Source organism: Nicotiana tomentosiformis, chromosome 1 (genome assembly GCF_000390325.3).
Source record: "Nicotiana tomentosiformis chromosome 1, ASM39032v3, whole genome shotgun sequence".
Classification (NCBI taxonomy): domain Eukaryota; kingdom Viridiplantae; phylum Streptophyta; class Magnoliopsida; order Solanales; family Solanaceae; genus Nicotiana; species Nicotiana tomentosiformis.
The window spans coordinates 75981085-76053173 of record NC_090812.1 but is presented as its reverse complement, the minus strand read 5'-3'; the positions used below and the strand labels follow the sequence as shown (position 1 = coordinate 76053173).

Below are 72089 nucleotides of genomic sequence, written 5' to 3'. Positions count from 1 at the left end.
TCAACTGAGTTGACTTTGGTCAACATTTTGAGCAAACGGACTTGGATCAGTATTTTGACAGTTTTGGTAGGTCCGTATCGTGATTTGGGACTTGGGCGTATGCCCGGAATCAAATTCCGAGGTCCCTAGCCCGAGATATGGAATTTTGATGAAAAATTAAAAGTTTAAGTTCAAATAGTGACCGGATGTCGAATTATATGCAAACGACCCCAGAATGGAATTTTTATGATTCCAACAGCTCCGTATGATTATTTTGGACTTAGGAGCATGATCGAAATTTTTATTTGGAAGTCCGTAGTGAAATTAGGCTTGAAATGGCTAAAATAGGAATTTAAAGTTTGAAAGTTTGACCGGGGAGTTGACTTTTTGATATCAGGGTTGGAATTCAGTTCTGAAAATTTTCACAGCTCTGTTATGTCATTTATGACTTGTGTGAAAAATTTGAGGTCAATCAGACTTGATTTGATAGGTTCTGGCATTGAATGTAGAAGTTGAAAATTTTTAGTTTCATTAAGCTTGAATTGGGGTATGATTTGTGGTTTTAGCATTGTTTAGTGTAATTTAGAGGTTCGACTAAGTCCGTATGATATTTTAGGACTTGTTGGTATATTTGGTTGAGGTCTCGAGGTCCTCGGGTGAGTTTCGGATGGTTAACGGATAAAAAATTGGATTTAAACAATTGCTGTAATTTTTCTCTTCTGCTGGAAATTCTGGGCTGTGATCGAACCCAAGATTGAGCCCAAAATCGAGGCCCAAAAATCGAGCTCCCAAGATCGAGCTCCCACGATCGAACTCCCTGATCGAGCTCCCAAGATCGAGCTCCCATGATCGAACTCCCTGATCGAGCTCCCAAGATCGAGCTCCCATGATCGAGCTCCCATGATCGAACTCCCTGATCGAGCTCCCAAGATCGAGCTCCCTAATCGGACTCCCTGATCGAGTTCCCTGATCGGACTGGACAGATCTGTAAGTTATAAAAACAGAGGCACTCAACCCATTTGCCATTTTTGACAAACTTGAGCTTGAGCAGAGGCGACTTTTGACAGATTTTCAAGGAAAGACATTTGGAGTAAGTGATTCCAACTCGGATTTGGTCTATATACACAAATATATCATTATTTTCACCATTTAATTAGTGTTTTGAGATTAAAATTTGAAAAAATTTAGAAATCTCATAGAAATAAATTTTTGAGATTTCGGTATCGATTCAGAGTCGGATTTGAGTGAAACTAGTATGGTTGGACTCGTAATTGAATGGGTTATCGGATTTCTTAACTTTCGCCGGATTCTGAGATGTGGGCCCCACCGACGAATTTTAATTAATTTCGAGATTTTTATTGAAAATGTAGTACTTCTTACAGAATTGATTCCTATAAATTTTAGTGATTGTATCGAATTATTTATGGTTAGATTCGAGCCAATCAAAGTTGGATAATCGAGGAAAGGGCCTTCTAGTGGATTAAATTGGAGCAAATTGAGGTAAGTCTCTTGTCTAATCTTGTGAGGGAGAAATTTACCCCATAGGTGATTAAATTAAATAATTATTGCTAATTGCGGGGACTACGTACGCATGAGGTGACGAGAGCCCGTACGTAGCTACTATTAATGCTAAAGTCCGGGTAGTTTAGGACTCAAAGAATGAATTACTTGTGTAAATTATATTCTTTATTAATTAAAATATTTGATGTATATATTATGAATTGTTATGAAAGGTAGAAAAATATGAAATCTTCATATGCTTAATTTTTGTTTAGATTAATTAATTATTGAAATAAATTGTTATCATCTCGAATAAATTTTACAATAAATACTCTTATTCCGGAGGTACATAAGAAAATGTTCTCCTTTCTTGTGGATCGGGCCGAACGCCTCGGCATGATAGATGCATCTATGAATCGTGTCGCACGTCCCTCGGCAATGTACACAATATTCTGGATCGGGCCAAACGACCTCGGCAGAAATCGTGCTTAATAATAATAATTACACGATACTTTGATAGTTTATTGTAGCTTGTGAAGCTAATTGATAAATTTGAAAATCTTTGGAATTTAAGGATTATTATCCCTGTTAGTTAAGGAATTATGGTTATTCCTGTAAATGAGATTAATTGATAAACTGAAAATTTATTGGAATTGAAGGAATTTAGTTAATATACTGAGAATTGTTGCATTTGAAGGAATTTAATTATTTCTGCTGGTTAAATAAATTATTGTTATATTCTGTGAATCATGCCGAATTATATATTTTAGTTTTATTTCAATTATTATTATTGATCCGTAGTGAGTGTCAAAGTCGGCCATCTCGTCTCTACCACTACGAGATTAGGCTTGATACTTACTGAGTACACGTTGTTTACGTACTCATACTACACTTGCTGCACTTTTTATGCAGGACCTGAGGTAAGTACTAGTGGGGGACCTACCGTCTTACACCCACGTTATCCAGGAGCATAGTGGTGAGCTACCTTTCTGAGCCATTCTGCAACTACCAGTGTCTCTCCTTGTATTTTCTTTCATTCTGTCTATTTTTATTTCAGACAATATTTGAGATTTTGTATAATCTACTAGATGCTCATACACTTGTGACACTAGATCTTGGCACACACATTGGTAGAATTTGATATTTTATTATTTTTTTGGATTAAAAGTTTAATCAATATACGTTTAATTTATCAGTTGGCTTGCCTAGCTGTAGTGTTGGGCGTCATCACGACCTATAGGTGAAATTGGGTCGTGACATGAATAAAATCACAACTTGAGTTAAAGCTCTTCCAATATATGCAAACAATTAAACAGTAATAAAATCCATAAACAACAACCAAATCACCAAATCATGTCAAACTCTAAGGTAAACTACTCCATAGATATGGAGAAAGTCATCACAAATAAGTTTAAGAACATAGAAAACATTAATTCAAAGTTACAATCCATACTCGCGTATTGAATTGATGGAAGGATGATGAAATCTTGTGTCTTGAAGCCTTTAATGCTCTCCCGAAGCTACCAAGGCCAAAAGTTCTCTCAGAGTCCTGTTTTGGTGTATTTATACCATGTGTGAATGGGCCTTGACGAAACTATCCTTTCCAAGCTGAAGTAGAAGAAATACTCTGTAAAAATTGCACATGTGTGGCGCACGGTGCGGCGCCCCATGCAGTGCGCATGTGAAGAAGTTCAGAGAGATGATTTTTACACTTTGCATGAATTTTGCACTAGCGCCTTGCACCCCGCTACCCATGGCGCGACGCAGTAGTGCAATTTTCTGAGAGTAATTTTTGTTTTCTCACTTTTTGACATCCAGACTTGGTCCTCGACCCTCGAGCGTGATCACGACTTTAATTTCTTGGGCTTTTACTCAGACCTTAAAGCTCCAACTTGTTCAAATTAGCTCCTCAATATCTTTTTAACTCGGAATCACTTCATGCAAGGCATAAAACACATAATAAGTGCAATGCACTAATATTTTAAGCTCAAACACAAGTAAAATACAGTAATTAGAGTGCAAACTATGACTAAAACACGTAATTCTAACCTACCATCAAAAAGTCTTTTTACTATGCTCTAGTTATCACAATAATCACTTTGACCAGAATTTACAAATCTTTCACCTAAAAAAGTCTTTTATGCCCTTAACATTATAAATCATCCCATTTATGTAATACCTTCTATGTTATATGCTATATAATATACTTTTACCTAGATATTTTACTTATAATTAAAATAACTTGATATTATTTTATTTATTAGTTTTATAGTATATTCTTACATTTAATTATTTCTTAACGTTAATTTTTAAGATATATAAGTAGCATTATTAAATTTGTCAGTAATATTACCGTGAACAAATCTTAAGTCCATGTTCTTAACCATGCTTAATAAAATATTTTTAATAAAAATTATAAAATCAAAGCTTACTGAATTATCAGTCAAATCATACTCATTAATCCAATAAATAAAATACCTACATCGCCGGATTAATACTTTCAAATGAATAATATTAATTGATAAAGCTTTAAAAATCTTAATATTAAACACAAATATATTTAAAACTTTTTTTAAAATTTGTATTGACTATAAAAAAAACTATCATTTGTTAAACAAATCTGTTTGTTATTATTTCAATTAAATATTTTTTATCATTTTTATATTTAAAATATGTTCATGTTTAATATGATTAATCAAATTGAGTACCATGAAAAAATTAAATGTATGAATATATTATAAAAATAATAAATAAATAATTTAAAGTTATTTTAACTATTAGTAAAATGTCTAGGTAAAAATATATTATATAGTATATAATATAGAATATATTACATAAATGAGAGGATTTACAATGTCAAGGGTATAATAGACTTTTCAAGTAAAAATATTATAAAATCTGGCCAAGGTAACTTTTGTGATAAATATAGCAAAGTAAAATATTTTTTGTGTAATAAAGAAAGAAAAGTGACTTTTAGGTAATGAACACAAAATTGAATGATTTTTACGTAACAAAAAGAAGTAAAGTGACTTTTGTATAATGAACACAAAGTTGAATGACCACCCATAAATTTTACTCAAAATTACACTATATTGTTAGGTAAGAAATTCTTTTTATGTAAATTAGTACTATATATTGACTTCTCTTGACTTTTTCGTGAGTTTAGTTATTTATATTTTGACTCTCATTAAAGAAAATTTTGGCTACGCCACTAAATATATGCAATATTCATGTTGTAGCTTTAAGAGAATGATATTATATGTCTTCTTTGTTTTTTTTAATATAAATTTGACAAGAAGTGAGCAGTCTGTCCTTCTAATTCTTTAAATTCTCTTTCTTTTGCTTAAGTTAAAATCTATTTTGGGCTCCATATTTTTATAATGAGGCTTGATGTAAACTGTTAGAAAATAATGAGGAAAATGAAAAACGAGATTGAGAAGGCTTGAGGCGTGAGTAACGATTTTTCTTAAAGAAGTTATTGCCAAGTCACTATCAGATTTTTCTGAATAACTTTGTATGGATTCTTCCGTTTATTTATAGGGCAAATGTCATGCCTTTTCTGAAAAGTCAATTTATTTCATTAACATGTGTCTGTTTATTCGAATTTTAAAATTTAAATAAAAAATTAATTTTACTATATATTTATACAAGTATTTGCACATACACTTGTGCTTTAGGCCACCGATGTGGGACTTTCCCACATTCCCCACATAAATAACAAATTAATTCTTTCATAAACTCCTCCTTAGCCGGATTTTACAATATTCACTTTCTTTAATCATTCTTAAAGATCTCACTTAATTTGATTTGTGACGTTGTCATTAGTATTAAATTTTATTGTTCTATATAAAAAGAAGACCGAGGATAAATAATAGATTTCAAACCTAGCAAATCAAATGGATTAGGATAAAATTTCAACTTCGACCTTAAAATTTTTCAAATCTGAGATATAATGAAGCAGACTAGAGTCTAGACTCAATAGTTCCCAGTTGTGAAACTTTTTGCTTTATCACTTAGACGACCTTTTCAGTTATGTCTAGAATAATGGTAGTGCTTTTGGTATGTAACAGTATCCTATTCCAAATTTCCAATTATTCCATTGTCTCTGTGTAGTAGGGCAGAGCAACTCAATTGCTGGTTTCAAGTCATACTGTTTGGTACAAGTGACAAATAATTTCGAATATCGTATAAGCATCTTCAAACTCGATTATTTGCTCTTGGTTCTAATCAGACACATAAGCGATGGACGCCTAGTTTGAATTCATTTAAATCAAGAAATATAGAGAATTAATAAGACAACAAGTTAGAAAGTCCTATATGGATTATCCAAACTTAGAGCCCGTTTGGGGATGCTGCCAAAAATTACTTGTTTTGAAAAGTGATTTTGTTCCAAAAAAAAAAATCAAAAAAGTACTTTTATAGATAACTAATTTGTGTTTGGCAAATTCGTTTGAGAAGTACTTTTTGCAATATTTGCTAAGCAAATTATATTTGGCCAATCTTTCCAAAAAGTACTTTTAAGTGCTAAATTACAATAAAGGACAGTAAAGATTTACTTACAATTAGCATTATTTTAAAAAGAGAAATTTAAATATTTATTATAGAAGAATTTAATTACTTTTTTATTTTTAAGTAATTAAAGTATAAAACATAAAGTAATATATATTAAAGATTTAATCAATATAAAATATAAGTATAGAAAAACAATAATATTGGTAGCAACATATGTGCTAGCAAGTTACATGTATGAAAACACTATCAATTCTTGAGAAAACAACAAACTAAGTAGTATTGCATTATGTCAACTTTATATATGCATGTACGCCAAAAAAGGAATATTAATAAAACTACAAACTGGAGATCATATAATATTGGTATACTACAAAGAGATTATTTCAAATAAGAATAAGAGAAGAAGAATAAAAATACAATGAAAATAAAAAAGTAAAGTTTAAATTAGCAAGGAATAATTTAGAAAATATAATTTTATGTTAAGGATATTTTTGTCAGGAAATTGAGACTTTTCTGCTTCTGCTTCTGCTTCTTGGAAGGAGTTAGAATTTGTAGTTTATTCCCAAAAGTAGAAAAATTGCTTCTGTTGTAGCTTAAAAATACTTTTCCGTTTTGGCCAAACACTTCGAGAACATTTGGATATAAGAAATTTTTTCTATTTTAAAAATATTTTTCACTTTTTTTTGAAATCAGCATTTGTTCATAAAATTTCCAATTCACTTGAAGATCCATCTTGGAATTTTTCGAAATTTTGAAAAACTCCAAAAAGCTGTTTTTCAAAATTTTCACTCAGATTACTCACAAAACTTCAAAAACAACCCAAAATCATATTCATGTCCAAACACAACTCTAATTTTCAAATACCATTTTCACTTGAAATTTTTTTTTCACTTTTTTTTTTTGGAATTTTACAATTCTTATGTCCAAACGCTCACTTCATGTTTCTAAATAAGTATTTTTTCTGGCCAAAAAAAAAATATTTTTGACCTCCCACAAGCATGACCCTCTTAACAGCAACGGTAGTATAACTTTTGTGGATAATAAGAAAGTTAGATGACAATCAGACAATGTAAGGCTATAAGCTTATCCATTATTTGGGAACTGAACTAAGCACTCACCCGATAATCAACTTTCTAATAATATTTATACTGTTCACTAAGTACTAGATTTTCGTTCCATTATTTTGCCACTTAGCTATAGTAGGAGTATCTTTTTATTTATTTTCAATAATATGTGTTTTATAGTTGATGCATTTCCAAGTGGCAAACTTGTATCGAAGTGTAATCTTATTGGAATTGTCCCACACTCCTTTCTTACAAACTAAGAAAGTGTCTTATTTATTTATGATTTTTTAAGAATTGTCAGTGACACATAACGGTATCACGAAAAATCCCTGTTTTTTATTTATTATTATGGTGGGTTCATAATGGTCGGATTGATACGTTTTGTTCTATGGTTTCGATAAGGGCCCTCTCAAGAAAGACAATAATTCTTAAATTAACACCACTCTTTTGTTATGCATGTTTACAATAATGTAAAATGTGAAGATATAAATTTTAATCTTAAACGTATAAATCAAATTAAAAAAATATATCGCTTTACTCTCATTAATATATATAAATGAATATACAAAATACATGTTTTGCATTCTTTGTATATGGTACAAAAATCGAATGGAAATTATTTTTTTCGATATGATATTTGAGAGCGTGATGAAGACATCAAACGGTTCCACCTTTTGGTTGATAAAGCTAAAGGAAGTAAAAGACACCACTTCTTCTTCTTTTTTTCGACAAATAAACCACACATAATTCCCACTTTTAAATGGCCAAAATCATTGAGCTTGGACCCTGCATCTTCACTTTTTGATTTTTTTATGACTTGCTTTGGTTTAGTAATTCTCTCCTCAATATTAAAAGATTAAAAATCAGGGCAATTATATATACTACTAATTTATTTTTGCCACTTTCTAAAATAGTTAATGGAAGTAGCTAGCTCAATAATGATATGTACTCATAAAACTGCCACCCATGAAACTTAGATTTGGCTATATTTAAATGGCAACGACAGTGTCGTAGAAGCATTTGATTAGTCAAAAATTTCAAACAGTGGTGATTAAGATTATTAGTTAATGAAATAATTTTGCCTAAGAAATTTTACTTGGACCTTACAAAGTTTAGCTTGTATAAGTTGTTCCCGAAACTAGACGGTATTTTCTGAGTTCGTTAAAGTAGAGTGGGCCATTTCGATGAATTAATGGGCTTGAGGGCGTCTTAGAAGCCCGGATCTCTAGGCTGCATTTGCTTTTATTTAAGTGGAAATGACATCAGATAACCACTTTTAATCATGCTGTTTAAAATATATCCATAATTTACAATATATTTAATAATTAGTCAATTTCGCTCAAATTTCAGGACACGACGTCCTACAGTTTAGACCTAAAATTTCAAACTTCAGGACATCGTGTCCTAAAGTTTGAAAATTGTGTCCAGAAATTCAAATCTTATATCCTGAATTTTAAATTAGTAGTTCAGAAATTCAAGACGCTTAGTCCTGAATTTCAAATTAGCAGCTCAAAAATTCTAGACACTAAATCCTGAATTTTCAAATTCAAGATACTTAGTCCTGAAGTTTGGGTGAATTGGCTAATCTTTAAATACATTATAAATTATAGATATATTTTAAAGAGTAGGCTTAAAAGTGGATGTTGCTGCACTTCGCCCTTTCTTTAAGGGGTACTATCATTTTTAGCCCGCGCCAGAAACTATTTATATTTGATAGCCGAAAAAGTGTATAAAATTTGTATAATTTTTGTTTATATCATATAGAATGTGTGTGTATATATATATATATGGCTATTATTTTGAGAGCGGCTATACAATGTCATTTCTCTTTCTTTAATAATAACGCAGTGTTAATAGGTAAAAATTGCATGGGGCGCCCTATTTGCTCGGCCCTTTTTAACTTATACCCGTTTTATTTTTCTGTTTGCATTCGTACCCATTTTTTTGTTAAAAGCGTTTTAAAAAGATGATTTTGCCCTTCTTTAATAAAAAAATATTGACAAACTGCATGACAAAAACTTAAGCATATTTAGGCTGAAGTTTTAGCAAATAAACTAAAATACTTCAGCTTGTTTAGACTGAAGTTTCGGATAAAACTCAGGACAAAACTGTAGACTGCGTTTCAAAACTTTAGCATGTTTTGGTATGAAGTTTTAGGCTTTTAGGAAATGAACTAAATAACTTCAGCATGCATTAGCAAAAACTCTTTAGAAAATTACATACTACAAGACAAAAACTTAAGCATGTTTAGTCTGGAGTTTCAAATGAACTAAAAAACTTCAGCATGTTTTGTCTGAAGTTTTAGCAAATGAACTAAATAATTTCAGCATGCATTAGCAAAAACTCATTAGAAAATTACATACCACAAGACAAAAATTTAAGCATGTTTAGTCTGAAGTTTTAGCAAATGAACTAAAAAACTTAAGCATGTTTAGTCTGAAGTTTAGCAAATGAACTAAATAATTTAAGCATGTTTAGTCTGAAGTTTTAGTAAATGAACTAAATAACTTAAGTATGTTTAGTCTGAAGTTTTAGCAAATGAACTAAATAACTTAAGCATGTTTAGTCTGAAGTTTTAGCAAATGAACTAAATAACTTAAGCATGTTTAGTCTGAAGTTTTAGCAAATGAACTAAATAACTTCAACATGTTTAGACTGAAGTTTCGGATAAAATTCATGACAAACTGTAGACTGCAGGATAAATAACTTCAGCATGCATTAGCATGAAGTTTTAACTTCAATGTGAAACAACTTCATGCTATATTAGCATGAAGTTTTAGCTTCAACATGAAACAACTTCATGCTACATTAGCATGAAGTTTTAGCTTCAAGGTGAAATAACTTCAAGCAAGTGTGATTCTCAAGATGAATCTCGACAAGTTTCTAATTTTTTTTATAAAGTTGCTGAGAGGAGAGGAGGAGATCGTTTTATATCTTTTGTTAGGCGTGTAATTGTCATATTATTACGGATTTTTTTGTGAGATGGCTACCAAATCAATAATTTTAAAAAATAGGTACAGATTAAAAGGTGACACAAATATAAGATACGACTACAAATCCCTCTGTTAATAGGGGGAGGGGAATCAGAAATAGCCCGATACACAACTGCTAATTGAAAATTAGTCACAGATTCAAAAGTAATTAAAATTTATCACTTTTTCATTTAAAATAATATATGAACAAAAACAAACTTAAAAATTCAAAAATAATTCAGCATAATATGATGGGTTCGAATTTTTTTTATATATATGAGATTCCAGCACAAATGTGCTGGAATTTCATATTGTGATGGGGTTTCAACATTGTATGCTGGAAATTTACATGCAAGAGCTCCATAATCCAGCATATTATGCTGGAACTTTTCATGTCTAAACTAGGGTACTTTTGTCCAGATTTTATCTCCGCATAAAATAATGACTATTTTTAATGATTTTGCTAATGCCGGTTATTTTTCAATTATTAATCCAAAAACTGGCTAGTCTATGCTATTATTTTAATGTTAAAAAGTATTGTACCCCATTATAGACGAGGGCATTGGGAGGGAAGGCCATCGAATTCGAATGTTGATAGGCGGAAGCCAAATTGCTTTTGGTAGGTTGCCCGAAGAATGAAAAAAAATGTATATTTTTAGCTACTTGTATATGTATATGTATATGTATGTATGTGTGTGTGAATTATATATATATATATATATATATATATATATATATATATATATATATATATATATTGACTAGCGTATGTAATTAATTTAGATCTATTGGCCCATTTTGTACTTTGACCAAGAATGAACAATAGAGCCCAAAATATGCTTCATTATGTATTGGATTTTCTCATTTTTATGCTACCATTTAGATTTGGTGATCTCTGTTTTTAAAAGTTATATGCAAATATAACCCTTAAAATTTATGTTTGTACTAAGCTTGAATCTAATGTTTACTCATATATTGCTCCATCTTACATATTAAAAATTAGATTATTGACTAACATTTGTAATATCTTATAAAATTTTAGACCGTGATCTAATATTTTCTTATAAAATTTAGTTACACAAAAGAAAATTTTAAACCACAGTCGAAGAGGTCCATAAAATTACAAGAAAAATAAATATAAAGACACTAAACAGTTGTCCGGAAAAGGGAAAACTAGAGAAAATTTAAGCATGTTTAGTCTGAAGTTTAGCAAATGAACTAAATAATTTAAGCATGTTTAGTCTAAAGTTTAGCAAATGAACTAAATAACTTAAGCATGTTTAGTCTGAAGTTTTAGCAAATGAACTAAATAACTTAAGCATGTTTAGTTTGAAATTTTAGCAAATGAACTAAATAACTTCAACATTTTTAGACTGAAGTTTCGGATAAAATTAATGACAAACTGTAGAGTGCAGGATAAATAACTTCAACATGCATTAGCATGAAGTTTTAGCTTCAATGTGAAACAACTTCATGCTATATTAGCACGAAGTTTTAGTTTCAACATGAAACAACTTCATGCTACATTAGTATGAAGTTTTAGCTTTAAGGTGAAACAACTTCAAGCAAGTGTGATTCTGAAGATGAATCTGGACAAGTTTCTAATTTTTTTATAAAGTTGCTGAGAGGAGAGGAGGAGATCGTTTTATATCTTTTGCTAGGGGTGTAATTGCCATATTATTACGATTTTTTGTGAGATGGCTACCAAATCAATAATTTTAAAAAATAGGTACAGATTAAAAGGTGACACAAATATAAGATACGACTACAAATCCCCCTGTTAATATGGGGGAGGGGGAATCAGAAATAGCCCGATACACAACTATTAATTGAAAATTAGTCACAGATTCAAAAGTAATTAAAATTTACCACTTTTTCATATAAAATAATATATGAACAAAAACAAACTTAAAAATTCAAAATCAATTCAACATAATATGATGGGTTCGAATTTTATATATATATGAGATTCCAGCATAAATGTGCTGTAATTTCATATTGTGATGGGGTTTCAACATAGTATGCTGGAAGTTTACATGCAAGAGTTATATATATATATATATATATATATATATATATATATATATATATATATATATATATATATATATATGAGATTCCAGCATAAATGTGCTGTAATTTCATATTGTGATGGGGTTTCAACATAGTATGCTGGAAGTTTACAGGCAAGAGCTCCATAATCCAGCATATTATCCTGGAACTTTCCATGTCTAAGCTAGGGTACTTTTGTCCAGATTTTATCTCCGCATAAAATAATAACTATTTTTAATGACTTTGCTAATGCCGGTTATTTTTTAATTATTAATCCACAAATTGACTAGCCTATGTTATTATTTTAATGTTAAAAAGTATTGTACCCCACTATAGACGAGGGCATTGGGAGGGAAGGCCATCGAATTCGAATGTTGATAGGCGGAAGCCAAATTGCTTTTGGTAGGTTGCCCGAAGAATGAAAAGAAATATATATATATATATATATATAAAATATGTATATTTATATATTTTTTTGACTAGCGTATGCAATTAATTTAGATCTATTGGCCCATTTTGTACTTTGACCAAGAATGAACAATAGAGCCCAAATTATGCTTTTGCAAGTCCAAGATCCCATTAGGTATTGGATTTTCTCATTTTTATGCTACCATTTAGATTTGGTGATCTCTGTTTTTAAAAGTTATATGCAAATATAACCCTTAAAATTTATGTCTGTACTAAGTTCGAATCTAATGTTTACTTATATATTGCTCCATCTTACATATTAAAAATTAGATTATTGACTAACATTTGTAATATCTTATAAAATTTTAGACCGTGATCTAATATTTTCTTATAAAATTTAGTTACACAAAAGAAAATTTTAAACCACAGTCGAAGAGGTCCATAAAATTACAAGAAAAATAAAAATAAAGACACTAAACAGTTGTCCCGAAAAGGGAAAACTAGCGAAAATTTCTATGGTATTTCGTAAACTCAGGGGCGGCTCAAGAACATTGGGGGCCTAAAACCAAAGTTTAGCAAGAGGCCTTTTTGTAACCAATATTAAGAGGCTTGAAACTTTAAAAAATATCATATTAAGTAATATGATTCATCTTTATAGTTGACATATTTAAATTCTGATAAAATAATGAAAAAAAACATACTAGTATAGAAATACAAAAAAATAAGTTTCAAATTTAAGGAAAAAGACGGCAGCAAGTTAGAATAATCGACCTAATTGTAAACGTTGATAACTTGATATCAGAATGAAAATTCTATATTTTTAATTTGTTTGTTGCAATGCTTGAGAACTAGAGAAAGGACGAAAAATGCAATTTTAATTTATCCAATGCCATTCGTTTGTGTTTTTTAGAAAATAAACAATTTATGATGAAGAAAGAGAATTTAAAATACAAGTTTTATTATGAAAAGGAAAAAAATATTAATTAATCATAATCACTATAATCACATTGGCTAAGTAATTCATCTTCTTTTTTGATATAAGAATCTTATACTCTTTTACCATGAACATTAAATATTTTCTAAAAAAAGTCTACCACAGATAAACATATTTTTGCTATTAATTAAAAAAAAGAGGCCTTAGAAAATTAGGGGCCTAAAATCCTTGCTTCAGTAGCTTGGCCCTTGAGCCGGCACTAAACCTTGTTTGCTATGAAAATGGTGGATGCCCTTGCTTCTTCTTTTTTATAACTTTTTTTGCTTTTTATCTAGGCCAAATACATCGCCAGTCCCTTAAAGTTGTCCATTATTTTTATTTAAACACTCAATCTTAAGTTTGTTTCATTTGAACACTTTAATTGGGATTTCGCTGTGTCATTTAGACATAAAATTTGATAGGCAGTCAAACACAAAAGATGCGTGCACTTCACACGCTAAAATGACAAATAAGACAAGGACACGTGTATAGCTTAAATAAAAAAACTTTTGAAAAAAATATAAAAGAAGAATAAGAACCCCACCCACCCCTTCTGCATCTTCCTAGACGACTCTTCCTTTATCATCCTACTACTCTTTAATCTTTCTTAAAATCCCCTGTCGGCAACCCTGTTACTCTCTTCCGTCGGCGACCTCTTACGACCCATTTCCTTCCGTCGTCTTCCTAGAGACCCCTCTCCTCTGTTTCACCATCTTTAGCAAAAATTCAAAATTCTTAATTTACAATCCCCACAAAAGAATTACTTTGCAGAGATTTACAATCCTTGAGCTCTAAATACATTAATAAAGGGTACTTTTCTTTCTGTAATTACAATGATTATGTATATTTTAATAATTGAATAGACTTTTAATTTGTGTAATTTTTTGTGTAAATTAGAGAAGAGTGTGTGTGTGTGTTAATAAAAAATTATTTTTATATGTATTAAATAGGAAAATAGAGGAATCGAAATTGAAGCGGAAGTGCTACAGTCAAAGTTGATTTCTGTCAATCCAGTTGATATATATAAGCTTATGTTTCCCTCTTTATCCTTCCCTTTAATGCTTTTTTTCTCTGGTGGTGAAGCTCGTTTTTTCGTTGGTAAACTGGTGAATAAATGACACGAGGAGGAGTTGTTTTAGAGGCTGTTTTGGGGTTAGATCAGCTGGGTTTGATTGCTAGTTTCAATGGTGTTTGTTATGATTTTTTTGAAGAAAAATAAGGTGTATCTAATGAGGTTTTCATAGTGTTTCGTGGAGGAGTTTCGGTAGTTTTATGGTACAATACAACTGGGTTTTTAGTTTCTTTTTAATTTTTTGTGGTTTTAGGTAAGGTGGTGGGTATGGTGATGGAAGTTGGCGGCATGGTTGTGGAAGTATCCCGAGCGGATGAACAAGAGAAAGAGATTTTTTTAAAAAAAAAATAATGTATTGTTTTCTTTTATTGCCACCTTTACTTTAGGCCCATATCAATGGTCTTATATATGCAGTTTACGCTCTTAAAAGAAGTGTCTCTCTCAATCACAGGAAAGTTTTTTTGTTCTAAATGACACAATAAAGACCTTGTTAAATTGTTAAAATGAAACAAAGTTAAGATAAAGTTTCAAAGTTTCAAAGTGAGGACAGACTTTCTGCGCACTGTCTGTTTACATAAATTAATTTGATGTTTTTATCTTTTCTTCCGTGACTTAATTTCTGCTCCTCTTTCCTTTCTACTCCTTAGCTGTAAAGAGAAAAGAAAAGAATCACATGATCAGGTAGATTAATAGGTAATTAACATCGAATAATTATTAGATCCGAATTCGTCGTCTAGTCCCGAATGGTACTGGAATTAATTTTAATCAACCACTCATATATGGTTTTGGTTTATAACTGCTTTTGGTTGTATTTTAACATGATCCCCGGGAAACCAAATTATATTTAACCTTACTTCAATATAATGTTTTCGGATTAGAAAATTTAAGTACTCCACTATGTAGCAGGAGTAATTTTCTTTTTATTCTGATTCAGTGATTTGCATGTCTCAAAGCCTTGCTGCTAAGAAATTACTTGTACAAATTCTTAATTTCAGATCTGGAACAATGAGTAGTAACTGCGCCAAAGTCATGAAACTAGTTGAGCGTCATGAGGAGGATAACTGTTTACTCGTAAAACGGTACAGTTAGAATTTATACGTAGTTTTTAGACAAGTGAATTAATTCGATTCTGAAATAACAAAATAATTGAAGAAATATATAACAATTTGCCTTGATAGGAAGACCAAATGACAGAAATAAAGACTTTGGTAGTGAAGCCTCCGGGCGCAACAGTAATAAGAACAAGAACAAAAGAAAATTTGTGTTCTTACAATGATAACATAGCTCACTATTTATGATTATGTCTAGGAAAGGAGGTCCTAGGATCGTGCCCTTCTTTAATGACAATTATGAGGGCCATTGATGAAGATGTAACGGTGAGCATGAATGCCAAATTCCTTATAACATGCAACGTACTTGATGATGTGGAATATTCTCTATTAAATGCTACCGGGCGAAAAGTATTTATTGCATCCTTATGAGCGTTATTCTTTCCGGTGACAGACGGGACCGTTGCCTTCGATTTTGGCTATCCCCCGTCTTAGGTTCCACGTGTCCCTTTTTTAGGCGGCCACGTACCATAGCATATTTTATCATATACAATAACAAGTCATGTCAGCTTCCAGATGAAATTATTATTTACATATTAAGGAGTAAATTTCATGGGTAGTCATTCAACTTTGTGTTAATTACTCAAAAGTCTTTTTTTTTGTTACGTAAAAGTCATTCTACTTTGTGTTCATTACCCAAAAATCACTTTTCTTTCTTTTGTTATACAAAAATCATTTTACTATGCTCTAGTTATCGCAACAATCACTTTGACAAGATTTTACGAACCTTTCACCTGAAAAGTCTATTATGCCCTTGACGTTATAAATTCTCTCATTTATGTAATACCTTCTATATAATATATGCTATATAATATACTTTTACCCAGGTATTTTATTTATAATTAAAATAACTTAATATTATTTTATTTATTATTTTTATTATATATTCGTACATTTAATTTTTTTTAATATTAATTTTCAAGATATATAAGTAGCATTATTAAATTTGTCAGTAACATTACCAGGAACAAATCTCAAGTCCACATTCTTAATCTTGCTTAATGAAATATGTTTAATGAAAATTAAAAAATCAAAACTCATAGATTTATCAGCCAAGTTCATACCCATTAATTTAATAAATAAAATACCCACATTTAGCAAAATGACACATCACATTAATACTTTCAAATAAATAATATTAACAGATAAAGATTTAAAAAATTAATATTAAAAATAAATATCTTTGAAACTTCTTTTAAATTTTTTATTGACTATAAAAAAAACTATCATTTGTTAAGCAAATATGTTTTTATTATTTTAAATAAATATTAAAAATAAATATTTTTTTTATCATTTTTATATTTAAAATATGTTCATGTTTGAATATGATTAAATAAATTGAGTGCCATGAAAAAATTAAATGTATGGATATATTATAAATATAATAAATAAAATAATTTAAAGTTTTTTTAATTATAAATAAAATACCTAAGTGAAAATATATTATATAGTATATAATATAGAAGGTATTACATAAATGAGAGGATTTATAATGTCAATGACATAATAGACTTTTCAAGTAAAAGTATTATAAAATCTGGCCAAGGTGACTTTTGTGATAAATACACCAAAGTAAAATAAATTTTGATTAACAAAAGAAAGAAAAATGACTTTTGGGTCATTAACACAAAGTTGAATAATTTTTACATAACAAAAAGAATAAAAGTGACTTTTGCGTAATGGACACAAAATTGAATGAAATTTACTCTCAATATAATATTTGCGGATTAGAAAAATTAAGTGCTAAGTAGGAGTAATTTTCTTTGTTCTAATTTGCATGTCTCAAAAGTGCAATCTTTGCTGCTAAGAAATTACTGATACAAATTACTCCATTAGTTTTGAGATCAGGAACAATGAGTAGTATAAACTGCGCCAAAGTCATGAAACTAGTTCGGCGTGATGAAGAGAATAACAAGCCATGCCAACTTCCAGATGAAATTATTATTTACATAATGAGCTACTTGCCACAATCATCTTTGTTCAAATTCAAAAGTGTTTGCGAGCTTTAGAATACCCTATTTATGCACCCTCATCTCTCCTTCCTTCATTATCGACATTCCAACTTTCGTGGTTTGGGTTTGGATGATGTGAACATTGGGAAGGACACGGAGATTACTTTACCGTAGCTCGTATGAATAGTCAAGGCTTACATTTGCAGCAAACTGTTAACGATTCGTCTTCTCCTAGTTTGAGGTACCATATACAATGCCCTACATTGCTCCAAAGTCTTGCTATCCCCAATCCACAAAATCCTAGTTTGTGCATTGCTTTAGACTTTGTTCCATCTAACCAACCTGCTGTCAAGTTGGTTTCTGTTCATGAAGATGATCAAAATCAATATTCACTCGGTTATGAAATTCTTGCTCTTGGGATTGGGAGTGATCAAACTAGTTATTGCTGGCGAGCCATTAAGGTTCCACCACCTAACTTATTGAACAGTGAACGAGATGGCCGAAAGAGGAAGAGCATTGAGGTCTTACTTAGAATGGGGGTTGCTTATTGCATTTGGTATGTTTAAACGGAGGATGATGATCTTGGTATAGAAGTTGATTTTTTGGATATGGTTAACGAGAACTACATTGGTCATACTACTCTCCCTAGAGGTGTCTTCTCAAAGTTGAGCAGCACTAATATCTAGGATTGGAAGGGCCGGCTCTCCTGCGCTGAACTAGTAAAAGACGAGCTTCATGTCTTGGTCTTAGACGATTATAGGAAACTCAAATGGGCTGAAAGAAAGCGGATATATCATCAAGCTGACATTCTTGAAACTGGATAATAAAGAGCTAATGACATTTATCACGTGTGCCGGTAAGTCTATGTGTTCTTTGTGAGGCAAGACAAGAAATCTTTCTCCATGTATGACATAAATACACTATCAAGCGACATGGATTCTAGTTGAGTGATTGATTCTGTAATCCGTACTTAAATGGATGAAGTCTTAGTATTATAATGATCAGATATACATCTGTATCTCTGCTTATCCTTTCTTCAGACGCTTTAAGTTAGCTCTTGATTTCTAAAACTCATAATTTTCCTCGTGTCATGTAGTCTTTTCATCTTCTTTAATTTATCAGGGCTGCTAAATTAGTAAAAACTCCATTTTGCAATCTCTTTTTCTGTAAAAGGAAGAAAGAAAATCATTTCCCCTTGCAAGTTGTGTTGTGAACCAAGTTGATTCCGTAAGGGCCTATAAGCTAGCTAGAAGAGATAAATGAGATTGGGTCAATTGGGATTATTGGGCCGAGTAAAATGTTTGAGAATTATATTTGGGATTCAAGTCCAGTTAGCAAGTGGTTAAAAAGGACTACGGGTTAGAAAGAAGTCTTATCTGAATTATGTTGAAGTCTCGGCTTAGTCTGTTTTTTTCATTTACTCTGCTGAATCTGTTTTTCATCCCCTTTCTTCTTAGCTTTGCGCTGCAATTTCTCTTCTCATCTACTCTATTTCCTTTAGTGTTGTTTTCTACTGTCTTATTGATATATGGTTATTGTAATTCTGTTTAGTGAGTTAATATAATCAGTTGGTTTGGGTGTGTTGATAGATCATTCGCCCAGTTATCCATAAAACATCACCTTTTTTTTCCGTTAGTTTCAATTATTAATTTGAATATTAAAACACTCGTAGTGCAATGGATGTTTCAAGTAATTTTTATGAAGTGTTAGTAAGCTTGAAATATCCCGATCACTATGCTGATCACGCGTTCAAATTGAAGTTGTAGTTAGTATAATTGAAAATGAGGTGGTCTACTTGACTACTTGTGCATGATTATATACCTGAATATTGCACAATCTGTCAATTGTAAGACTATGAAATGATATTGCATAATTTGTAAATTGCAACTTGAAAATGTATTCTAGGTCCATGTATTGCGTCCACGTTAACCATCTACCATATTAGATTTATATTGGACCTTGTTACTGGGCAAAGAATATGTTATATCGATCAACCTGAGCTTTATATGATTATTGACCTATTTCCGATCAAGGACGCACTCGATCATATAATTGACCCGAAATAAGAATTGTGGTCCATACAAAAGATTGGACTTGTGATGTTTATTGTTGGGTTGCCTTTAGTCTGTTCAATATTTCCCGTACTGAAATTTTTCTATGTTCTACATTAAGGATATTGTCAACTTTGAGAGTGATAAATAAAAATACATATATAATTGTTATACAAGTTATTCAATGATTCTGGTGTCCAAGGTTTTCAATGAAATCTTGGCGTCTAAGTTCAAACTAGTAATTTTTTTATTAGTATGCCTTTTTCCAATCAAAACATTTAAGGACTTGAAGCAAAAATAGATGGTATATATTGCAAATGGTGTTTGATTAAATGGATTCGACAAATAGGTCCAACCTTTACTACATATAATAAGAACACCTTTTGGTATCGTTTAAAATTGTTATTTAGAAAAATAGGCGTTTCATCAGAATAAATAATAATTAAATGGAGCTACAAACAAGAAAAGACAAACTGGACACTAATGTAGATAGAACAAACAAAAGAGGGGAATATAGTAGAGATCTACGAGTTTCGAAGATGGTAAAATACCTGTTTTTACAAATACTTGTATGGTCTGTATGTTGAGGTTTTATTTTTTAAGATGTAATATTCTTAAAATGAGGGTGAATGGGAAATGGAGGGAAAATGAAATTTTGAGTAAAATTTTAAGTTTTCCCCTCTTAACAATGAGACATTGTCCCATATTGGAAGTGGAAGACATTTTTGGTGGGTATATATATAATTGCTCTTCTTGTAGCTCTTAAAGAGTTAAGAAGAAACGTAAGATTATCCGTATTTGTAACGGATATTTTCCAATCCGTGTATTGATAATTTGGCAGCCGGATAATGGTCTTCCCACCATGAAGTGCTTGCTCCACAAACATGTAATGCTTGCTCCACCATGAAGGGTGGACGTTTGGTCTTGCACTCCTTCTTGGCTGCTATATATATGAGCAGCAAATGTTGAAGAAAGAACCAAAAACTCAACATACAATTCGCTCAACAAATTGGCTATACATTGCATTCCTTCCTCTCAGAACTTCCATACGTTTTTCTGAGTATATACTCCTTCGTTCTGCATTGTTTTTAACTTCAAACAAAGCAACTGTAAGTGTGATTTGCTACCGAACTTTGTGTTCGCCGAAACACTGGGGTTTGAAGTACCGCTACACCAGTGTGTTATTCGTTCTATCCTGGGAGGAAATAATCCATTACCTTGGGTACTAGGAGGGGATTAAATTCCTTAAGGAAACACTGTGAATTCAGTGGGCTCGAATTTATTATTATTGTTTCATTACGTTAACTTATATTTTGCAGAATTAATATTTACAAATACAGGAATATTGACCGGGAATAACACTGTATTGCATAAAATAGTCCATAATTTGCTTCATTAATGTTTAACAATGTAAAGATCTTGTAATCAAAAGTTAATTACTCTCCAATTCATATTATCTCTCTTGCACACCCCTTAAGGATAATTTTCATAGTTGATACAAGTATATTTGTATATGTCTAAACTATTATTTATCTGTCATTAATATTTTACTAAATTAACACTTCACTATTTGGAATATTAAGGGTAAATTTGAAAAATATGTAATACGGTAATTGACTTTATATTTATCTAAACGGTCATAATTTTAAAATAAATGTAGTTTTCCAAAACGATTAATATTTGCGATCACAAGAAATATTACTCTACTTTAATTTGTTATGTGTATGATATAAATATATTCCTAAGGAGTCGTTTGGTATGAGGTATAAGAAGGTATAGTGTTGGTATAAAAATTTAATACCACCTTAATACTTTGTTTGGTTAGCAAATCTGGTATAAGTTATCCCGTGATTAAAATTAGTACCGGGATAACTTATACCTTGAAGAGGGTGGGATAATTAGTGCCGGGATAACTTATACCTTCTTCTTAAAAATTATGCAATTGTCATTTTTAATACAACATACCAAACAGTGAATAAAAAATAATATCAGAATAACTAATTCCAGCATAATTTATCCCGGCATAAGCCGTATTCAAACCAAACGACCCCTAAGGCAACACAAAATATCATTATGGTTTAAGTTAGATACAATAATTGATACGTTGCCGAATTCTTCGACCTTTTTGACTCTTTTAGTTGAGCAAAAATCATAGTAGTGTAAAACTTTTATATCACTTGCAAGTTGTCACTATACTATTTTCCCTATCCTTTCCGCTATTAATTTCATACCACATTTATTTATCTGCAATTATGGTCTAGCTGATTATCTCCTTTCTAGTGAAAATGATTTGGCACAATAAATTGTTGCCGATGTCTAAAACAACCATTTTCATAATACCTTCAGTGAAACGTTAAATTGAAGTGCGAATAGGGAAATAATAAAATGAAAGTAGTTACATTTTTTATAATACATTGAAAAGATTATATATTCTTTTCATTTCAATTTAAATGTTTTATTTTGTCTTTATAATCATGCTGATAGATATTTCTAATAAAATAACTGTGATGTGTCCGACAAAAGGAGAATTAATAAGGACCGGTCAAGGAAAAGTATTAACATGTTTTTAGGCTAGCAAGCTTTCAAAAAGAATGACGAAACGTCTAAATTTTGTTCTCAAATAGTTCAATGACGATTAACCATAGTGTTACCGAATGCAATTAAGTGACCTCGTGGCTAACACTAACTCTATTTATCCTACTCCTTTATTAACTTTAAAAAAAAAGACAAATTATAGTGAGAAATATATAATTTTTACCCGCTTCAACAAATAATAATCGATAAATTTTATGTTTTTTGTATATATGAGTATTATTTACATATTGTATTGGATTTTTTAAATAATGGAGCAGCAAAAAGATTTAAAGTGTTGATTGAAAATATTTCTACTTTTTAAATTAAACATAGAGAGTTTATTTTATACATATTTTATATATTTTTTAGCAACGAATATAATTAGTTTAGGCTAATTTAATATTTTGTCCGATTATAGTTCATGGATGAACGATGAAATGGGCTGACACCTGGGTGGGGACTGAGATTGGTTTACTGAGAAATGGGGTCCCACCAACAAATTGTACAAATGGTACTGTTTTGCAAGTTCCAAATGATAGTCCGATAAAAATTGCAGTGGAGTGATAAATACTATTTTTTCTTAACGAGATATTTCAAGTTCGAGTCTCAAATATGAAGTCTCTTCCTAAGGAGCGCTTATCCCCTACTGCAGGATTTTTCAGCGTAAAATTCGAATTTACTCGGACATCAATACGGGCGAGCACAGAATATAAAATAAAAAAAAGTTACAAATGATAGGGACTCTATCAATGGGCTTCGCTTTTATGTGAACCGTTCATAGGCTTCCCAGTTAGGTAATGAATGCTAAGTTTGTACAAATCAATTCTCAGCCGTTGACGCTTCTCTCTTGCCACAGATGATGGCATGTGATAATTCTTAACTACAATATTTCAACCGTTGTTTCATTCTTCTGCAATTTGTTTGTATAAGTCTGCGTCTAAAGTACTAATCAAGATATGATATGGAGTATATGTCATATTATCGTTGTAGAAGCTGAGATGTTTTGCATAAAGTAAAAAAAAAAAAAGGGTCTAATTTCAAATAATGATGTTGAGATTGTCTTGCCATATTTCACATACGAACAAGAAGTCCCATGGAATAAATATGAAAGAATGAATCAAGTTTTGTTTTTTAAGGTATATTCTGTTGAGGTTTTTTGTTATTTAAGATGAAATAGTCTTAAAATGAGGGAAAATAAAATTTTTGAGTAAAATTTTAAGTTTCCCCTCTTGACAATGAGACATTGTCCCATATTGGAAGAGGAAAAGATTTTTGGTGGGTATATATATAATTGCTCTTCTTGTAGCTCTTAAAGAGTTAAGAAGAAAGCAAGCCTCGCACCGTCGTCTTAATTTTTTGGACCAAATTTATTTGTTAATAGTAAATATTAACGTAAGATTATCCGCATTTGTAACGGATATGTTCCAATCTGTGTATTGACCACCAGCTGCAATAGCAGCCGCCTAATGCTCTTCCCACCATGGCCAAGTGATTGCTCCACAAATATGTGCTGAAAACGCTCAACTTTGGCTATACATTGCACTCCTTCCTCTCCGGCCAAGTGATTGCTCCACAAATATGTGCTGAAAACGCTCAACTTTGGCTATACATTGCACTCCTTCCTCTCCGCATTTCCATACAATTTTCTGAGTTTCTACTCCTTTGTTCTGCATTGTTTTAACTTCAAACAAAGCAACTGTAAGTGTGATTTGCTACCGAACTTTGTGTTCGCTGAAACACTGGGGTTTGAAGTACCGCTACACCAGTGTGTGATTCGTTCTATTCTGGGAGGAAATAATCCATAACCTTGGGTACTAGGAGGGGATTGAATTCCTTAAGGAAACACTGTGAATTCAGTGGGCTCGAATTAATTATTGTTTCATTACGATAACTTATATTTTACAGAATTATTATTTACAAATACAGTAATATTGACGGGACTAACATATTCAAATAGCTAGGAAGGGTGTGAACGTATGTTTCTCGTGAATATATCATACGGGTCCTGCAATAATATGTACGTGGTGATAGCTTTAGTAGTACATATAACTGATCACAAAAAGAAGTGGGTTAGCTTTCTTTTTAATTTCTGACCAGAGTGTTCGATATTCGTATTGAGTTCGATTAAATTTGAATAAGTGCCAAAAATAGGGGCGGAGCTAGCTAGCATGCGGGATACTAGTTCGGGCGAACCCAATAGATTTGGTCCAGACCTTATATTTTTTTTATTAATCTCACCATCACGGGGGTTTAGACTGACCCCAACCTATATATTAGAATCCAAAAAAGGAAATACATGGAGGCGGGGGACATAAAACCTTACCTCTCCTTCTACAACAAGTAAGTTAGGTATTCCTAACCGTAAAGTTAGCAAAAAATTACATGATGTAAGGTCATTCCCATATTGATCACCAAATAAATAAGTTGATCCTAGTGTCGGATTGACTAGGAATAAACAGTTAAACTTCCAAAAAAAGAGGGAACACAACTCCCTAATGCCGATGTGTAGAAACATAGCTTAAGGAAGTTCCATTCTTGTGTTTTTTCCTAATTCTGAAATTAGGAATTTGATTTTGATCCATTATGGAGCATCCTCTAGCCTTCTTAGGGAGGTCTTTCCATTCATCGAACAAGACAGTAATACCATATAATAAGCCAGTTTTTGCTAGTACATTTGCCACAATGTCTACTTCTCTAAAGCAGTGTTGAATTTTGAAAAGATGGGTTTGTAGACCTTGTTTAATCTCTTCCACCCATTGAGCTAATTCACATGGAATAACATTCGTGTCAGTTAGCATATTTACAACAATCAATGAGTCCTTGTTGATTGTACCAATTAACTGCAAATAAGGCTGCCTGCACCTCAACTTGATTGTTAGTGCAGAAATGGAGTTAAACACACTATTAAGAAACTTTGTATTTGTCTTAAGAAATTTATTAAATATGTACGAATTATTAATTTAGAATCCAGTAACTTAAACAAACTATAATTTCAAATTTATAAACTTTAAATCCTGACTCCGACTTTGACCGGAAAGCCTCACATTGGGAATAAAGCGACGAGAACTCCCACATTCTAGTTAGCTCATTTGCTGAATTATAGTCACCCGCTTAAATGTATCACCTCTTTACGTAGAGGACTAACTTCACTTCTAGTTGCAGGAATACCAAAAAGTACTCAATTTAGTTGATGAGCTTTTACGAATATAGCACAAGTGACAGACACATAAATGTGAAAACCATGCGGACAATGATGGAATCTTCCAAATTGTGAAAGAAGACAAGCAGATTTTTACAATTAAACCTTCAATTATGTAACTAACCTGTAACATGGACTGCCTCACTTCCTCCTTAACAAACCTCTCCTACTTAATCTTTTAGTGCTTGTAATCTTAATATCTTTAATTATTGTTTCTTTTTATTGGTTTCTAATTCAACAAATACATAGTTTAATTTTCTTTGTTTTAACGGTGGTTCGAGCCAACTTGAATGTATCTAGGTTATTCCATTGCATATCTATTACCTCACATCAACACCTAGAGAGATAAAAAAAAATCACCTAATATTTTTTTTCTTTTCTAGTTGATATATATATATATATATATATATTTAATTATTTTCACATGCTTCGTTGACGGCTAAGTAGGTAAGTGCAAAACTTAAATACCCAATCGTTTGAACAAAATTCGAGTTAATAGGACACCCAACATTTTGTCCTAAAATGCAAGATTTATGCAAGAATGAAAAGATTTTGAGGTGCTCCATATTGGTGGATAGTGGTAAGATTTCAATTAGGAAACGACATTAACATCACATTAATGTCAATTTACTTTCTGATCAAAGGAAAATCTAGACAATAAAGAATATAGCATTATCAACACAACTTGCTGAAGATTTTGGACAAGGATTGTCAGCTAATCTGCAACTGAATAATGTTTAACTTGGACCCCACCTGTATTTTGATAACAAAGATCTCAGCCGTAGGTGGAAAATCAACTTGATTTTCCTAACCAAAAGACAAACATATGTGCATATTTTACTATTTGTTGCAACCCATATAGTGATTTAGCAATAGAGCATTGAAAAGACAAGTGTTTGGGCTGTAAGGGGTCTCTATTGTCCATATCTTGGTAGAGCGTATACACATGTACTATGGTCTCCTGCCAAATAATCTTGGAAGATCACATATGCACTACTTTTCAAGTCTAATTTTCAGTGATTTATTTTTAAAATTCTCTAAGTTCTATGTACTCGTAGTCTTACAAAATTTGACATAATCAAGTTATTATCAGATCATTACCTATAACTTTATAAAGTTTAAGTACCGTACACTTGTAGTATATTAGTTTCTATATCAGCTGATAAAGTTAACTATATAAAAATAAATAGGATAACTTTTCATATCAGTCTAATATAGTAATCTGAAAAATAAAATAATAACATACTATAACTAATTAAATTGTATTGATAATATAAATATTTTATACTCTATTAGTATATATATGTTACATACACACTTATAGTATGATAAACATTAATTGGTAGTAAATTTTTAGATATTGAGGGGTCGTTTGGTAAGATGTATAAGAATAGTACTCAATAAGGTCTATTAGTAATGCAAATATTCGTAACGTGAGATCTTTACACAAATAGCCAGTCAGTTTCACTATTTACTTTTTCTAGCTGGTATACATTGATTATAAACTGATTACACATGGTTATACACATACTATATATTATATCGTCGCCGGTTATTTTTAGTTTAAGTAATTGAGTGGACTGCTATTTAGGTTAATTCTTCTTGTATTTAATTTCTAAAAAAAAAAAATTACAAAATACCCTCCACATTTTTTAGTTTTGCCATCAAGCGCAATTTTGTCTTTAGTCGTACTTATGCATATATTAATAGTCTTGGTATTTCTAATATCATGGCTTACATATATTAATTATGCATAACATAATACTAAATGGATTAGTTATACTTATATTGAAAAAATATACCAAACAAAAAATTAATAATACCAAAGCTAATATAGTATTATTATCTCTAATAAATCCTACCAAACGAATATATACATAACATAAATCTTTAAGGAAAAGCAGAAAAATATACCAAACAAAAAATTAATAATACCAAAGCTAATATAGTATTATTATCTCTAATAAATCCTACCAAACGAACATATACATAACATAAATCTTTAAGGAAAAGCAGAAAAATATACCAAATAAAAAATTAATAATACCAAAGCTAATATAGTATTATTATCTCTAATAAATCATACCAAACGAATATATATACATAACATAAATCTTTAAGGAAAAGCGGTATAAATAGAAAGATTGCAAGGTTTCTCGTGAGAGCTCACAAGTCAATAAAGCTGACCACCATTGCCATTACGCCACCACTCCAACTTGATCACTCGGGAACTTGTGATTCCAAATGCTTCCTATATTTCTTCAGTTCTAGATCTTCTTCAACTTCCATTTGCTAACTTCCTTCTTACTTTTCAAGATTCTTGATTCTACTAGGAATTTTCATTTTCCTTTTGGTGTTTGTGTATTTCTATGATCTGTGCTTCTCTGACACTCTTGTCTTGATCCCTTAATCCTGCAATATACAAGATCATCAGTGTCCAGGTTCAAAGTCTAGTCTTTTCGTTTTTTATTTTATTAAGCTTTTATTTAATGCTATATTATGGAACTTAATGAGTCCTAATGGAGGATAATAAATATTCATATTATTGAAATGTTATTGTAATGCTTTGAAGTACTAGTACTGAGCATATTATAGCTAGCTTGGGTTTTGGGTCACTGGCCATTTTTTTTAATTAGTGACATTTTCTTTATGTATTTTATACTTTTCTTGGTTGCTTAAAAATTAGCTACACTCTCCCACTTTATTGGGATTAGAAGAATACTTCTACTTGATTTGGATCTCATTGATAATCATATTTTTTTGGGGTTGCTGATTTTCTTGATTGGGTGCAGAAGTGTAATCAACTGATATGGATACTTGCTGTGTGGCTTTGAAATCAACTGCCCATTTGGGGAGAGTGAGCAAAGGTGGCTTTGAAAATGGTGAGAAAGAGTTTTTGGGGGAGCAGATTAGAGGGAGTTTAAACAACAACAATCTCAGGGTTAATAATTTGTCGAAAAGTTTGAAACTTGAGAAGAAGGAAAGCAAGATCAAACCTGGGGTTGCTTTCTCTGTTATCACTACTGAAAATGGCAAAGAGACGCTGGTAAAAATCATTTCTTTTTATTCTTTGGGACATGTCTTGCTTCAACTAATGCCACAGTAGTGTTGTAGATACTGTGGAAACAGGATTTTTGTGATATGAACTATATTGTGAATAGAGGCGGATCCAATATTTAAACTTGATTGATCCACCATTTAAGATTTTTAGCGTTTACTCATTGCACTTTTAAAATTATGATTGCGACTTTAATATTTGTTGAAGTTTTAGTACTAGTTTTTTACTATATCTTTGTGTTTCATGTTGAAACAAGTTGATATGTGTAATACGAAATATACTGTGAGTAGAGGCATATCCAACACTTAATGTTTTTAGCGTTAACTCATTGCACTTATGAAATTACGGTTGCAAATTTAATATTTGTTGGAAGTTCTAGTACTAGTTTTACGATATATTTGTTTCATGTTGAAAATACTGGTTTCAGTTGAACCGTAGTAAATAAGCTCCATCAGCCTCTGATTGGGAATGTTTGCTGGATCTGTGTAGACTGTAGAGGCGCCACGTTTTGACAGACGACGGGCAAATCCCAAGAATGTGGCTTCAGTGATACTAGGAGGAGGTGCAGGGACCAAGTTATTCCCGCTTACGAGTAGAGCTGCAACCCCTGCTGTATGATATTTATCTCTTGTGTTGAATTTAAGTCTTTTCCAACTATGAATTTTAAGGTTCAGTCACTTATTAGGGGAAATTGGACCACCTGTGTATATTTCATGTTTGTTTTTTACTTTTTTGTTTAGGATGTGCTAGGATTTCTTTGCTATATTATTTGTCCATGTATATCTTAAACAGATCGATTAGAAATAGATGGAGAGTAGGTGTACAAGATTGCAAGTTGATGTTCCCTATGCCGGTCAATTTGTAAAGATTCTAATATTTTGTGCCACATGATATCAGGTACCGGTTGGAGGATGCTACAGGCTAATAGATATCCCAATGAGCAACTGTATCAACAGTGGTATTAACAAGATATTTGTGTTGACCCAGTACAATTCTGCTCCCTTGAATCGTCACATTGCTCGAACATATTTTGGCAATGGTGTGAGCTTTGGAGATGGATTTGTTGAGGTTGGAGACTGTATTTATGAATTTCCTGAAAGAACCCGTATTAAAGTCCCATGTTTGTTTTTTAGGTTTTCTAGATATCACAATTGAGCTTCTTTTCCTTCAACTGATTTGTTCAAACAAAATTTGCAGCGATGTAACAATTTCGGATGATTTGTTCTTTTGTTTTTTCTGTTTTCTTGGTTTGTTTTACTGACTGAAAAGGAATTCCTTCATAAAACAGGTATTGGCTGCAACTCAGACACCTGGGGAAACTGGGAAAAAATGGTTTCAAGGAACTGCAGATGCTGTTAGACAATTTATATGGGTTTTTGAGGTTAGTCTCTAAAACTTTTGAGGACACTAATCCACCACTACTCTTCTGTTGACCTGATATAATTTATGGAAAAAAACTCAACTTTCTTTATTGTTTCTTGAATTAGTTATTTTGTACTAGTACTTTTGTGATTAGAATTGCAACAATTCTTGCAGGATGCCAAGAACAAAGATATTGATAATATCCTTATTTTATCTGGGGATCATCTTTATAGGATGGATTATATGGATTTGGTGCAGGTATGTGCACTTTAACTACCAATGCACTACTCGTTCTTTGTTTTCTTTTTTAAGAAAAAGTTTCTGACTGTCTCCATTCTTCAAACAGAACCATATTGACCGGAATTCTGATATTACACTTTCATGTGCACCAGCTGGGGACAGGTCTGTATAAATTCCTATGAATTGATATTTCTTCATTACTAATATGCAACTAGCTATATATGGTTCTTTCATGTTCAGTGAATTGAGTGACCAAAATAAGAGGGAGAAAGTATACATTTATTTAAGTAAACACAACTTTTCTTTATACCTTATTGTGATTGCGTGAAGCTGAGATTAAGCTTTATATTTTTCAGCCGGGCATCAGATTTCGGGCTGGTCAAAATTGACAGTAGAGGCAGAGTTGTCCAGTTTGCTGAAAAACCAAAAGGTTTTGATCTAAAAACAATGGTAGGTGTAGTTGAACTCTTTTCTTTTATGATGTGTGCTGATTTCTTTCTACATGTCAGTGTTAAATCAACCAGCAAAAGTATAGCAGGATATGATCATTTGATTAGAACCTAAACCCATCCTTTTATAAGAATGAGAGATTCAGAAAACAAAAGAAAGGCAAATTCAATTTAGTAATGCCAAGTTATCTAATTCAACATTCAGACTAGTTCTCTCCTACATAATTCAATCCATATACTGTTCATGAGACTTGACCTGATTACTGTTCTTTTTTTCTTTTTACGCGCTGCAGCAAGTAGATACTACTCTCATAGGATTATCTCCACAAGAAGCGAAGAGATCCCCTTATATTGCTTCAATGGGGGTTTATGTATTCAAGACAGATGTATTGTTGAAGCTGCTGAAATGGAGATATCCTACAGCTAATGATTTTGGCTCTGAAATTATACCGGCAGCTATAAACGAGCACAATGTTCAAGTAAAAGATCTTGGATCTTCCTATTGAAATTATATTTGTGTACGAGTTCACTGGTTAAGCAACTGAAAAATTAGCTGTAGTTTTACCTAATTTATGATATCTTTTCAGGCATACATATTCAGAGACTACTGGGAGGACATTGGAACAATAAAATCTTTTTATGATGCTAACTTGGCCCTCACTGCAGAGGCATGTTTGCAAATTCCCCTTTATGCTCATCGTACGGAATGACTTAGGTGATTTTACATCAGTGAATAATACAACTCATTGATTTTTCATTGCAGTTTCCAAAGTTTGAATTTTACGATCCAAAAACACCTTTTTACACATCTCCTAGGTTCCTTCCACCAACCAAGATCGACAATTGCAAGGTAAGTGGATAAATAGAGCAAGTGTTTTGCATTAACAGTTCTTTTCTAGATTCTGATATGTTTCTTTTGCTGGTTTTCAGATTAAGGATGCCATAATCTCTCATGGGTGTTTCTTGCGCGAATGTTCAGTGGATCACTCCATAGTGGGTGAAAGATCGCGCTTAGATTGTGGTGTTGAACTGAAGGTTTGCATGTACCTTAACATATGCATTTATTTTCTCTCATTCGTGCAAAATGCACCCTTCTTTCTTGTACAGTATGGATCTCAAACACCGGTTTTACTCCCATTTCAGGATACTCTAATGATGGGAGCAGACTATTACCAAACAGAATCTGAGATTGCATCGCTGCTAGCAGAGGGGAAGGTACCAATTGGAATTGGAGAAAACACAAAAATAAGGTAAATGGACATTGAATTTAATACTGATTTTTTCAGGAGATTTACATGACACTAAAAATTCTTACAATTTGATCATGGTTTTCATCATACAGGAATTGTATCATTGACAAGAATGCAAAGATAGGAAAGGATGTTGTGATCATGAATAAAGATGTAAGCTTTTTCCCGTCCTCCTTGGACCTTCTTTTATGCTATGTTGCACAGATCCTTCATTTGTCTTGACATACCCATGTCCAAATAAGGGTGTGGGTACTTCGTTCAGATTCTTCAAAATACACCTAAAATGAGCAAAAAGTTTTGACGTAGCCGTATCGGATTCTTCCACTTAACCGTACCGGATATGTTCCCGAGCCCGAGCAACATAGCTTTATGTGTCTTAATTATCAAATTTCAACCAGTAAAGATATTGGAGTTACATAGCGGAACATTTTTTTTATCCTCTCCCCATTTGATCCCCTTTGTTGGAGCTATTGCTCCTTTAGTGACTTGAACCCATGACCCTGGGGTTGTAGGTGGAGGATACTGACCATCTGAGCAACCCCTCTAGTCAGAGCGGAACATATTAGAGTTACACTCTCAATGATGTTCTTTCCTTTGAAACTCAGGGTGTTCAAGAAGCAGATAGACCGGAGGAAGGATTCTACATAAGGGGAGGATTAACCATTATAGCAGAGAAAGCTACAATTAAAGATGGAACTGTCATATGAATATGAGAAGCATTCTTGTTGGTCTACTAGAGACTCATGGAATCAAAATCTGGACTTGAAGAAGACCCATTTCCCAACACAACCGAGCAAATTCAGCAGCTGACTCACTGAAGGAAGCTTACTGTGCTCATGTAAAAAGAGGATGTATAATCGAGGCACTCGTCTATAATAAAACTGAAGCTGCACCTCTAGATGCCTAGTTCATGTTGTAAGAGTCAAATATATGTAAGATCAATGTAATAGGTGTAGTATTCTGAAGAATAATGGTTATTACTCAACCTACACTTCTAGTACTGTAAAAAACTACGTTAAAAAGAATATCTTACCATGTTTCTCTTATTGTGTACCTACTCTCCAAGCATTGGAACTCAAGGATATCTATTTAGGACTATTTGTACTTTATCCTCTCTTCAAATTTTACTAAAAAATTTTGTTTAGTAATTTCAAATTTATTGAGGATATTGTTTTTTGAATATCCTTCTTGAAAGTAGGATATCAAATTTTTGCATCTCTCTACCATCTCTACCGTGTATAATAAAACTGTTGAAATTATAGTAAGAGTTTAGTAATTATGTTGGATTTTGTATCTGTTACTGCTACTGTTTTCTAGAATAATTAGTTGTTTAATTTTAGGAGGAGTCTGCTAGAAGATTCAGAATTTTAATTAATTTTAATTATAGTAAGAGTTTAATAATTTAGTTGTAGGAGGAGTCTATTACTTTATTTATTTGGCTATTTAAAGCCCTATGATTAATAAAATTTTAGAGACAGTTTTTCAATCCTATTTTCAACCTTCTTGCTGCTTGCATATTTTTTCTAAAATCCATAACAATTTTATGTACTTCTACATTTAGTAGCAGAAAAAAAATAGTCTGAATCGTTTTGGGATGTCCAGTGGATGCTCTGCCGCATACTCATTCAAAGAACAAATGTGAAACTTTTTCTTCTATGAACTTAAGTAATGGAAAGGTTACTGTAATCTTTAGATGTTAATCGAAAATCTTGTAGTAATTGTGGCACAATATGTTATGAATCAAAATGACCAAAAGACTAAGGCTGAGGGCACATTTGGGAACTTAGCAAATTACATTTGGGACCCAGGTTAGATGGAGCATTTACCTATATATACAATAGGAAATATTTTATTAGGCAAAGCTATGAACTTGGTTTATTTTATTTTACTTAGTTTGTTAGAGGATAGATCTGGAACCTCCCTCCCTTCTCCCTTTTTCATTTCTTCCTATGGAAGATTTGGTTACTTGTTTTAAGCATTTGTAATTATTTGAAGATGAACTCTTATATTTGTGTATGTGGTTCCCATAATCTATTTCAATATAATATGGGTTCACTACATTGGTGCTCTCGTTGCTCGTACTCCATGCCTTTGGACTCTCATGCCATGATCTATACTTCCATCAATACCATACGGGATTTAGTGAAGGAGATGCAAGAGAACAACACTCATATGATCTCTTCTATTTGCCGTATGCAGTTAGTGCTACACAAAATGCAATTAGACTCCACGGAATTCGTTGAAGCTCCAGAAATTTCAGATGCTACAGCTATCACCTCTGCACTAGACTCAGTTGATACAAACACCAAGGTGGCCAATATCGTAAAATCACATCTCGATTCACAACTTCCTGTTTTTGCTGTCGGAGATACAATACCCAAAACAATGATTCCCGACGGTGTGTTCTATGCTTATATTTCCGTACCACAGCTTCAATCTTCACCTCTATCATTCTCAGTTAAGCGACCAAGTCTTCCACTTAAAGCCTGCGGACAGGAGCTTGACATGGAGTTTGGCTGCAAGGTGCTTGACATATTGCCGAAGAGGGATATATTTGCACATTTTCATGGTAATAATAGAGCTATTAGTTCGCTTCCATATGATTTTGGCTTTCACGACTGCAAGTGGGTAGATACTGGGCAAGTAAGGGCTTCATATGATGCAAAAACAGATGAGACCACTCTGAAAGATACAACGGACAGTGCTGCGATAGACTGTACCAGCGATAATCGTTCTGATTTGATTGTCGAAAACTCACTCTTGTTGGACAATTCTGAGGCACCTTCTGAGGTGTTACAAAATCCCATAGCAGATTCATTACCGGAATATTCTGCAATTCTTGGACACCAGTTGTTCGACACAATGTCCAATAGACACTGCTACTCCAAGTCTTGCGAAGTTGTTTGTGCTGCGCTTAGCATTGATTACTCTGACCGATACAATGGTGATTTTTTATTCCAGCTTAAGAAACTCACAATCTATTACAGCGATATTCGGGGTGTTGCGGAGGTACAAGATGAACTAAAGGAAATTGTTCACTATCTACATGACCCCAAGCGTTGCACTCGTCTTAATGGTCTGTTTGCAAATACAGTATTGTTTACTTGTTTCCTTCAAACTGGTAACACTATATTGGCTAGAACGCTAGCTGGAGTTGTGACTATGCGTATGCTACTTAATTTTTCATTTGATCTCGGTTCAGATGATGGATACTCACACAACATCACCAAAATGTTCGACAATAGTTTTCAATCGGATCTCCCATTAATTGGATGCCCGACGAGTGAAAGTAAATTGATTGGTTGGTTTTACGTTGTAAAGAGGTTGGCAGCTGGTGAGTGGGTCACAGTTAGAGTTCCTGCTTGTGGACTCTTTCATATTGCTTACTCCAATGCTTATACTAATAATTATCCAAATTACTACACAATATGACCAAGAATTTAACTCAATGAATTTTGCACATATAAGCCCGAGTACGTACTCGTCACCTCGCGTACATGGTTTTTCACATTTCACAAATGGCACATAAGATTCGATGCCTAAGGGGTAATTCTCCCACTCGAGGTTAAGCAAGACACTTACCTTTTGAAGTTATGCTGATATTCCAAAATCACCTTCTTGTTTGAATTGACCTCCAGACCGCCTAAATCTATCAAAATTAATTGTATAACTTCATTAAAATTCATCGAAAATAATTCCGGATAATAATACATCGACTTAAAAATTTATTCCAAAAAGTCAATAAAAGTCAACGCGGGGCCTGCCTCTCGGAACCCAATATAATTTTCATAAAATCCAAACACCCATTCCGATATGAGTTCAACCATACCAATTTTATCAAATTCTAATAATAACTCCACCTCCAAATCTTAAATTTTTGTTTTTTTGGAAGATTTTACAAAAATCTTGATTTTCTCCATTTAAATCCAAATTAAATGACGGATTCAAAGGCATAAACATGGAAATTAATCAAAACTGGATAAGAAACACTTACCCCAAATACCCACGTAAGAATCTCTCCAAAAATCGCCTTCTACCGAGCTCCAAATTTGATTTTGTGTTATGAACTCAAAACCCCCGTTTTGGGACTTTTAATTCTGCCCAGATAGACCTTCTTTGCGTTTGCGACCATTGCTTCGCGTTCGTGAAGCAAAAACTTGACTTCCAGCATTTAACCCTTCGTGAACGCGACACTGGCTTCGCGAACACGAAGCTTTACAAATCTCAACCTTCGCGAACGCGACACTGGCTTCGCGAATGCGTAGGATAAGGACCCCCAACTGAATTCTCTTCTTCGCGAACGCGAGCCAATCTTCGCGAACGCGAAGCTTTAACACCAGCTCCTCTTCGCGAACGCAAGACCTCACTCGCGAACGCAAAGGGCAAATATTACCTGTCTCAAATTCCCCTTCGCGAACGCGAGGTCCCACTCGCGAACGTGAAGAAGGAAACCAGAAGAATGCAGCAGTAGATATCAACAATCTCACCAAGGCCAAAAATGATCTGTTTCCTCCCCCCCCCACCACCCGAAACTCACCCGAGACCCCCGAGACCTCAACCAAACATACCATCAAGTCCCATAACATCATACGAACTCAGTTGAATCCTAAAATCACCTCAAACAACGCTAAAACCACGAATCATACCTTAATTCAAGCCTAATGAACTTTGAAATTTCAAGTTTCCACAAACAACGCTGAGACCTATCAAATCAATCCAGAATGACTTCAAATTTTTCACACAAGTCATAAATGACATAACGAAACTATTCAAATTTCTAGAATAAGATTCCGACCCCGATATCAAAAAGTCAACCCCCCAGGCAAACTTTCCAAAAATTCATCTTTCGCCAAAATCCTCTACAGACCTCCGGATACTTTTCCGGACACGCTCCTAAGTCCATAATCACCATACGGAGCTATTGACATTATCAAAATTCTATTCCGAGGTTACTATTTCAATTTAAGCTAATCGGTACGGAGACTCTCCGGTCAACTATTTCAATTTAAGCTTCTAAATAAGGATTGTTCTTTTACTTAAATTTTGAATCTTCAGTAAATCAAACTCGACCACACCCGCGTGTCATAATACATATTGCGAAGCTACTCGAGACCTTAAGTCACTGAACGGAGCATTAATTCTTAAAATGACAAGTCAGGTCGTTACATTCTTCACCTCTTAAACAAACGTTCGTCCTCGAACGTGCTAAGAATTATTCTGAGGTTACCAAATCGATGATTTTACATTTACACATATACTCACGGTTGATCCCCCGTTATCACATTTGAGATAAGCCCGACAACACCATCTCATTTGAGATTATTTATTTTATCCATATTTGTAAACTTTAAGATCAATTTCTTACACTCCAACATTTTCAAAAGGCCTGATTTTTTTACAACAATGCACGATATTAGTCTCAACTGTCTATAGTAACTCGTGCCTAAACACACATCAACTTTCTTGATAGTGTTGAAGTACTTCAAAAATTTTTTGGGGTATTATATTCTTCCCCACTTAGGATCATTCGCCCTCAAACACATACACACTTGGGGGAGTTTGTTGCTACTGTTGCACCTACTTACCTCAAGATTGACATCATGTCAATGTTTGATTATCTTACACATGGTGCTAAGATTCTTGTACGTGTAGTAGCCCTCGACATTCTATCTACCAGGCTGCTATTAGCCTTTGGAGCGAAACCTTATTCTGGAATTTATGAGAAGACTTCAAGCTCACTGAAAGACCAATTGGAAGCTATCACACCAGCACTTGAAAAAGTTTCAGATGCTCTGGGTTCCATTAAAAATCATGATTTCTTGGAGTATTGTTGCGACCAAACACACTCACGCAAGTATACGCGGTCGTCAAGTAATAAAGTGACTAAAAGTCGGATGTCGAACCCACGAGGACTTATGATTAACTATTAACTAAATTAGACTATCCCAATTATCTAAACAAGAATTAAATCTAAAAATATTTTATTCTAAACTAATTAAATAAGAAAAATATAAATAATAAACTTTGAACAGAGAAAGAGCAGATTTTAATGATATCAATGTAATGAAAACGATCTAGGGTTATGGGCTATCTAACAATCCTATTGTATTCTTCAATTGAATTGACCGACTAATTTATCTAGCTTATTGGTTGACAGGGTTACTGCTCATAAGAATCTGTCGAGTTCTTACTCGCCTATTCAAGCTAACCTAACGCCTATATGTCTATGGAGTTAGAATCAACAAGAACGCATTTATAATTCCTGTAAATCAACCAAGCAAGGCAATTAGGTATATGTCTATCCTAACTACGAATCCGTTCCCCGATGCCCGAGTTCAAGAACTTGCCCTACTCAATCCTATATGCAATATAGAATTCCCACTTTCGAGTTCAATTCTAGATTCGTAGATAGTATTCAATTGGTGATCAAGCAATTAAATAATTAAGTGCAAGATTGAATAAATAAACTAATATGATAAATCAAGAAGTAAAAATCAATATCCGAATAACAATATTCATGAAAGAACCACAACCCTAGAACGTGAAGTTTAGCTCCACATAGACATGGTAGCCAAACAACAAATCATATAAAGAAACATAAAAATTACTAAGTTTGGTGGGAGAAAGATGAAACTCGATGAATTCCGGCCTCCACAGCTTTTTCGTGGCTTTTTTTTCCCTTCCCAATATGTTCGATCCCTTAAAAGAGGCGTTTTTAGCTTATATATTGCGTACAAAAGTCGTGGGCCAAAGCTCTCCTATTCCTAGTCCAATTCGGCTTCAGGGATTGATGCTAAGGTGGATGCTTCGCATCCACCTCGTCCTCCACTTCTCAGCTTCGGATGCTACGGTGGACGCTATGGGCCGACTTCACTGCTAAGGGTGCACGAAATCTGATCTTTTTCTAGATTGGATGCGACGCATCCAATCTCTCTTCCTCTACCTAGAGCACCTTTTATTCATATTTTTGCACTCCAAACACCCTAATTCACCACACACAACTCAATTAGTCATAAAACCAATAATTAAACCATGTTGGGCATTTTAAAGATCAAATAACATCAAGAAGCGGTTAAAACATGGGTAAAGTAACATCAACACATATCGAAATATGCCAAACATCACTACCCCACACTTAAACCTTTGTTCGTCCTCGAACAAACCATCATATAGTAGACGAAACAAAATTAAGCTCTTATCATTCAAAGCACACTGCACCTCTGACCGTGGTTATTTGCAACAATTAGGCTCTAGGCTATGCATCACATACCCTTCCCTTTACTTAAGCCATTCTTTAAAAATATTCGAACAAAGACAACATGCTCACAACAATCCTAACCTCAAAAACCGACTCAATGTCACTATGCACTCATGGCTTGAACAACCAACATCATAGAGAAGTCTAATAATGTTACCTATCCCTCGTGAAACCATGTGCCCTCACAACAAAAGCAGAGAGAGTAGAATCAATCCACACATTCGAATCTCATGCTCACAAAGAAAATCGCTCACTCTCACAAAAGAAGTCACATGCATGTAGTTGGTACCATAGGCTTGCCCTTAATGTAAATCTCTACTAATGTAAGCTCGCTCGATCTAAAATCAATTAGGACTTTTTCATGGTTGTAATGTGGGCTAAGGGACGGGTAGGATATATTTTAGGAATAGTGACTCAACCTCCTAAGCACTTTAACACATCATCAAATAACTTAAGCGCAAATTCTTCAACACCACTTCAATTCCACAAATAATATCACCCCAACAATATTTCCTCTTTCTTTAAGCACTACTTTAATTCATACCCACTAGCAAGAATAAGACAACAATTTATTCCTCTATATTTTTCTTTTTTCTTTTTTTTTTTTTTTTTTTTTTTTTCACTTTCCGCTAGTGGTGTATTATTTTACAAAATAAGTGCACCCTTCTTTCTTTCATTGGTTCCACTCAAAAGTCACCCCACACTTAGTCCCTTCTTACTTCTTTTAGCGCTCATCTAACAATTAAAGTGTTTTAAGAGGTAAAAGGATCAAAACAATGTCAATTAAGAATAAAAAGGGTATAGGCTTGTAATGTGGGTACCAAATAAAAGGTCTACAGGCTCAAAAGGGTTAACTAGGGATAGATTTTATTTGTGATAAGCAATAAGCTCAAAAAGATCAAAGAAAGCCTAAAATCATTTTTCAAACCGAGCATCACCTAAAATTTCGCTTCAACTCACATACTGGGCAAGTTCTAGACACAAGTACACTACATGGACTACACAAAAACCTTACCACACATGGCACATGACTCATTAAGGACGGTCACATTCCGACTCTCAAACAATGCAAGTATTCACGGAGCAACGAGATATTAAGCATTAAGCGCAAAGTGAACACAAGTCAAGAAAATGAGAAATAGGCGCCACAAAACATGCTATCCATTTTAACAAGGCATCATCAATAATTTCAAATCATACAGAAGATACTACACATGCGAAAGTATAAATATGTTACTATCAAACAAGTCAAGGGCGCCTAGGTTCATCATTCTTGCTCCTTTTATTCCCTAAATTCCTAATCTACTCGGAAAGAAAAAAACTACCCGGTTCAAACTACATCCCATGGAAAAGAACCGAGGCACAAAGAAAAACCACAGGGGATTATTACTACCTAAAGAAAGCTAAAAGATATATTTTGGATTTTTGTTTAGACTTTAATCCCTCAAGAAAACTGTCTAGGAGATCAATCGTCGGGAAAAGTCCAATTTTTCTAATTTTTCATTTTTTTTTCCTTCACAAAAGCTACTACACTTAAGAATGAGTACTACAACTAAGCTAAAATAGCACAGAAACTTATCCAAACGATCTCCTCACCCCACACTTAAAATTTTGCAATGTCCTTAATGCACATTATAAATAATAAGAGGGTAAACGAGACTCCCTGGTAGGCCAAAGGCCGAAGCAATAGCGGCTCACGAGGTACTCAGACTTCCCCAGGCATCGTCCTTTGTGTGGGCACCCCACACTTAGTCCTCACCATCTAGCTCGCTTTTGCACTCTTCTAATGGCTTTGCTTCCTATGCTCATAATCCTACAAAACAAAAATAAATACTACAAAATAATAAAAATAAAATAAAATAAAAAGTAAACAAAAATAAAAGAAAGCAGTAACGCTGGGTTGCCTCCCAACAAGCGCCTGATTTAACGTAGCGGCACGACGTGAACCACTTTTTGCCTCCACCTCGAACTTATGAATTGAGCCCCTAACATGGCATCCAGTTTGCGGCTATGCTCCAGTGGTGGGGCTACAAAGATAACCAGGCCAAGTAATAAATTTTTCACTCTACACTTCTCGGCCTTTAGATGAGGAATGTATTTTTTGCTTTTTGGCATGACAAATTCAAAAATATAGGCATCATGTTCCTCTTCCATTGACTCCTCCAAAGGCTTAGATGACTCGATTTCCATGTCATCATCCAAATACAATGTCGAAAAATGTTTAGAATGAGGACCAACACGCCCCAACTTTAGAATTGTATTACTATTTATATCCTCATATGTGCACATATTAGAGTCTTCAAATATAACATTATCTGCTACCTCGCATGGCTCTAGTGTACTTTTCTCAACATGGGCATCATCAACAGAAATATGCTCGAATGATTGGCTCTCCACTTTTAGCTCCTCAATTTGGCGTATAAGCTCCTTTTCAGCTTCTGACAACTCATTACTATTTTGTTGGGCGATAGACGCAACAACCTTTGCATTTAATTTATCTTGCAAGTCGTGAATAGTAGTGACAAATTTATAGATCCCTTGTCCCAGTTTAGATCTTCCCTCTATAAAGTGTCTCATCCCATCAGTAAGTTCCTCATGTTGAGCTTCATATATTTCTAACTTTTCAGCCTGTTCTGCCAGCCAAGTTTGGCTCAAAATCTCCTCTTTTTCAAAAATTTTCTCTTGCTGGTACTCGCTCTCTTCATTCAATTCTTCCATATTGGCCTTCATTCTTGTGATTGCTGCCCTCATTCTTTTCATATCTTTTTTGAGTTCATCCTGTTGCTCTGCTACTTGCCTCAGAATATCCCTAATATATGCATCAGGCTCCATATCCTGCACTTCATTGCCCCTATCAAACTCAGAAATATCATTAGAAAGATCATAATAAGGGCTCAGAGAAGGATGAACAAAATTAGGACAACCATCCCAATGGCCATCTTGACCACCACACATATTACAAATATTCCACTCAAAGGATTGAGATTGTGCGCACAACTCGCTCCTGGGAACATTCTGACAATTTTTCCACCAGTGGGGTCCTCCACAATATGGACAAGGATCATCAAAATAAGAATAACCATCATTCGAACAATTTTTATTCCAAGATGCCATGCTAAAATAAATAAAAAATACTAACTAAAATAAAATAATAAAAAAAACATGAATAGATAAAAAAATGTCTAATCTAGAAAAATAGCAAATTTCTAAGTCCCCGGCAACGGCGCCAAAAACTTGTTGCGACCAAACACACTCACGCAAGTATACGCGGTCGTCAAGTAATAAAGTGACTAAAAGTCGGATGTCGAACCCACGAGGACTTATGATTAACTATTAACTAAATTAGACTATCCCAATTATCTAAACAAGAATTAAATCTAAAAATATTTTATTCTAAACTAATTAAATAAGAAAAATATAAATAATAAATTTTAAACAGAGAAAGAGCAGATTTTAATGATATCAATGTAATGAAAACGATCTAGGGTTATGGGCTATCTAACAATCCTATTGTATTCTTCAATTGAATTGACCGACTAATTTATCTAGCTTATTGGTTGACAGGGATACTGCTCATAAGAATCTGTCGAGTTCTTACTCGCCTATTCAAGCTAACCTAACGCCTATATGTCTATGGAGTTAGAATCAACAAGAACGCATTTATAATTCCTGTAAATCAACCAAGCAAGGCAATTAGGTATATGTCTATCCTAACTACGAATCCGTTCCCCGATGCCCGAGTTCAAGAACTTGCCCTACTCAATCCTATATGCAATATAGAATTCCCACTTTCGAGTTCAATTCTAGATTCGTAGATAGTATTCAATTGGTGATCAAGCAATTAAATAATTAAGTGCAAGATTGAATAAATAAACTAATATGATAAATCAAGAAGTAAAAATCAATATCCGAATAACAATATTCATGAAAGAACCATAACCCTAGAACGTGAAGTTTAGCTCCACATAGACATGGTAGCCAAACAACAAATCATATAAAAAAACATAAAAATTACTAAGTTTGGTGGGAGAAAGATGAAACTTGATGAATTCCGGCCTCCACAGCTTTGTGGCTGGCTTTTTTTCCCTTCCCAATATGTTCGATCCCTTAAAAGAGGCATTTTTAGCTTATATATTGCGTACAAAAGTCGTGGGCCAAAGCTCTCCTATTCCTAGTCCAATTCGGCTTCAGGGATTGATGCTAAGGTGGATGCTTCGCAACCACCTCGTCCTCCACTTCTCAGCTTCGGATGCTACGGTGGACGCTATGGGCCGACTTCACTGCTAAGGGTGCACGAAATCTGATCTTTTTCTAGATTGGATGCGACGCATCCAATCTCTCTTCCTCTACCTAGAGCACCTTTTATTCATATTTTTGCACTCCAAACACCCTAATTCACCACACACAACTCAATTAGTCATAAAACCAATAATTAAACCATGTTGGGCATTTTAAAGATCAAATAACATCAAGAAGCGGTTAAAACATGGGTAAAGTAACATCAACACATATCGAAATATGCCAAACATCAAGTATTTAAAGAAGTTCCTGGACTGGAGTGTGCAAAGTGAAGCTGTTAGCAATACTGGTAGCTTGATTGGCTGTAGTGTAAATGACCTCGTACTAGCTTTATCAACATATCACATTCAAGTCAGCAATGGCAAGCAACAAAAGAGGGGAGAGCCTTCTGTGGAGATTAGCGAAGAAGACTGTGTGGACAAGGTTAATGTGATTTTTGAGAATGGACAGCAATATATAGGTGCTCTTTTGGTTGGCGTTGATGGTGTATGGTCTGAGGTATCCGAAATGCATGCACGGATATGCTACAAAGATGGAAGTCCTTTCCAAACTGATTTACACAGGGAATTTGGTACCTGTATTACAGATAACAGAGGCTTGAATGACACTGAATTCACAGACACTGGACAAAGACTCGAGTATAGTAAGTTATCTCTAGCTTTGTTTGTTAGCATTATGATTGATATACATATGTATGTCAAAAGTAGTTGGCTGAACAACGAGAGAGGTGTATTCGATGACATAATTGGCAGGAACTCGCTCGCCGCGCTTAGCAAAAATTCCACTCAAGTTCTGGCTGTTAAATTTGATCTTTTCAAGAATTGGCAATTGCTGGCCAAATCTCAAATTTCTCATTCTGTTGGGCCAGAGTGTCACATTGAGATATTGTCCTTTGTGGAAAAGGTCCATTTGGAACCTCATGCTACTTGGATACATACAAAGGTTCTATCTATTGTTGGGCTTCGACAAGATGAAGTCGATGCCGTGGTGTCTGTCATGAAGGTTGAAAAACCTCCTTCAGTGCTATATGCTGATTTTGGTGGATCAGACGCGCAGAATCAGGAGATTAAAGAAGTCGTTGAGTGTCCTTTGCCTCACCCCAAGCTTTCTGAAGACATTGGTATCCAGCCTCTTACATGGATCGTTCTCTATAGAGAGCCTAAAGTTGGCAAAATAATATTTGCAAAGTCAGTTGCTCAACCTTACAAATTAGTCCAGCTTCATGCCACAAAAGCTGCTAAGAATGCTAATGTGGTCTTGTCCATTGTTTCCAATTTTAAGCTATTGGCATCAGGTGCTAGAAAGCCTATCCTTAGCATATGTGAAAATGCTGATATAATTAAGTGAAGAGGAGAATTACTTTTTCGGCACAAGGAGAAGATTCACATTATAACGTTGTTGTTCCTAAGTTGTGCCGTCCAAATCTGAGGTTACTTCTTGTCATAAAAGGCCGTGAAGTTTGTTTACATTATACCAAGGAATTATGTGGACGAGTTAAGGTTTTAAAGCTGGATTTTGTGGACACCTTCAGTGTTGGAGATGCTTTTGTAGCTAGAAGATTGTTACAACTAGCATATGATATCTCTCTGCACCAGGATGACAACAAACTAAGAGAGGCCCTCAAGTTTAACTTTTCGTTTGATGTGCTCAAGAAATTTCATCATGTACTTTGTTTATTCAAGTGTCGTTTCTTGACTAAATTTCCATCGGATGTACCAGTAAAGATTCTGGAAGACTTTAGCAGCGTTGAGGAGGCAAATCAACTTATCATTGGCACATTTGATGTTACGCACAAATCAAGTGAAAAGAGAGTTCACAATGCTAATATCGCTTTGGATTCCTTGTTGAATGTTATCATTGTCATGCGGATATTTTTATATTTCCTCCGTTGGATTGACCAGGAAGACAATGATGATATTTCTCTTGTTGCAACAACTCTCGACAAATGTTTGAGTCTTGACAAATTCAGTTGTACTGTTTTGCAGCTTGGCACTACTGAGATACTCACATTGATTCACTCGAACCTTGAGGACAAGGTTCTTTTTGAGGTTGGAGGAATTGTTATGAATCAAAATGACCAAAAGACTAAGGCTGAGGGCACATTTGGGAACTTAGCAAATTACATTTGGGACCCAGGTTAGATGGAGCATATACCTATATATACAATAGGAAACATTCTGTTAGGCAAACCTATGAACTTGGTTTATTTTATTTTACTTAGTTTGTTAGAGGATAGATTTGGAACCTCCCTCCCTTCTCCCTTTTTCATTTCTTCCTATGGAAGATTTGGTTACTTGTTTTAAGCATTTGTAATTATTTGAAGATGAACTCTTATATTTGTGTATGTGGTTCCCATAATCCATTTCAATATAATATGGGTTCACTACATTGGTGCTCTCGTTGCTCGTACTCCATGCCTTTGGACTCTCATGCCATGATCTATACTTCCATCAATACCATACGGGATTTAGTGAAGGAGATGCAAGAGAACAACACTCATATGATCTCTTCTATTTGCCGTATGCAGTTAGTGCTACACAAAATGCAATTAGACTCCACGGAATTCGTTGAAGCTCCAGAAATTTCAGATGCTACAGCTATCACCTCTGCACTAGACTCAGTTGATACAAACACCAAGGTGGCCAATATCGTGAAATCACATCTCGATTCACAACTTCCTGTTTTTGCTGTCGGAGATACAATACCCAAAACAATGATTCCCGACGGTGTGTTCTATGCTTATATTTCCGTACCGCAGCTTCAATCTTCACCTCTATCATTCTCAGTTAAGCGACCAAGTCTTCCACTTAAAGCCTGCGGACAGGAGCTTGACATAGAGTTTGGCTGCAAGGTGCTTGACATATTGCCGAAGAGGGATATATTTGCACATTTTCATGGTAATAATAGAGCTATTAGTTCGCTTCCATATGATTTTGGCTTTCACGACTGCAAGTGGGTAGATACTGGGCAAGTAAGGGCTTCATATGATGCAAAAACAGATGAGACCACTCTGAAAGATACAACGGACAGTGCTGCGATAGACTGTACCAGCGATAATCGTTCTGATTTGATTGTCGAAAACTCACTCTTGTTGGACAATTCTGAGGCACCTTCTGAGGTGTTACAAAATCCCATAGCAGATTCATTACCGAAATATTCTGCAATTCTTGGACACCAGTTGTTCGACACAATGTCCAATAGACACTGCTACTCCAAGTCTTGCGAAGTTGTTTGTGCTGCGCTTAGCATTGATTACTCTGACCGATACAATGGTGATTTTTTATTCCAGCTTAAGAAACTCACAATCTATTACAGCGATATTCGGGGTGTTGCGGAGGTACAAGATGAACTAAAGGAAATTGTTCACTATCTACATGACCCCAAGCGTTGCACTCGTCTTAATGGTCTGTTTGCAAATACAGTATTGTTTACTTGTTTCCTTCAAACTGGTAACACTATATTGGCTAGAACGCTAGCTGGAGTTGTGACTATGCGTATGCTACTTAATTTTTCATTTGATCTCGGTTCAGATGATGGATACTCACACAACATCACCAAAATGTTCGATAATAGTTTTCAATCGGATCTCCCATTAATTGGATGCCCGACGAGTGAAAGTAAATTGATTGGTTGGTTTTACGTTGTAAAGAGGTTGGCAGCTGGTGAGTGGGTCACAGTTAGAGTTCCTGCTTGTGGACTCTTTCATATTGCTTACTCTAATGCCTTAGATATGTTGACGGTAGACCTCCTATCTACTTACAGTCAAATGCGTCAAGAGGACATGCCCATGGTGCGAAGGTTGGTTGCGACACACTTGGGGGAGTTTGTTGCTACTGTTGCACCTACTTACCTCAAGATTGACATCATGTCAATGTTTGATTATCTTACACATGGTGCTAAGATTCTTGTACGTGTAGTAGCCCTCGACATTCTATCTACCAGGCTGCTATTAGCCTTTGGAGCGAAACCTTATTCTGGAATTTATGAGAAGACTTCAAGCTCACTGAAAGACCAATTGGAAGCTATCACACCAGCACTTGAAAAAGTTTCAGATGCTCTGGGTTCCATTAAAAATCATGATTTCTTGGAGTATTTAAAGAAGTTCCTGGACTAGAGTGTGCAAAGTGAAGCTGTTAGCAATACTGGTAGCTTGATTGGCTGTAGTGTAAATGACCTCGTACTAGCTTTATCAACATATCACATTCAAGTCAGCAATGGCAAGCGACAAAAGAGGGGAGAGCCTTCTGTGGAGATTAGCGAAGAAGACTGTGTGGACAAGGTTAATGTGATTTTTGAGAATGGACAGCAATATATATGTGCTCTTTTGGTTGGCGTTGATGGTGTATGGTCTGAGGTGTCCGAAATGCATGCACGGATATGCTACAAAGATGGAAGTCCTTTCCAAACTGATTTACACAGGGAATCTGGTACCTGTATTACAGATAACAGAGGCTTGAATGACACTGAATTCACAGACACTGGACAAAGACTCGAGTATAGTAAGTTATCTCTAGCTTTGTTTGTTAGCATTATGATTGATATACATATGTATGTCAAAAGTAGTTGGCTGAACAACGAGAGAGGTGTATTCGATGACATAATTGGCAGGAACTCGCTCGCCGCGCTTAGCAAAAATTCCACTCAAGTTCTGGCTGTTAAATTTGATCTTTTCAAGAATTGGCAATTGCTGGCCAAATCTCAAATTTCTCATTCTGTTGGGCCAGAGTGTCACATTGAGATATTGTCCTTTGTGGAAAAGGTCCATTTGGAACCTCATGCTACTTGGATACATACAAAGGTTCTATCTGTTGTTGGGCTTCGACAAGATGAAGTCGATGCCGTGGTGTCTGTCATGAAGGTTGAAAAACCTCCTTCAGTGCTATATGCTAATTTTGGTGGATCAGACGCGCAGAATCAGGAGATTAAAGAAGTCGTTGAGTGTCCTTTGCCTCACCCCAAGCTTTCTGAAGACATTGGTATCCAGCCTCTTACATGGATCGTTCTCTATAGAGAGCCTAAAGTTGGCAAAATAATATTTGCAAAGTCAGTTGCTTAACCTTACAAATTAGTCCAGCTTCATGCCACAAAAGCTGCTAAGAATGCTAATGTGGTCTTGTCCATTGTTTCCAATTTTAAGCTATTGGCATCAGGTGCTAGAAAGCCTATCCTTAGCATATGTGAAAATGCTGATATAATTAAGTGAAGAGGAGAATTACTTTTTTGGCACAAGGAGAAGATTCACATTATAACGTTGTTGTTCCTAAGTTGTGCCGTCCAAATCTGAGGTTACTTCTTGTAATAAAAGGTCGTGAAGTTTGTTTCCATTATACCAAGGAATTATGTGGACGAGTTAAGGTTTTAAAGCTGGATTTTGTGGACACCTTCAGTGTTGGAGATGCTTTTGTAGCTAGAAGATTGTTACAACTAGCATATGATATCTCTCTGCACCAGGATGACAACAAACTAAGAGAGGCCCTCAAGTTTAACTTTTCGTTTGATGTGCTCAAGAAATTTCATCATGTACTTTGTTTATTCAAGTGTCGTTTCTTGACTAAATTTCCATCGGATGTACCAGTAAAGATTCTGGAAGACTTTAGCAGCGTTGAGGAGGCAAATCAACTTATCATTGGCACATTTGATGTTACGCACAAATCAAGTGAAAAGAGAGTTCACAATGCTAATGTCGCTTTGGATTCCTTGTTGAATGTTATCATTGTCATGCGGATATTTTTATATTTCCTCCGTTGGATTGACCAGGAAGACAATGATGATATTTCTCTTGTTGCAACAACTCTCGACAAATGTTTGAGTCTTGACAAATTCAGTTGTACTGTTTTGCAGCTTGGCACTACTGAGATACTCACATTGATTCACTCGAACCTTGAGGACAAGGTTCTTTTTGAGGTTGGAGGAATTGTTACGAATCAAAATGACCAAAAGACTAAGGCTGAGGGCACATTTGGGAACTTAGCAAATTACATTTGGGACCCAGGTTAGATGGAGCATATACCTATATATACAATAGGAAACATTCTGTTAGGCAAAGCTATGAACTTGGTTTATTTTATTTTACTTAGTTTGTTAGAGGATAGATTTGGAACCTCCCTCCCTTCTCCCTTTTTCATTTCTTCCTATGGAAGATTTGGTTACTTGTTTTAAGCATTTGTAATTATTTGAAGATGAACTCTTATATTTGTGTATGTGGTTCCCATAATCCATTTCAATATAATATGGGTTCACTACATTGGTGCTCTCGTTGCTCGTACTCCATGCCTTTGGACTCTCATGCCATGATCTATACTTCCATCAATACTATACGGGATTTAGTGAAGGAGATGCAAGAGAACAACACTCATATGATCTCTTCTATTTGCCGTATGCAGTTTAGTGTTACACAAAATGCAATTAGACTCCACGGAATTCGTTGAAGCTCCAGAAATTTCAGATGCTACAGCTATCACCTCTGCACTAGACTCAGTTGATACAAACACCAAGGTGGCCAATATCGTGAAATCACATCTCGATTCACAACTTCCTGTTTTTGCTGTCGGAGATACAATACCCAAAACAATGATTCCCGACGGTGTGTTCTATGCTTATATTTCCGTACCGCAGCTTCAATCTTCACCTCTATCATTCTCAGTTAAGCGACCAAGTCTTCCACTTAAAGCCTGCGGACAGGAGCTTGACATGGAGTTTGGCTGCAAGGTGCTTGACATATTGCCGAAGAGGGATATATTTGCACATTTTCATGGTAATAATAGAGCTATTAGTTCGCTTCCATATGATTTTGGCTTTCACGACTGCAAGTGGGTAGATACTGGGCAAGTAAGGGCTTCATATGATGCAAAAACAGATGAGACCACTCTGAAAGATACAACGGACAGTGCTGCGATAGACTGTACCAGCGATAATCGTTCTGATTTGATTGTCGAAAACTCACTCTTGTTGGACAATTCTGAGGCACCTTCTGAGGTGTTACAAAATCCCATAGCAGATTCATTACCGAAATATTCTGCAATTCTTGGACACCAGTTGTTCGACACAATGTCCAATAGACACTGCTACTCCAAGTCTTGCGAAGTTGTTTGTGCTGCGCTTAGCATTGATTACTCTGACCGATACAATGGTGATTTTTTATTCCAGCTTAAGAAACTCACAATCTATTACAGCGATATTCGGGGTGTTGCGGAGGTACAAGATGAACTAAAGGAAATTGTTCACTATCTACATGACCCCAAGCGTTGCACTCGTCTTAATGGTCTGTTTGCAAATACAGTATTGTTTACTTGTTTCCTTCAAACTGGTAACACTATATTGGCTAGAACGCTAGCTGGAGTTGTGACTATGCGTATGCTACTTAATTTTTCATTTGATCTCGGTTCAGATGATGGATACTCACACAACATCACCAAAATGTTCGATAATAGTTTTCAATCGGATCTCCCATTAATTGGATGCCCGACGAGTGAAAGTAAATTGATTGGTTGGTTTTACGTTGTAAAGAGGTTGGCAGCTGGTGAGTGGGTCACAGTTAGAGTTCCTGCTTGTGGACTCTTTCATATTGCTTACTCCAATGCCTTAGATATGTTGACGGTAGACCTCCTATCTACTTACAGTCAAATGCGTCAAGAGGACATGCACATGGTGCGAAGGTTGGTTGCGACACACTTGGGGGAGTTTGTTGCTACTGTTGCACCTACTTACCTCAAGATTGACATCATGTCAATGTTTGATTATCTTACACATGGTGCTAAGATTCTTGTACGTGTAGTAGCCCTCGACATTCTATCTACCAGGCTGCTATTAGCCTTTGGAGCGAAACCTTATTCTGGAATTTATGAGAAGACTTCAAGCTCACTGAAAGACCAATTGGAAGCTATCACACCAGCACTTGAAAAAGTTTCAGATGCTCTGGGTTCCATTAAAAATCATGATTTCTTGGAGTATTTAAAGAAGTTCCTGGACTGGAGTGTGCAAAGTGAAGCTGTTAGCAATACTGGTAGCTTGATTGGTTGTAGTGTAAATGACCTCGTACTAGCTTTATCAACATATCACATTCAAGTCAGCAATGGCAAGCAACAAAAGAGGGGAGAGCCTTCTGTGGAGATTAGCGAAGAAGACTGTGTGGACAAGGTTAATGTGATTTTTGAGAATGGACAGCAATATATAGGTGCTCTTTTGGTTGGCGTTGATGGTGTATGGTCTGAGGTATCCGAAATGCATGCACGGATATGCTACAAAGATGGAAGTCCTTTCCAAACTGATTTACACAGGGAATTTGGTACCTGTATTACAGATAACAGAGGCTTGAATGACACTGAATTCACAGACACTGGACAAAGACTCGAGTATAGTAAGTTATCTCTAGCTTTGTTTGTTAGCATTATGATTGATATACATATGTATGTCAAAAGTAGTTGGCTGAACAACGAGAGAGGTGTATTCGATGACATAATTGGCAGGAACTCGCTCGCCGCGCTTAGCAAAAATTCCACTCAAGTTCTGGCTGTTAAATTTGATCTTTTCAAGAATTGGCAATTGCTGGCCAAATCTCAAATTTCTCATTCTGTTGGGCCAGAGTGTCACATTGAGATATTGTCCTTTGTGGAAAAGGTCCATTTGGAACCTCATGCTACTTGGATACATACAAAGGTTCTATCTATTGTTGGGCTTCGACAAGATGAAGTCGATGCCGTGGTGTCTGTCATGAAGGTTGAAAAACCTCCTTCAGTGCTATATGCTGATTTTGGTGGATCAGACGCGCAGAATCAGGAGATTAAAGAAGTCGTTGAGTGTCCTTTGCCTCACCCCAAGCTTTCTGAAGACATTGGTATCCAGCCTCTTACATGGATCGTTCTCTATAGAGAGCCTAAAGTTGGCAAAATAATATTTGCAAAGTCAGTTGCTCAACCTTACAAATTAGTCCAGCTTCATGCCACAAAAGCTGCTAAGAATGCTAATGTGGTCTTGTCCATTGTTTCCAATTTTAAGCTATTGGCATCAGGTGCTAGAAAGCCTATCCTTAGCATATGTGAAAATGCTGATATAATTAAGTGAAGAGGAGAATTACTTTTTCGGCACAAGGAGAAGATTCACATTATAACGTTGTTGTTCCTAAGTTGTGCCGTCCAAATCTGAGGTTACTTCTTGTAATAAAAGGCCGTGAAGTTTGTTTCCATTATACCAAGGAATTATGTGGACGAGTTAAGGTTTTAAAGCTGGATTTTGTGGACACCTTCAGTGTTGGAGATGCTTTTGTAGCTAGAAGATTGTTACAACTAGCATATGATATCTCTCTGCACCAGGATGACAACAAACTAAGAGAGGCCCTCAAGTTTAACTTTTCGTTTGATGTGCTCAAGAAATTTCATCATGTACTTTGTTTATTCAAATGTCGTTTCTTGACTAAATTTCCATCGGATGTACCAGTAAAGATTCTGAAAGACTTTAGCAGCGTTGAGGAGGCAAATCAACTTATCATTGGCACATTTGATGTTACGCACAAATCAAGTGAAAAGAGAGTTCACAATGCTAATGTCGCTTTGGATTCCTTGTTGAATGTTATCATTGTCATGCGGATATTTTTATATTTCCTCCGTTGGATTGACCAGGAAGACAATGATGATATTTCTCTTGTTGCAACAACTCTCGACAAATGTTTGAGTCTTGACAAATTCAGTTGTACTGTTTTGCAGCTTGGCACTACTGAGATACTCACATTGATTCACTCAAACCTTGAGGACAAGGTTCTTTTTGAGGTTGGAGGAATTGTTATGAATCAAAATGACCAAAAGACTAAGGCTGAGGGCACATTTGGGAACTTAGCAAATTACATTTGGGACCCAGGTTAGATGGAGCATATACCTATATATACAATAGGAAACATTCTGTTAGGCAAAGCTATGAACTTGGTTTATTTTATTTTACTTAGTTTGTTAGAGGATAGATCTGGAACCTCTCTCCCTTCTCCCTTTTTCATTTCTTCTTCCTATGGAAGAGTTGGTTACTTGTTTTAAGCATTTGTAATTATTTGAAGATGAACTCTTATATTTGTGTATGTGGTTCCCATAATCCATTTCAATATAATATGGGTTCACTACATAATATGCCTTATTCATCTCTGTATTGCATAAGTATATCTGTTGACCATTGTAATGTAATTAGGATTTATTCTGGTCTTTCAAAATGTGAACCACCAGTGATGCATTTACTAGAGTGAATAGTATTGCCATTTCTTGAAATTGTACTTCTGAGTCAAAATGACAGTGTAATGTGTATCATAGTATATTTGTTGACCACTGTGATGTAATTAGGATTTATTCCGATTTTCCAAAAGCCAAATTACCAGGGGTCATTTACCAATAATGTTTTCCTTATCCCCTGGACTGTGTGATACAGATTCAAGAATTTATGTTTTTGGTTTTAAAAACTACAATCTAGCATCAGATGCTCTTCATATTAGAAAACACAAGTTACTGTCAGCATGTAAGAAATGCAAAAAGAGAAATGGCAATCTTGAACAACCAAATTTCTGCAATATTTGAGTTGGATATGGCATTGCAAGACCAGGTGAAAAAGGAAACAAAGGAAAAGTCAAATCTTTAACAAGAGTCATAATCAATTATCAGAGAGGGATATGGAAGACAAAAAAACTTCTCAAACAGATCATGCTTCCTATAGGTTAATCCTCAATCTCAAAAAACTGTCTGAGCTGAATAGAGGAGCACGCGTTAAGCTGTCAGCCACTGGTGTTCTCCGGAAAGTAAAGTTGGCATAGTTCAACTCTCCCAAGAACTCGGTTTCAGCCACAACAATCAAGATTGCACATAATCCAATCACGATAACAGAAATCTCCAAACCTCTTTGGCATGTAATTACTGCAGTATCTAGTTTGTATACACGCAGATGAAAGCAGCCAGGCGAGTATCCTATTCAAGAAACAAGATGTCTGGTGCTTTCATCATTGTGTTCAAATATAAAGTATCACCTTCTAAGCAATTACAGAAGCCAAATAAAAATAAAAATAAAAACAAAGTACTTACTAGCACCAACTATTTACATGAAGCTCCAAAATGCACCTGGTCACTCGAGCACATGAACGCCAGAGCACTCTGGTATCTGCTTCTACTAGGTAGTTTTCAGAAACTCCCGGTGTTCCAAACAACTAAAGGGCCTCTTCTGTGAAATTCACATGGCTGAAAACCATTCATTGCCTTTCCCATGAGAGCCATGGCGCCAAGACTCGGAAGCTGCTTCTTCTGGAAATCATCAATCTCCAACTTTGAGCTTTGAGGCTCACAAACCACCACTGGTTGGGCCCGCCTCTTTTGTGCAGCGGTAGCCCTATCACGAAGCAACCTTTGAATCCAAGAGTGTGAAGTCAATAACTCCAGATCTTTCTTGATACTGTTCATAGAAGAGGGGCTAGAGTTTTCGTGAGCCATCAATTCTTTACCGTGAAGTTTACTAGATGTTGGCTGGGAGCTAGTCATGGTTGCTTTAGTCATTTTGCTAAGGAACTTGTGTGCTTTTTCATGTGATGACTCCCCTATTAAACTGGAGCTTTTAGTACCAAAAGCCAAAGAACCAGAAGCGCCCACTTTCAGGCGTTTAACCCATCTACTACTAGGGTCCTGTCCAAGAAGCCCTTCAGGACAGAAATCAGTTCTTGAAGAAGTGGGCCGTTCAGCACGGGCGAGTATTAAATCCAAGTCCAAACTTTCAGTTCTGGAAGAACTTGGCTCCGCATTATCAGTTGGAGCAGGCAGCTCCAAGTTTATATCCAAGTAGAACCGTTTGCGTCCAGCTTCTTTCCTGGAGCAGTCAGTTGCAGACCGAGGTGAAATTTGGTCCATTTTATTCACCTGCAAGATATATCAAATGGTCAAAATTGAGATATACTGCTTCTTGCTCTAGAGACTTAACCCTCAAACCTGCTATTAGAATCAAGATTCTAGATTATAGGTCAAACAAGCAAATATGTGCTCATCAGTAATCTTATAAGTGCAAGATACACTTATAAGATAACACAAAATTTGCTCAGTTTCTGACTTTTTTCGGGGGTTGAGACTGGCAACACAAGCAAGAACATTTCTTATTTACTGAAGAACTTGTTTGGTTTTAAACTTATCATACAATGACCGGGTGTCTGGAACTAACTTTATTACTTGATTTCCCTGAATTTTCACATTATGCTTGGCAACTAGCTGGTAGGAAGAGAAATACAAGAGCAGTTATCACTATGAACCTAAAAATAAAGCAAATGCACTCTTGAAAACCTGGTTAAAAGATGGGAAGTTATGAAGATTTAAAGAAATCTCTTGATTACCTTCTTTATTATGGAAGAACTAGGACCTGCAAAATTCAGAAAGACAGATTCATTAAACGAGTAAAAATATGCATTCATTTAAACAGTATCTCTCAGATTAAGCCTCTTTTTTCTTTTAGGATAACTATCACTCAGAGTAAGCATTAGAAATTCTTTGATCAGTTAACACCTTAGCAAGATGCCAAGATGATGATTGAAATAAAATCTAAAGAAGAGTTAAGCCACTTAAATAAGTGAAGTGATACGCAAGGTAGCTTTAATCAAGAATTCAAGATCTAAAGATAATACATACCACAAAGCTGGTTCTTCTGCTGAAACACATCCATGTCCATAGTATCAGTTTCAGCTGAAGATTCATTCTTTAACACAACTTTAGAACGCTTACTGTCTTCATTATTTTCTTTTCCTTCACTGCCTTTGGAGCAGTCTAAAAGTTGAAGCTTCATTCCTCCCTTATAATGACCAAAAGATTTAGATGGGCTATCATTATCACTTAACGATACATTCTTCCCATTGAATTCACTCCATATCCTTGAATTCCGAACGACTTTGTTTCCTTCCAACAGATTAGCATCTGTTCTATTTGTGATTAACAAACTATGAGTTGTCTGAGAAATGCGGGAATAATATCCAGCTAGTCCCATTACAGGGTCCATAGTATTGCTTATTCTCATTGCCTCTACATCATGCAAAGGATGTGGTAACTTTTGTTGATCATTCAGTTTCTCTTTACAGACCAATGATGCTGAATTATTATGATAATTATAATGTTCAGGCTCTAACATTCCCAATCTTGGCACTTCATCTTTTGCTGCTAGAAATGATCTTATGAATGGATTCCGCGTCTTTTCACCTTCTCTACTTAAATACTGGATAGGATTATCAGGCAAAGGCTTCGATGCAAGAATGCTGCGACAACCTAGAGTTTCATTCGCAATGGTTCTTGAACTTGTTCTGAGGGTCTCGTTAACGACTCCAAATGCTTGAGTTTCAGATTCTCTTAATCTTTTGATGGACTTAGAAAGCCTAGACACTGTCTCCAGTTTAACAATTGACTGGGGAGGCTTAGAATCTTGATCATTTTCCTTGTTTGCGCTAGAACTAGGAGCGTGATTGTGTGTTTCTGCTGTAGCATTGTAGCTTGTTCTGGTCCAATGCGCCATCCAAACAGATTGAACTGAATGCATAGACTTCCCAGCTCTTCCATCACAATCCGAATACAATTGTGTAACACGATCAGACATTATGAATTGGCTCAATATCTTACTAGAATATTAGTTTTCCTTCAGTCTTTCATCATGTGGTTGTCTCCTTTACCTAGGAAAGAGAATTAAAACAGCCCTAGATCAGATAATACTAAGCACATAATGCTTTTCACTGTTGTTAGAAGGATGCTAGTGAAGATTATAGTGCTTACCCAAAAAAAAAAGATTATAGTGTTAATACTCAATTCCAATGGAAAGACAATTATACTACAACAACAATAACAACAAGTACGCCTCAATCCCAAAGAAGTAGGGGTTGACTATATGAATCCGCACCGACCATATCGCTCCATTTAAGCTCTCTCAGACCAATATTATACAAGAATAAAAAGTAATAGAAGTTCTAATTTTTACTGACACAACTATCAAAAGAAAAATAGAGGCATCAAATCTGACCAATTGCATAGTGAACAAACTATCACCTCAACTTCTAAAGATCCCATTTTAATCAATACATCTAGGTTGACCAAATCTAAACACCCAAAATATTTTTTAGAGAAAACATACATACTAACAACCACAAGAAATTTTCCAGGACAATTGTCAGCTAAAACAGTTACAAAATACAGTAACAGAAAACTTAAATTGCTACAAGATTCAAGTACTAACCATGATTCAAGTTCTAAAACAAGAACACCAAAAGAAACCAAGAAAAATCCATCTAAAGAAACCATCTATGGAAATGAAGGGGATACTATGAATTACAAAAGACAGAAGCTTGAGGTGTTCGACTAGAACAACTTAAAAAAATGAACTCACCAGCAGTAAGAAAGAACTTGAAGAGATAGAACATGGTACATGATTTCATAATTCATCGTACATAGAATATATGGTTCCTAGGTGAAGGAAATGAAGAAGCAAAGACCATAGAAAAAAGTGAAAAAGAAAGAGAATCACAAGTCTCACCCAAAATTTTCATGCTAAAAGCCATCTTAAGAGCTGCCAACATATGGTCTCAGTGTACGTTGGGGTCCATTTGTCTGCACTTTTTCTACTTTTCTCTTTCTCCCTCATAATAATTTTGTTTTAAATTTTAACTAGCAATTTATATGAAAAAGTTTCCAAAACGAAATTAAATGATGCGTATGTATAATCTTTTGAAATGAATAGTGTTTAGATTTTAGGTAGTCCATGACATGTCAATAGCATGTTTGGCCAAATTTTTTTGAGGCAAAAATATTTTTTCTTTTTTTGTTAAAGCATTTTTTTTTTCTAAAATTAAGGTGTTTGGCCAAGCTTTTGAAAGAAAAAAAAGTACTTTTGAGAATAAACAGAAGCAACTTTAAAAATTAGAAAAAAGTAACTTCTCTCTTTGAAAAAAATATACTTAAAAGTAGTTTTTTAAAACTTGATCAAATACTAATTATTATTCAGAAGTACTTTTCAAATTAATTAGTCAAATATAAATTATAATTTTAAAAAAATATTTATTAAAATAAGCTGATTTTTACAGCTTGACCAAACGGGCTATTACATTGTAGAGACCAGATCATATGCACAAAATATCTTCTACAGAAATATCTCCCCATAATCTTAAGACCATGGAACGATGTCAAGCTGACTCATGAGCGCCGCTTCTAATCAGCTCGGCTCGGCTCGCTTTAAGAATAAGGATGGATCATTAGTTGATATTAAAAGTCATTTACTGATTTTTATACGGTTTTTCACATAAATGTAAGTTAAGATTGTGTACAATAGATATTTATTATTTTATTATTTTTTGGACCTTATGTATAGCGGGAGTTTAGTCATCAAATATTTTTTTATTTTATTTTTTTTGAAGTTCGTTGACCGTAATAAATTCAAGTTCACGTTGGATAGACTCATTAAAGAAGAGTTATTTTTCATCAATTTTTTTATTTTATTTTTAGAACTCGAATAAAAAGTTGATCAAAATTTCTCAACCTAAGAGTAAAGGAATTTCAATAATTTCAATGTATTATTGATTGATAGCAGCGACTAATAACACCAAGGGACATAACAATAACCTCAGACTATAATTGGTTTTTTCCTTTGGCAACTCTAAGAGCCACGAACCTACTTATTCTACCAGACAACTACAAATGGTTCTTGTTATTCCACGTCATCTTTGTACAATCTCAATCCCATCTATTCCCCCTTCAACTTCAATCAATTTTGCTCAACCTATTTGGGTCTATGTGCCTAAAATAATTTGGCATTTTTCTGACCTTTTTTTAAAAAGGAAGAATGCCTCTTTGCCATCTAAACTTTGCATCAGATTTTAAAGCCAATAATAAAATTTTTATTTCTCCCAATTTGATACTTTAATTCGATAAAAATACTTATAATAAACTTCTTTCGTAGAACGTGTATCTCAATTACTCGACATAAATATCACATCAAATTCTTAGATCATTTATTATTTGACAGCTGTAATTTATGGGTTTGTCTTTTTCCAAAATCAATTTATTATATTTCTATTTTTTCTCGTCTTTCCCTTTTTTTATTCTTCACCATAGCTCTGCTAGAAGAACCTTCCCCCGTCCAGCCCCCATTTCCAACGGTAAAAGTCCAAATCTGATCCATTCAAAGTGGGACTTCACAATGTCGAAACCAAAATCGAAAAAATACCAAGAAGAAAGAAAAAACATCAGTCTAATTTTGAAACTCAGTGTCAAAATAAAAGAAAATTCATTACAACTTCAAGAAAAATTACTTTTCTCCTATTCAAAGCATTTGCTAACCTTTTGTAAAATCAGAAACAACGAGTATGATTGGACCCCATTAATACAATGAAAACCGATGTCCCTTCTGCCTTTTTCTCGTGTTTGGCTGGCGAAAGTTATGCCCAAATTTATACTTCGATGTGATATATTTCGAGTTTGATTGTTGACAGTTTTATTCTCTATTAAAATTAGAAGGAGCATATACAAAAAAAAAAATGGTGAAGAAAAAATTAAAATGTTTGACTTGGTTAATGTGGTAGAACAGAGGCGAGGGGAAAGGGGAGGTGGGAGTTTAGTAGGGAAGACCCGAGGTGGGAGGGAGGGGAAAAGATAAGGGGGAAAGGAAAGGTTTTTTTTTCTGAATTATATTTTATTCTGATTCTAATATTATTTTTTAATAAAAAATATCCACGCGTCTTGGCAGCGTGATTTGCACACAATTTAGCCATGTCAGTTGCCCCGCTTCTATATAGGCATAGTCAACAGTCAAAAGAGTACTCAAATAAAAAAAATACAAGTTCATCTATCGACTTTGCAAACGGATTTACAAATTGCTTATCCACAAACAAAAAGAAACAAAAAAACACGGTAATCCATTAATCAGAGAACTTTCAAACATCTGTCGTCTTTGTCATGTGAAATTCGATGCAATTGTTGCATAAATTATTGCAGTTCCCTGATTTCTGCACAGTTTTATAGCAATAATGCAGTCAAATTTAACACGAAAATGTGACAATTGATTTGGATTTATTAGAATTCTTCCAAACTATGTAGGCAGCAGTTGAGAGGAGAAAAATACGTATGCATAAAGTGTACCAAACCAATAAATACATATACGCCATTTCTCTCGTGTAAATTCCTTAATTATGGGTAATTAATGCGTGAAGTATAAATTTAACAATCAATACAATATCAAACACCTACTAAAATGTCTAGAAAAATAATTTTGTTCAATATATATGTATGTGAGTGTATAATTTTGACATATTTGCAGCTGCTTTGTCACAATCGTTTTGTTAAAGCGCAAAAAAATCATTAAGAGTCCGTTTGGATGGACTTATTTTAAGTAATTTTTTAGTCAAAATAGCTTTTAAATCATAAGTTGGGAATTCTAGCTTTTGGCTTGCTTTTGTCATTTTAACTTAAAAATAAGTGCTTAAAAATACTTTTTTACTCATTCCCAAACATTATAAAATGACTTAAAAATTATTTTGGCTTGAAAATACTTAAAATAAGTCAATCAGAACTCTAAATATCTCAATAAATAAAAGTAGTAACATTCACGAAATTAAGCTCATTCAAAGTACTACTCCCAACTATCATGTACATATGCTAGCTCATGGGCCACTTGGCTGGGCTGAGTTAGCGTTTTAAGGTCATTCAAATGATGGGTTGAGATGGCTATTAAATTGGGATTTTTTTTACTTTTAACCCGCGCCAGAAACTATTTATATTCGGTAGCTGAAAGAATATACAAAATTTATATAATTTTTATATATAATATGCAATATATATATATATATATATATATATTCTATTATTCTACAAGTGGGAGATATCAAGCACTTCCCCGTCAACATGCTTGCTTACGTAGGGGCATTTATGGTATTTCATAATTTATCTGGTTTTAGAGGTATTGTACGTGCTAGCATCATCGCTTGTACATACTAGATAAGTTGGTTGAAACTGTAGGGCCCATCTCAATTTCTCATTCCATGCGTTCACACCTAGCACTTATTTATACCCCTGAGTTATAACATTATTACTTTAGATGACTTATTTGATAATATATAAAAATTCTAAACCTTTGAGGGGTTTTTAAATGTCTGATTCATAGTCCCCACATACCTCCCTGACCCTATCCTTGTACTATTTAGCAAGGCATCAAATCATATACTAAGATAGCTACATTAGAGAAACAACATACAAAAATAATACCGTGGAAGTAATACAAGATATTTATTGGAGTAAAAAAAATTATTTTCCTTAATAAAAGTCAAATGAGTTAGGCATACAATACTAAAAAAATCTAAAATGATCGATGATAAACAGGCAAAGTTCAATAGTTTAAATACAAGTATTATCAAGTTATATGATTTTACTTGGTGCAAATTTTGTGTAATATTGATGAAGGTATTAACTTTTTTACAATGATATATATATTAAAGATAAATTATCCACTAAGACAAAAAAGGACATTTAAGTTATGCTAATAAATTTATAAAAATGGAGCAAAAACTTGAAGAATTTTTACATAAGAATCAAGAGGGAAAAAGGATTTAATTGGGATTTAAACTTAGATGGTAACCTAAACGAGTATGTCATTATTAAAAAGGGAAAGATTCATCCCTTAGATTCCAAACACAAGTGAATAAGAAATGATCATGCCGCCAAAGGTGTCGTGAGGGCACTGATAAAAAAATAACCAGTAAAAATATTAACTTAACTAGAGGAAAAAAGATGACTTCACTTTAAAAACTAACATCTCAAACAAATATTAGGAGCAACATTAAGAAGATAAGGTGACAAAATAATACTTAGGTAAGTATTTGATATTAAAGGTTTAGAAATAAATTATTATTAATGAAAAGAAATTATTTTCATGCTAAAAAAAAAAATCAAAATAGATAGTCCCCTATATAGTGTCATTATCGTTCTTTTAAAGACATAAAGAATAATACCAATATAGGCTATGTATAATATTTGCTAGGGTTAAAATTTAAAAATTTGTAAGAGTTAAAAAAATATTTGAGTGAGGGTAAAGAAAATAATATTTAAAATTAAAATCTAAAAATTTATGATTGGAAAATTGCATTTATTTCATGTGAAATACTCCTTAATTAATTTTCTCAATATTTGACAAGTGTTTTAAATATTGAATTTAGGGAACAAAATTGAGATTAAATTTATTTATCATGCTCAAATCTGTAGAATACAAAGTTAAATTAATTAATTTGAATTATATTAATTTATGTATTAGAGCTTGGGCCGGTGCACAGCACGGGCTATCGCTTACTAGTATATATATATATATATATATATATATATATATATATATATATATGTGTGTGTGTGTGTGTGTGTGTGTGTGTGTGTGTGTGTGTGTGTGTGTGTGTGTGTGAAATGAAACAATAAAAGAAGAACAACAATAATGGAGAAAAAAGTAGAGAGAGAGAATTTTTATTGATTTGGGATGAATTACAATGGAATAAACCCCCTCTATTTATAGGAAAAGGGTGACTTAGCCACAAAGTAACAAACCCTAAAATCTCTCTAAAATATAGACATTCACCTTAAATACAATTCTATTTATAACACTCTCCCTTGAATGTTTATTCAACAGATAATGTGCCTCGTTAAAACTTTAACTAAAATAACACCCAGTGGAGAAAAAATTTAGAGAAAGAAAAAGAGTACACATATCTAACAATATACCTTTTGGTTGTCCTCGTTAAAAACCTTGCAAGAAAAATCCAGTGGGACAAAACTTTGTAAGGAAAAAAGAGTACAACGCGTATTTACTCCCCCTGATGAAAACATCAATTCAGATATTTGAGTCATTGCATTCCAATCTTGTGCACCATCTTCAAAAAAAATGTTGGTATAGATTTGTTAAACAAATCAGGCATATCAACTTGAACAAATTTGTTTCACCTTGAAATCACCATTCCTGATATAGATGTATTGTCTTCATATGATCTTGTTGGAATCGTCATTTCAATATTGGGTAAAGACTCTTACAATCTTATTATCATGCTTATAGTTATAGCAAGATACATATGTGCACAAATTGCACTTAGAATATGGTACTTCAAGACTAAGAATTATATATGCTTTAAGCGAAACTACATCTCTTTCATATGAAACCAATTCTACTTGAATTGTTTCTCCAGACTTAAGATACTCATATATATTTAGCGTTATCATAGATGTAGTCGACGAATATTTTATATCGGTTCCAACCTCATTTTTTTCATAAAGATATAACATAAAGATCACTTCATTCATATTTTCAGGTACCTGAACCTCTCATCAGAGTTTATAAAGTATTTGTCATGTGATCTTCTAGATCACTTGCCTCTTTATTATGATCATTTTGATCATTTTCTCATCTTCTTTATCAAGAATTTTATTTGAAACTGGATTTTCTATATGCTTTAAACGTACCATAGACTTATTCTAATAGGAGCATTTGTATTGAGAATATAGTTACTTTCTTTGGGTCAGCAAACGCGTCTGGCATGCTTTGCAATATATTACAGATGAATTATCTTTTTATGAACTTCAAGTTCATATTATCTTATTCGAGGATCTAGATGTACAAATGATAATTCATTCCACGTAACTTTTTCTCAACTTTTATCCTGTCTCCCCCTCATGTTAGAAAAACTAACTTGCTTCCTCAACTTTTGAAACCCACATTTGTATGTTATGGTGTTAATCAAAATATACACCGCACATCAATAATAATAAGATGGAATTATTTGGTTCCTGGCCCCAAACCACTTGTGAGGGGAGAATTTAATATACTTTCATATATAACCTATATCAAACTGATATACATAACTTTGTTCTCATAAGCAATAATTTATCTATTAAGTTGAGATACTCAATAAGTTATTTTGCTAAATCAAATGTGATGTAAACCAATTCATCAAGATGAACTGCCTTGAATAGAAAATCTGAAAATTATACTCTAAATTAAATTATTGAGCAAGTTACCTCGCAAACACCATGTTGCGGGTTAATAATAATCGCACATGTAACATCTCATAGATGCATCTTATGTGGTATACATGATAGGTGAATGAGCTCATATTCACCTTTGATATTTCCAGCATGAGAGTTTTTCATTCCTATACATTATTTGAAACCTTATTATGAAAAATGTTCAAGTTTTTGTATTTACCCGACCTAAATACGTTTTAACTACAAAATATATATATTCTACTTTAAAAGACTCCAAATCCATTATTAGTGCCTTCAATCAAGGGATATACCCATTTCCTTTTTTCTCTCCTCTTTCCCCTTTTCTCTCTATATCTTCCACCCTTGCAGCAATTTAAGCCAACTACAGTATCCATTGATTTTAGTTTCTAATTTTGGTAAAATAAAAATATCCCTCACAAACTTCATAATTTTTCCTCCATCCAATTCATCTATCTTTGCACACAAAGCACTCAGTTGACTATCATTAAAAGAAATTCAAAAAACTAAGTGATTTTATTAGATATTCTCTACTGGCAAGCCAAATTTGAGAAAAAAGATCTGGTTCCACCGTTGTCAAGTTGAAGCTTCATCTGATTTCAATTAAACTCAAATGTTTGTGTTGAAAATCAATTAAGTATTGCTCAATCTTGTTGGGAATAGCTTGGAGTCGTCGACTTTGACATAAAAATTCGAAGTCGAGATTTTGAAGAATACAACTATGTATGTCATGAATTTCAGGCAACTAAGTTATACTGCTTGTGTTTACAACTTATCTATAACTTTCATACATTATTTCTACCCAGTTATATACAACTACAATATCATACCACTTACATACAATTTGTATATAAATTTTATACAATATGTCTTTTGTATATTTTGTATCTGATTTATACATAGTAAAAATAAATTTCATACAACTAATTATATATTATACAACTTATCTACAACTTTCATACATTATTTTTATCAAGTTATATATAACTACAATATTATACCAGATAAATACAATTTGTATATAAATTTTATACAATATGTCTTTTGTATATTTTGTATCTGATTTATACATAGTAAAAATAGATTTCATACAACTAATTATATATTATACAACTTATCTACAACTTTCTTACATTATTTCTACCCAGTTATATACAACTACAATATCATACAACTTAAATATAATTTTTATATAAATTTTATATAATATTGTTCAACTTTCATACAATATTTAAATAAAAAAAGATATATGAACAACATAATACAATTTACCTACAATTTTACTACAACTTTACTACAATTTCGTAAGTATAATGTATGCCATGTCTTCTTCTTCTTCTTCTTCTTCTTCTTCTTCTTCTTCTTCGAGTTTCAATCTGAAATTCAGCCAAAATCAAGTCTAATCTTCACCAAAATACCCTCAAAATTGAGATATAAACTTCAAACAATATTTTTAATTGTTTGCAACAATACCCAATCCAAACAAATAATGATTTTTGAAAACCCAAATTCGAATTCAAAGCTTCAAAGTTTTTTAATGGTTGTCAATGGTGGAGAGTCAAACACCTTCAAGATTTATTGATTGACAACTTCAATTTGAATACCAATTGTGCAACATCACTGGAATTTGAACACCAATTGTGCAACACCTTCATCTTTACATTACTGGAATTTCAATAAGCATGGAATTGCTGCTCTCTTTCCCTTTGCTCTACATTACTGGAATTAGGGATTGAGAGATAGAGAGAGACGTAGAGAGAGCGCAGAGAGAGAGAGAGAGAGAGAGAGAGAGAGAGAGAGAGAGAGAGAGAGAGAGAGAGAGAGAGAGAGAGAGAGAGAGAGAGAGGGAGAAAGAATAAGGATGGGAAATAATTTATTCCTAATATAAAAGGATACTCATTTAATTTCTAAAGTATATATAATTGATAAATTGTATATAGTATGTAATTAAATTGAAACTTGAGTAGGGAGGGTAATAAAGTTTCAAATAGTGTATAGGAATGTAAAAATTCCTTCCAGCATTCATGGGATTCAATCCCAATTTTAGTTGATCTATTAATTAATGAGAACAAATAACATAAGAGAATTAATAAAGATCTTTCTAGTTCTTTAATATTTACCCATGTGAATTCTCTTTTATATTTGCACAACATGCTTAAATTAACATGGATAAACCAATTATGCCAACTGGATAAATTATCAATATTGATAAACTTTAGGTTTACACCATGACGTGTGCAATTATCAATAAACTCCAAGTTTATTATGATATGAGTTTTTATATCAATAAACTTCTACTTTATTGTGACATTCTTTTGTGGGATTTTTACCTATATGTACTACATTAGAAATCTATTTACCCTCATTGTTTGGGTTTTAACTTAATTACAAGTTGATATATAATTTACCAATTATATACAAATTAGTATTAATGCGTATCCTATTATATTAGGAATTGAATAGGGAATTCCCCTCTCTCTCTCTCTCTCTCTCTCTCTCTCTCTCTCTCTCTCTCTCTCTCTCTCTCTCTCTCTCTCTCTCTCTCTCTCTCTCTCTCTCTCTATATATATATATATATATATATATATATATATATATATATATATATATATATATATATATATATATTAATATCTTCATGTGGATTAACTGAAGAAATGATACTAATGTTAAGTGAAAAAAGAGAGAAGATTAGTACCTAACAAAGTTCTTACTTCAGATGCTATGAAAACGAGGAAGTAAATAGAAAAAAAAATAGCTATGATGAAGAGAATCATTTTAGTTATCATTCTTTTAGCTTTTTGGAATCAATAAACAAAATAGTATTAATTAGAAGCGAGTAGATTGAATTGAAAACTGTTAATCCATTAAAAACTCCATTGACAGCCATTAAAAAGCTTCAAAGCTTTGAATTCAAAAATAAATTTTTATGAAATTATTTTTTGTTTGGATTGGGTGTTGTTGCAAATGATTGGGAATATCCGTTGGAGTTTATATCTCAAATTTGAGATAATTTGGTGAAGATTCGAGGTGGTTTTGGTTGAAATTTCAGATTGAAACTCGAAAAAGAAGACATGAACAAGTTGTATATATTTTGTATGTCGAATATAGAAACGATATACAAAATATCTACAACTTACATAATTGTATATAAATTGTATGTAAATTGTAGTTTTTGACCGGATTCTGTACAAAAAATGTGTACTTGTGTTGTAGATAAATTATAAATTTTGATCGAATATGTATATATTTTGTAAAAAACTTTTGTTACTTCCTGTAAATATGAAAACTTAGACAAAATCGGGTAAATAAGTTTAAAATCTTGTATATATACGAAAAAGTCTCTTCTTTTGTTTGTGTAGTACAAACTAGAGAATAGAGCAAGTAGCTTTCCACATACATATTACCCCGCTACAAGTTGTAGTAATAGAAGATATTAAATCTTTTATTTATTTATAGTTTCAATATAACCAATCGCTTTTGCGAATACTTTAGAAACTCAATACGTTTCTTTGAGACTTACTACGGCACCATACCTTATTGATAATCAATTTTATTTCTCAAAAGTAGTATAATTGGATCTTCTAGAGCTTTCAATTAATTTTGTACTATAATATATTCATCAACATCCATATGGTGCATATCTCTTTCAAGAAGAAAGTTATACCATTATGGTCATGGTCAAAATCATTATAGGCAAGATATGTCGCTTCTATTACTTTTGCCCTGTAATAATCATATTGCCATAATATTTTGGCATAATCACAATAGGTACATGATCAATGGCCATTCATGCCATAATAATAAAATTATTTTCTTATTTCATCTCAAATCTTCTTCTAGATGTGAGTGTGGCGTATTCACTACCACCAGCACGTTCATATTCTTCCAAGAATGAATATGTAGTCATAAATCACATGTTGTCACATTCACATCATGAATAGACCATAATCATTTATATGTAATTTATAAAATTCTGTGTCAAATCGATGATAAATATTACTTTCACGGAGTGAAGGATTATTTTGAGAATCCTTATTATTCTCATTACCACAATGATGATGATTATAATTTGGTCTATTGCCACGTTCACATCCGTTGATACCTTCACGGTAATAATTTTATCTTCTTTCAAACTTATCACATATTGCTATCATATTCTCTTAAGGGAATGAGAATGAAGCAAATTCAATGGGACAAGTTTTCACTTCTTGTGCTCATAATCATACATAAATTTGATCATGGCAAGATATGAAAATTTTACCACTTTGGGTGGCTATAATTTCTCACAAACTCTATTAGAGTTATATTCAAAATCTATTGTCTTTGATTGTATGTAAAATTAAATGATAGAATTTCAAAAATTTAAAGAGAAAAATAAGATAAAATACTAACCTTAAATCCGGAATGAAGAATTTATTCCTGAAGAAAGTTTATGGAACAATTGACAATCATCATGCTCAATATTATGTACAAGTTGAGCCTCATGTGCATATCCCAAATTAAAATAATCGCCCTCTACTCGATTAAAATAACTGCCCTTTACTCGATTGTTATTACTACCTCTTCAATTAAGAAAACTAAAACTTGAAAAAGAAAACAATATTCTTTCGTAAGTCTAAGTAATAAGGAAACAATAATATTTTACTTTGAGCTATATACTCGAAATAATATTACTATATTTTATTGAAACGAACTAACATTATTTCATAAAATAAATACTACTACTTGATACTAATGGCTACTACTCATGTGATGAACTATGATTACATGATGTTTATTCGCTAGTTATTACGAATAGAGAAAAATAAAAAAATCAAACTACTCAATCATCTTTAACTACGTATCCATCACTGATCAAGTGGTCTATTTTTCCATCAGGGTGCTCAAAGAAGTCTGCCACATCCAAGTGAGTAATGTCAAATTCATTGTTAGAGACAAATTAGTTTCAGGGCCGTTATTCTTTAAGGATGCTTGATAAAACTCAACCAAATGTCTTGGTGTACGACAAATATTTGCCCAATGCCCTTTTCCACCGCAACGATAACATTCAGTTTATGAGCCCCTTGTCTTTGGCTTCTCATCTTTTCCTTTCCATTTTTGGTGGTTATTTTTCTTTGGGGGATGATTAATACCGAGAAAAATTCTTCCTTGGCTATGACCACGACCACGGCCACGAACAGGACCACGACCTTTTTCACACTTAGCATAATGGGAATATACCTCATCCACTGCAGGCTATGGGGTAGACCCGTTGGGTTGATTTTCGTGATTTCTCACGAGCAAATCGTTATTTTGTTCAGCCACAAGGAGAAGAGAAATCAACTCAGAGTACTTCTTGAAACCTTTTTCTCGGTACTGCTGTCGTAAGACCATATTGGAGGCATGAAACATTGTGAACGTTTTTTCAAGCATATCATAGTCAGTGATACTATCTCCGCAGAGTTTTAATTTATAAGTAATTCTGAACATCGCAGAATTATATTTAAAAACAGACTTAAAGTCTTGGAGCCTCAGATGAGCCCAATCATATCGTGCTTGTGGAAGAGTGACCAACTTTAAGTTGTCATATCTTTCTTTTAAGTCATTCCACAAAACAACTGGATCTTTGACCGTGAGATATTCTATTTTCAACCCTTCATCAAGGTGATGGCGTAAGAAAATCAAGGCCTTAGCACAATCTTGGGTAGATGCTTTATTTTTATCTTTAATGGCGTCTCCAGGATCCATTGCATCTAAATAGATTTCAGCATCCAACACCCACGACATATAGTTCTTGCCCGAAATTTCAAAGGCAACGAACTTTCATTTCATAATATCAGACATTATTAAAATAGCAGAAAACCTATACCTTAGTCTTCTCAAAGAGCTTCTTGAGACGGTAGAGTCTCGTGCCGATAACGTGAAATGAAACAATAAAAGAAGAAGAACAATATTGGAGAGAAAAGTAGAGAGAGAGAATTCTTATGGGAACTTTACATAAGTATCACGGTTTAAAAGAAATATAACAAATTCTTAGCATGAAACCCAATATTACAGTTGTGGCAGGAAAATATTTATAGTTGTAGCACACAATTCTATTAAAAATAAGAATATTAATTATTAATCCCCAAACATAAGCAATTTGAATGGAAAGCCAATAATTCTTTGTACAAAATCATGCCTTTTTTTCCTCTCTTTATCTATTAGCTTTCCTTCTTTTTCTTCATCTTATTAATTTTGTTTACTGCCGAAGCCAATTTATTTTCTAAATTTGTTCCATTCGTTTTCTTTTTAATTATCTTTCTTAAGTTTTTCTCTTCCTTCTTTCTTCCTTTCTTAACATAAAGATATTACTTCGATAATAATATATGTTAATATATACAAAACGTATATATAAAAAATATACATTGAATTAACACATATAAAATATACAAAAAAATATACATAAAAAATACATCTTCAATTAAGACGACACTTAGACATGTGAAATATACATAAAAAATATATCTTAAATTTAATTAAGATGGCATATAAATATACAAAAATAATATACATAAAAAATACATCCTGAATTAAAATGGCACTTGACATATAAAATATATTTGAAATATACATTAAAAATACATCTTAAAATAAGATGTCACTTCACAAATAAATATACAAAAATTATATACATAAAAATACATTTTGAATTAAAGTGATACTTGATATACAAAGTATAAAAGACATATGAATCAATACATCTTGAATTTAGGTGGCAATCATATATGCATCAGATTTTTAAAAATGGAGTGAAGAAGATGACTGTTGAAAAGGGAGAATGGAGATGGACAAAAAAGTACGTCCTATGATTAGTGAGTCAGTTAACTTATTAAACGTTGACCTTAATTTTTATAATATGCCAATAATGAAAAAAAGTACTCTTTATGGAATAAATAATAAATGATGCTATTTTTTTAAATAATAGTTAAAAAAGGATCAAGCGCGTAAAAAACTCTTTTTTTGTGTTCTTATTGATTTGGGATGGATTACAATGGAATAGAACCCTCTATTTATAGGGAAAAAGTGACTTAGCCACAACAAACCCTAAAATCTCTCTAAAATATAGACGTTCACCTTAAATACAATTCTATTTATAATATTTATATTCTATTCAAAAAATATATAAAATTTATATTTTTTGACTAAGAGTAACTATACAATATCGTTTTCTATTACATTCTGTAAAGTCAATGAAGGCTGGGGCTAGATTGGGCTCAGTACCCCATCTTGATAGTTCTACTTCACTCTTTTTTTTTTGGTTGATAAGTTACATATTTGGCCCCGCGGCAAAAAATAATTACATCAGATACATAAAAAAATATTAGGCTACTTTTGTTACACTTTATTGTGTGTCTCCCTCGGCTTTTCAAACAAATCCGACCCTCCCAGGTAAAAGGAAAGAGCAAATAAAAGTACTAACATTCACAAAATTAAGCTCGACCTAATAATTATTGTCAGTAATTTACTAATAAAAGTAACTCATCGAATGGTGAAAATTATTTGAAATAGTTTTGAATTTTTGTTCATAGGTGTTTAAAATAATGTTCATGCATTCCGAATGTCTATAAAGATAGTTAAAAATGTAATTCTTGATATTTAAATGTCATGACTAATCAGATTTTAAAAAAAGAATTAAGTCTCACAATGGATTTTTTACTTTATATACGCAAATTGAATAAGCTAGTTATTGTGTGTTAATTAAGAGTTACTAACATATCTAGTCCAACTAGAGTATGGTAAAC

General features: G+C 33.6%; 2 protein-coding genes across 6 annotated transcripts; one reads left to right on the top strand and one right to left on the bottom strand.

The window, feature by feature from the left end:
- Positions 1 to 27565: 27565 nt before the first annotated feature.
- Positions 27566 to 32883, top strand: LOC104113035 (glucose-1-phosphate adenylyltransferase large subunit 1). The gene is made up of 15 exons (XM_009623114.4): positions 27566 to 27858; positions 28210 to 28463; positions 28965 to 29087; positions 29373 to 29543; positions 29764 to 29856; positions 30012 to 30095; positions 30184 to 30239; positions 30434 to 30527; positions 30820 to 31005; positions 31114 to 31194; positions 31290 to 31376; positions 31457 to 31561; positions 31670 to 31776; positions 31869 to 31929; positions 32382 to 32883. The coding sequence occupies exons 2-15, from the start codon at positions 28227 to 28229 to the stop codon at positions 32481 to 32483; spliced, it is 1587 nt and encodes a 528-aa protein (XP_009621409.1). The 5' UTR covers positions 27566 to 27858; positions 28210 to 28226; the 3' UTR covers positions 32484 to 32883.
- A 20968-nt stretch (positions 32884 to 53851) lies between these two features.
- Positions 53852 to 57970, bottom strand: LOC104113036 (F-box protein At2g16365). Of its 5 annotated transcripts, none has more exons than XR_690146.4 (5): positions 57689 to 57846; positions 55957 to 56981; positions 55665 to 55690; positions 54379 to 55200; positions 53852 to 54284 (listed from the first exon to the last, which is right to left on the bottom strand). XR_690146.4 is itself a non-coding variant. In XM_009623116.4 (4 exons), the coding sequence occupies exons 2-4, from the start codon at positions 56906 to 56908 to the stop codon at positions 54475 to 54477; spliced, it is 1704 nt and encodes a 567-aa protein (XP_009621411.1). In that variant the 5' UTR covers positions 56909 to 56981; positions 57836 to 57970; the 3' UTR covers positions 53852 to 54474. The 5 variants fall into 5 exon arrangements, 3 of the variants coding, with proteins under 3 accessions (XP_009621411.1, XP_009621410.1, XP_009621412.1); XR_690147.4 differs by having other exon boundaries at positions 53852 to 54264; XM_009623116.4 differs by having other exon boundaries at positions 53852 to 55200; positions 57836 to 57970.
- Between the last annotated feature and the right edge of the window lie 14119 nt (positions 57971 to 72089).

What these genes read in the sequence shown, in the direction of transcription:
- LOC104113035 (XM_009623114.4), top strand. Translation starts at nt 28,227, where the DNA reads ATGGATACTTGCTGTGTGGCTTTGAAATCAACTGCCCATTTGGGGAGA. An exon ending in TAAACGAGCACAATGTTCAA is followed by an intron (nt 31,006 to 31,113) that starts GTAAAAGATCTT and finishes ATATCTTTTCAG; the next exon opens with GCATACATATTCAGAGACTA. An exon ending in CCAAGATCGACAATTGCAAG is followed by an intron (nt 31,377 to 31,456) that starts GTAAGTGGATAA and finishes GCTGGTTTTCAG; the next exon opens with ATTAAGGATGCCATAATCTC.
- LOC104113036 (XM_009623116.4), bottom strand. Translation starts at nt 56,908, where the DNA reads ATGTCTGATCGTGTTACACAATTGTATTCGGATTGTGATGGAAGAGCT. An exon ending in GCAGAAGAACCAGCTTTGTG is followed by an intron (nt 55,691 to 55,956) that starts GTATGTATTATC and finishes TGAATTTTGCAG; the next exon opens with GTCCTAGTTCTTCCATAATA. An exon ending in GTTCTTCCATAATAAAGAAG is followed by an intron (nt 55,201 to 55,664) that starts GTAATCAAGAGA and finishes TATATCTTGCAG; the next exon opens with GTGAATAAAATGGACCAAAT.